This window comes from Syngnathus typhle, linkage group LG18 (genome assembly GCF_033458585.1).
Source record: "Syngnathus typhle isolate RoL2023-S1 ecotype Sweden linkage group LG18, RoL_Styp_1.0, whole genome shotgun sequence".
NCBI classification, from domain to species: Eukaryota; Metazoa; Chordata; class Actinopteri; order Syngnathiformes; family Syngnathidae; genus Syngnathus; species Syngnathus typhle.
This window is the reverse complement of record NC_083755.1, coordinates 3,806,428-3,867,153: the sequence shown is the minus strand read 5'-3', so window position 1 is coordinate 3,867,153 and position 60,726 is coordinate 3,806,428. Positions and strand designations below refer to the sequence as shown.

At 45.2% G+C, this 60,726-nt stretch overlaps 11 protein-coding genes across 15 annotated transcripts; 4 read left to right on the top strand and 7 right to left on the bottom strand.

Moving 5' to 3' along the window:
- Positions 1–352: 352 nt before the first annotated feature.
- On the bottom strand, positions 353–3,651 carry LOC133142832 (ras-related protein Rab-5C-like). 2 transcript variants are annotated; one of them, XM_061264423.1, is made up of 5 exons: positions 3,492–3,651; positions 2,573–2,859; positions 2,272–2,423; positions 1,355–1,571; positions 353–1,048 (listed from the first exon to the last, which is right to left on the bottom strand). In XM_061264423.1, exons 2-5 carry the CDS (start codon positions 2,742–2,744, stop codon positions 906–908), a joined length of 684 nt encoding a protein of 227 aa, XP_061120407.1. In that variant the 5' UTR covers positions 2,745–2,859; positions 3,492–3,651; the 3' UTR covers positions 353–905. The 2 variants fall into 2 exon arrangements, with proteins under 2 accessions (XP_061120407.1, XP_061120408.1); XM_061264424.1 differs by having other exon boundaries at positions 3,353–3,494.
- Positions 3,652–6,496: 2,845 nt separating this feature from the next.
- On the top strand, positions 6,497–14,547 carry cpxm2 (carboxypeptidase X (M14 family), member 2). The gene is made up of 14 exons (XM_061264390.1): positions 6,497–7,241; positions 8,165–8,263; positions 9,119–9,228; positions 9,401–9,540; positions 10,594–10,678; positions 11,078–11,228; positions 11,288–11,376; positions 11,882–12,005; positions 12,073–12,269; positions 12,410–12,589; positions 13,045–13,342; positions 13,460–13,599; positions 13,722–13,821; positions 13,888–14,547. Exons 1-14 carry the CDS (start codon positions 7,004–7,006, stop codon positions 14,145–14,147), a joined length of 2,211 nt encoding a protein of 736 aa, XP_061120374.1. The 5' UTR covers positions 6,497–7,003; the 3' UTR covers positions 14,148–14,547.
- Positions 14,548–16,153: 1,606 nt separating this feature from the next.
- LOC133143107 (G-protein coupled receptor 26-like) lies at positions 16,154–17,868 on the bottom strand. The gene is made up of 3 exons (XM_061264864.1): positions 17,021–17,868; positions 16,594–16,707; positions 16,154–16,526 (listed from the first exon to the last, which is right to left on the bottom strand). Exons 1-3 carry the CDS (start codon positions 17,692–17,694, stop codon positions 16,295–16,297), a joined length of 1,020 nt encoding a protein of 339 aa, XP_061120848.1. The 5' UTR covers positions 17,695–17,868; the 3' UTR covers positions 16,154–16,294.
- A 5,123-nt stretch (positions 17,869–22,991) lies between these two features.
- Positions 22,992–30,433, top strand: si:zfos-911d5.4 (uncharacterized). Of its 2 annotated transcripts, none has more exons than XM_061264559.1 (7): positions 22,992–23,154; positions 23,669–23,801; positions 23,973–24,073; positions 24,153–24,301; positions 24,906–25,134; positions 25,279–25,484; positions 29,711–30,433. In XM_061264559.1, the coding sequence occupies exons 2-7, from the start codon at positions 23,686–23,688 to the stop codon at positions 29,876–29,878; spliced, it is 969 nt and encodes a 322-aa protein (XP_061120543.1). In that variant the 5' UTR covers positions 22,992–23,154; positions 23,669–23,685; the 3' UTR covers positions 29,879–30,433. The 2 variants fall into 2 exon arrangements, with proteins under 2 accessions (XP_061120543.1, XP_061120542.1); XM_061264558.1 differs by having other exon boundaries at positions 23,608–23,801.
- Positions 30,434–30,543: 110 nt separating this feature from the next.
- On the bottom strand, positions 30,544–33,772 carry bub3 (BUB3 mitotic checkpoint protein). The gene is made up of 7 exons (XM_061264560.1): positions 33,581–33,772; positions 32,962–33,156; positions 32,802–32,871; positions 32,497–32,648; positions 32,256–32,414; positions 32,000–32,174; positions 30,544–31,664 (listed from the first exon to the last, which is right to left on the bottom strand). The coding sequence occupies exons 2-7, from the start codon at positions 33,151–33,153 to the stop codon at positions 31,444–31,446; spliced, it is 969 nt and encodes a 322-aa protein (XP_061120544.1). The 5' UTR covers positions 33,154–33,156; positions 33,581–33,772; the 3' UTR covers positions 30,544–31,443.
- A 431-nt stretch (positions 33,773–34,203) lies between these two features.
- Positions 34,204–36,204, bottom strand: hmx3b (H6 family homeobox 3b). Its single transcript, XM_061264019.1, has 2 exons — positions 35,447–36,204; positions 34,204–34,996 (listed from the first exon to the last, which is right to left on the bottom strand). The coding sequence occupies exons 1-2, from the start codon at positions 35,712–35,714 to the stop codon at positions 34,428–34,430; spliced, it is 837 nt and encodes a 278-aa protein (XP_061120003.1). The 5' UTR covers positions 35,715–36,204; the 3' UTR covers positions 34,204–34,427.
- A 135-nt stretch (positions 36,205–36,339) lies between these two features.
- Positions 36,340–39,009, bottom strand: acadsb (acyl-CoA dehydrogenase short/branched chain). Its single transcript, XM_061264015.1, has 11 exons — positions 38,909–39,009; positions 38,524–38,686; positions 38,331–38,431; positions 38,031–38,237; positions 37,787–37,957; positions 37,585–37,710; positions 37,421–37,513; positions 37,264–37,353; positions 37,048–37,185; positions 36,861–36,960; positions 36,340–36,795 (listed from the first exon to the last, which is right to left on the bottom strand). Exons 1-11 carry the CDS (start codon positions 38,939–38,941, stop codon positions 36,719–36,721), a joined length of 1,299 nt encoding a protein of 432 aa, XP_061119999.1. The 5' UTR covers positions 38,942–39,009; the 3' UTR covers positions 36,340–36,718.
- Positions 38,996–41,404, top strand: LOC133142639 (zinc finger protein Pegasus-like). 2 transcript variants are annotated; one of them, XM_061264016.1, is made up of 3 exons: positions 38,996–39,694; positions 39,790–39,978; positions 40,052–41,404. In XM_061264016.1, the coding sequence occupies exons 1-3, from the start codon at positions 39,532–39,534 to the stop codon at positions 40,927–40,929; spliced, it is 1,230 nt and encodes a 409-aa protein (XP_061120000.1). In that variant the 5' UTR covers positions 38,996–39,531; the 3' UTR covers positions 40,930–41,404. The 2 variants fall into 2 exon arrangements, with proteins under 2 accessions (XP_061120000.1, XP_061120001.1); XM_061264017.1 differs by having other exon boundaries at positions 38,998–39,649.
- Positions 41,399–43,188, bottom strand: LOC133142640 (L-seryl-tRNA(Sec) kinase). Its single transcript, XM_061264018.1, has 6 exons — positions 42,872–43,188; positions 42,515–42,767; positions 42,229–42,430; positions 42,086–42,161; positions 41,840–41,933; positions 41,399–41,769 (listed from the first exon to the last, which is right to left on the bottom strand). The coding sequence occupies exons 1-6, from the start codon at positions 43,094–43,096 to the stop codon at positions 41,546–41,548; spliced, it is 1,074 nt and encodes a 357-aa protein (XP_061120002.1). The 5' UTR covers positions 43,097–43,188; the 3' UTR covers positions 41,399–41,545.
- A 224-nt stretch (positions 43,189–43,412) lies between these two features.
- Positions 43,413–48,253, bottom strand: zgc:174164 (uncharacterized protein LOC570656 homolog). 2 transcript variants are annotated; one of them, XM_061264014.1, is made up of 22 exons: positions 48,085–48,253; positions 47,900–47,964; positions 47,740–47,813; positions 47,596–47,668; positions 47,430–47,506; positions 47,168–47,360; positions 47,028–47,090; positions 46,848–46,919; positions 46,611–46,780; positions 46,446–46,536; positions 45,927–46,057; positions 45,677–45,848; positions 45,511–45,600; positions 45,231–45,426; positions 45,053–45,164; positions 44,789–44,969; positions 44,633–44,719; positions 44,459–44,564; positions 44,255–44,390; positions 44,089–44,185; positions 43,902–43,939; positions 43,413–43,817 (listed from the first exon to the last, which is right to left on the bottom strand). In XM_061264014.1, exons 1-22 carry the CDS (start codon positions 48,149–48,151, stop codon positions 43,700–43,702), a joined length of 2,409 nt encoding a protein of 802 aa, XP_061119998.1. In that variant the 5' UTR covers positions 48,152–48,253; the 3' UTR covers positions 43,413–43,699. The 2 variants fall into 2 exon arrangements, 1 of the variants encoding a protein (XP_061119998.1); XR_009710228.1 differs by having other exon boundaries at positions 43,716–43,817; positions 44,046–44,185.
- Positions 48,254–48,580: 327 nt separating this feature from the next.
- Positions 48,581–59,480, top strand: LOC133143010 (poly(ADP-ribose) glycohydrolase). The gene is made up of 17 exons (XM_061264722.1): positions 48,581–48,611; positions 49,105–49,181; positions 49,249–49,901; positions 50,038–50,154; positions 50,224–50,310; positions 50,454–50,528; positions 52,282–52,374; positions 52,899–53,053; positions 53,810–53,889; positions 53,966–54,026; positions 54,114–54,189; positions 54,882–55,029; positions 56,180–56,258; positions 56,373–56,481; positions 57,302–57,407; positions 58,326–58,454; positions 58,862–59,480. Exons 2-17 carry the CDS (start codon positions 49,106–49,108, stop codon positions 58,987–58,989), a joined length of 2,172 nt encoding a protein of 723 aa, XP_061120706.1. The 5' UTR covers positions 48,581–48,611; position 49,105; the 3' UTR covers positions 58,990–59,480.
- Positions 59,481–60,726: the final 1,246 nt, after the last annotated feature.

Sequence of the window (60,726 nt, the reverse complement as noted above, 5' to 3'; positions counted from 1 at the left end):
GTTTCTACTACAGAATTTTCTGACACTGCATATTTTTCAGATCTTTTTGTTTTTGCTTTGAGAAATAAGCCAAGTTGATCATGAGCCTTCATATAAAAGTCTACAAAACCCAAGTTTTAAAGAGAAGTCAAATAAAATAAAAATACACAATACTGTGGTTGCACAAGTGGGCACACGCTTGTAAACTGCGATGTGGCTTTTTTTTGTTTTACCCCAGTTGAGTTGCATAAGTCATGCTATTAATGGAAAAGGTATGAAAATAATTTTTCTTGCTCACAAAACCAGCACATCTGTGTTGACTTTTTATACCCACTGGTGACATAGCAGAAGACAAAGCACAAAGCATAAAATATGATCTTGCATGAGCTTTATTATATTTCATGTGTACACCTTATTTCCACCATTCTCATTTAAATCAATGACGATGACATCAACCTCCATTAAGACGTTCCTGGAAACAAAGTCTATTTTCTGGTGATTGCTGAAAAGGGAAGTCGATGAAAGCTACTACACATGGTATGTAACAGTATATAATATATATAGTATTCATGTGTGTATATAAATATATATACTGTTTTTATATACACATAAACATACAGAATATACACACAATACCCACGCAAAGATGGGAAGAGACAAAAATCATCCACCAAAAAAAAATAATAATCAGAAGACAGTTTTGAAATAGGAAGTGATGAAGATGAGGAGGGAGGTAGATAGATGGAAGGAGACCAGTCAGAAGGGATCATCCCGCTTAGCTTGTGATTCTTGTCGTTTAAAAAAGAGGATCCAGATCATTGCATTTTAAATTTCAGTTTTAGAGCAGATGAAGAGGCGGCAAGGGGGAGGAGAGGGATGCCTGTCCTCCAGTGTTACTTTTCTTAAGTGTTGTCCTGACGAAGGCTCTAGTTGCCGCCGCCGCCCATGGCGCCGCTACAGCAACGGCTGCTGCGGCTCTGAGAGGCGGTGTCGTGCAGATTAACTCCCGCGCCGGTCCGGCCTGCTTGGCCGCCGCCCGTCTGGGGCTCGTTCTTTGGTAGCTTGGTGGCTGAGAATAGACCAGGACACAGGTTATTGAGAAGCAGCAAAAATTGTTTTGGATAACACATAATAGGACTACATTTGTTTGCAGAACTAAAAATATGAATTTAACCAAGCTTAACAGCCAAAAGCAGCGCAAGGCAAAAATAATTCAACACCAATTAGTTGTTTAAGTAACATGATGCTGATTGAAGTGCTTTGACGCCCTCTTGCGGCCTGTAGACATAATCGCAAACTTTTCAGTCTTTATTCCACACTAAGATATAAATTAAAAGGCCTACCCGCCTTTATTACAAAAAGAAAAAACACTTACCAATAGCCATAAAAATATTATTGACATTGAGTGCGGTCTTGGCTGACGTTTCCATGAAGAGGAGCCCGTTTTCTTCAGCGTATTCTTGTGCCTCCTGATGCTCCACCGCTCGCTTGTCTGCGATGTCCGCCTTGTTGCCGGCCAGAGCGATCACGATGTTTGGGTTGGCTTGTCTCTGCAACTCCTTCACCCAGCTTTTGGCGCGCGCAAACGTGTCCTGAGGACCGACAAGCTTTACTTGCCTTGCTGTCGCTCGTAGCGCTAAGTACCGTATGTATACAGTGTGTTCCAAAATTCCTAGTGCCCTCACAAGTTTTTCCTGATTCGAGGCGTCGCTTGGATTTTTTGCCTTCATTTGAGAGCGGATAAAGAGCGGTTTAAAAAAAAAAAAAAAAATGGCGGGGGAAAAAAAAGAGAAAAAGAGTCATACCTTGACTCACAAGTTTGCAAGTTTGTTCCGTGCCCAACGTTATAACTTAATTTACTTGTATAGAATTAACTGATGGGTATTTTTGTGAGGAAGCAAATTTGGCAGTCAAATAAAAAAAAAAAAACTGAATTAGTCGTAACTATTCAATTTTAAAAAAAGATAATAATAATTAACTTCTTTTTTTGGTCCCTTACCTCATGAATTACAAGCAGAATATTTTTTTTCTGATTATCTAGGGATGTTATAATGTCATGATTCATTGTCTTATGTTTAATTGTGTAGGGAAAAAAAATATATATATATATATATATATTTGGCTGTGACTAATTTGGTCAGGCCCTAAAATTAAAATTCCACTTTGAAATTAATTGAAATGGCCTTGATCCATTCCAGCCCCCAAACCACTACCATATTTTACTCATTATGCATGTATTGTTGTTTTATGCAGCGTTGAATTGTGTGTGTAAGGGTCGCAAGTGCGACTCACCGCGTTGGTGATGTCGTAGACCACGATGGCGGCCTGAGCGCCTCGGTAGTACATGGGCGCCAGGCTGTGGTAGCGCTCCTGGCCCGCCGTGTCCCATATCTCAAACTTGACCGTGATGTCGTCCAAGCTGACCGTCTGGGTCAGGAAGGCCGCTAGGTGGACAAAGTACACAAGCTTGTTGGAAAACATTAAAGAGATGAAAATAACAAACCTACTCAAACAAATGAAATTTGAAACACCAGGGTAACACCAGAAATAGCTTACTATCCAAAACTACAAAAATAACCATGTGTGATCTTACCTCCAATGGTGCTCTCTTGGAATTCATGGAACTGGCCTTTGACAAAGCGCAGCACCAGGCTGGACTTGCCCACTGCTGACTCCCCCAGCAGCACAAGCTTGAACTGGAAGCTCTTGTTGGCTGCCGCCGTTGCTCCGTTAGGTCTGCTCGCGCCTCCACCGCGTCCCGCCATTAACAAAGATGGATGAAGCTGTTTACGGATGGGGCGGCCCCGGGCTGGAATGAAACCAGACAGGCGACTCAGGCACTGGCGGTGGGTGAAGTCGGTGATCAGACTCCAGAAGGTGCTGCATGAATGAGAGGGGGGGGGGGGCAACGATGATTTCCTTAGATTTGACAGATTAATGCAGTATTAAAATAATTGTTAGTTGCAGACATACTATTTTTGGATTTGAGGAGAAAACAAAGACAATTAAATACACATGTCACTTAATTGCCTATACATTGATTTCATTAAAGATGTCTAATTGTTTTCAATTTAATTTTACAAGATGTCAAAAAGTTTTGAACAAATTACTTAATGTCGAATTGGTAACGTTGTTTTTTGTGGAGATGCTAAACAGCTTTACACGGAATTTATTTATCGTTCATTTTACATGTTTTCAACATGTCAGAATGGGCCAGGTTGACCGCGGTGTTTTTTAATTCGCCATAATGTACCAAATTATTTTCTCAATCTTTTAGGAAACGACTTTTGCCTTAAGAAGACATTTTAGTCGTAAAGAAATATAAATGTGGCGAAATAAAGTCATTTATATAGTGAACCTGTTCGGTATTTACCTTATGTTCGGTCCAGGGTGTATCTAAACAATACTGTCGAATTAGCCGCGATGCTAAATCCTGTTAGCAGCCTTTTTAGCCGTCGTTTTACACGAACAGTTCGCGCGAAATATTTAAATCACCGCGCCAAAGTTCTTACCAGTAACGAAAGCTTGGTCAAAATTCAGCAACGACCATGCCAGTCCTCCGTAATAACAGTTTTAATGCTTTTCTTGTGGCGGAGTGTTTAATAATGTTTCATTTCCGCCTTTTGGAACTTCTTCTTCTGCGTCGTCTGTCTTTGCCAGTACTGTGCGCGCATTTCACGCTACTGCCGACAAGTGGTGAGGTTGGAATTGCAAATATCCCTTGACCGTATTATTTTAATGTTATCAAATTAAAGAATTTAACAAATTATACTGATAAATTTGAATAGTAGGTAACGTCAAACTACTTGAATTAATTTGAACTCAATTAATATATAAATAATCAGAATTACTTCCATAACTCCTGCCCAACAAACAATTGCATAATAAAGACATTTTATTTGCAACCACTCCAACAGACGACTTGATTGATAAATAAACACCTTTGTATTATGTACTAGCAAAACCGGTTTAACAGCCATAAAAACAAAGACGTGTATCTTAAGCCCCACCCATTTATACTGCTTTTCCCTTGCTGCCAGATAGCGATGAATACATAAAAAATGTAAAGTATTACAATTCAACTGTATAATTTTGCAGAGTCAAGAAAAATATTTATGATCATTTCCATTAATTGGTGCAAAACCTAGCCACTTATCTGTAAACTTCCTATTTTCTCCACTAGATGGTAATACATGGCCGGATATATTCCGATCCAGTTACTTGACCTATGTCTGTCTTCTTTCAAATTTCTGTGTCGGAAGGCCTGGGAAAAGTCCCACATCGTAAATTCAAATCATTATCACATATTTGAACCGCATTTATGCCTTGGACCTCACAATTGTTATTCAAACATCTTTTGTCCTAATGTAATATATTGTGAAAATGACCGAATTAGACGCTGCATGAGCGTCAGGTCACCAGAGATTTTGTATGGGGGGGGGAGCTGGGAATATTAATAAAGTTCACCTCGGGGGAGGGAACTTTGATTCTGGAGCCACCAGGCTGGATGCACGCAGAGGCCGAGCTTCTGAAATGCCACTGGAGCACTGGTGGGAGGGTGACGGAACAACAGAGCAAAGATCACGTTGGACACTGAGGTGAATACCACTCAGCGTGCCTCCGTTTGCATGACAACATCACAGCCATCCGTTTATTCATTGTGGAAAAAAAGGACGTCCTGTTCATTGCAGAATTACACCGAGTGCAAAAGTCTACACACCCCTGTTCAATCTACAGAAAAAAAAAGACAACAGAATGTTCATGAGGCAGCTTTAGCAATGATGAAGCAAGCGAGGAATGCTGGCAGCACATGAAAACTAAATAATTGGCTGAAACTTGCACAAGACTTCCTGCAGTCTTCATTGCTTGTTTTAGTATGAAACAAAATGTACGGAATCAGACTTTAACACTGCATCCATGTGCATGTTTAGAATCTGACATCTGTTTTGTTTTTCCCTCCCACCTTTCTTTTTGAACTGCAGTCCAAGTGCATGGAACACATCGCCAATGTGGACACGGGATTACAAAAGCAGGTGTTGGAGGGGGGGGGGGGGGGGGGGCGTGGGCGGTTGTGTGGCGAGTCAAAGTAACGCTGTTACTGCAGCAACCTGCAACAACAGTGTCTAAAATTATTTCTGGGTGTGTATGTGTCTCTTGTGCAATGAATAAATAAACACATAGTTTTGTCCCTGTAAGTGTGAGCACCCTAAAAATAAAAAAAACGTGAGCGGTACCCGAGATTCTCACGGTTGCCATGGCGACAGGAGAGCAACTGCCCTGATTGAACGCGCCGGCCTCTAACCTCCGCCTCTGATCACCGGCGCCCCACTTTCACTGATTGAGGTCAAACTATGCCGAAGTAGTAGCTTATAAAAAAAAAAAGTTAGTTCCTCTAATTCAGCCATTCGCCATCCATCTTTGATCACATGTGTCAAAGTCGTCGCTTCCAAGGTTGTAACGCGCCTTTCTTCAACAGCCATAAATATGTCAGCATACATTTGGCCCGACAAGACAAAGCATGTCGGTCTTGCTCGAACATCAGAATTCATTAGCGGCGTCGGCAGCCGTCCAATCCGGCACACCCGATCGGCTTTTGATGTATTGTGTATTCTAGCTTATTAAATATGATTAAAACATTCGCTTTGAAGAGCAAAGCTGTCATTATATTCCTCACCGGAAAGAAAAAGGCTGTCTTATCTGCCGACTGCTTTGTCATTAAGCAGCGACGGCGCAGGGGTTATTTTCCTCTAAATTCCATGAAAGTGAATTGAAGCAAGGCCTTATTAAGAGATTATGGCAGGCAAGAAGATGAAGCCATCACTCTTCCACCCTGGTGGTTCTTCTCAGCCTCAAGCTGAGCACAGAGGCGACTCATTTAACATTCCACGCGTGCACGGCAAATAAAACACTCATCGCTCGTGTGGAGTCAGGCCAATTCATTTCTTCATGCGCTCCCTCCACCGTCCATGTCAAAAGAACCTTTTGAGTATGTCAGCGTTCATTATTAGGCTATAATCTCAAGTGTTTTGTTTTTGATTCTCGGCATAGTTTCTATACTCACTTGATATCGCAAAAGAAATTGGAACACGATCGTCCATGCTGAAAGTTACTCCTCGGAATGTTTTGATGGAGGCTCAGATAGTAGTCAGGAAGTGATCACTTGCTGTGTGGGATGTCCTGGCTGCACTTTGATGCATCTTCTGGAAAATGATCCGATCCACTTGATGGCCTTCCCATTTGGAGTGGGCGAAGTGAGACTTTGATAGTGTGCCAGTCCACCCACTTAAGATTCCAGAGTTGGATCAACTTTTCCTTCAAGATTGGTTTATTTTATTTTGTTTGGTTGTTGTTTTACTTTTACAATTAATTCCGCATCAGTAATGTGCAATGAAGCAGCACATTTAATTTCAAGTGAGTTGAACGCTTTTTTTTTTTGACTCGGCCAAGTTTGTCTTGCCTCAGCTTGATGAAACGTCAAAAGCTGTCCCGGTGGGTCTTCTCGCAATCTCCTCAATGCCCGAGGCGGGACATTCTCTGTGTGTCCAGATAAAGTTCCAGAGCAATTTGGAGGGATGCAAAACTCTTTTTTTTGCAGCTTATCAGGTGCTGGACTTCCTAAAAGAAGAGAGAGGCAACTTTCCCAGGCTTCCAGCAGACAGAGTGGGAGGAGGTGGAGAGGAAATGCGGATCTTGAACACTTCTCAGAGACTCCAAGTGTGTGTGCAGCCTGCCTGAGCAGAAACACACACACACACAAAAGATTTTTTTCGAGTCACCTGCCAGCGTCCAAACTCAAGAGCTCTTTCCCTTTTGCGCCTCTCCCTCCCTCTCTGCATTTTTCACAGGCTGAGGCATCCATGGACCCTCTGGCTCCGCTGCTCTCATCAGCGACTTGGAGAACTTTGTGAACTCTGAAAAAGCATTGGATGGGACGCGACGTGGCGGAGCACGGCGGCAGCAGGCTCCTAAGGAGTCACCAGCAGGACCTTTAACTGGAGTTACCCCTCCCCACTTGGGTGGTATCATGACGGGTCAGCACCGCAACCTCTTCTTCCTTCTGGCTTTGCTGGGATTCCTGGCAGGGCTGGCCGACCTCAGCCAGGCTTCAACCAGCGAAGACCAGGACTACTACATGCAGGAGCTGTTAACCAGGGAGCAGTACGCCCGAGTCCAGATGCCCGAGGGGCCCGAAGGACGTGAGCCACCCAAACAATACAGCAAGAAAGCGGCCAAAGGGAAAGGAGACAACGGCAGGCAAGCAGGTAAAAAGCCACACTCAAGATTCGCTTTTGAAGTTCACAAATCGATTGAGTCAAGATTCAGACAACAAAAGCGTTCACTAGCATGTCCTTAACGCCGCTTGATTAAGTCAGACAGGGAGTTCGGGTTTGGCGCTGAGTTTCCTAGCCCTCCGGGAATTCAGCCGACATCTTAAATCAATCGACAACATGATGGATGTGCTGGGAAAACGTTCTCAACAACAACGTCCACCACTGCGTGTACATCCATCAACACTGTGCAATTTCTGCCAAGTCGACTTTTCTCCCCCCAAAACATGCCAACGATAGCAACGTGCTATAACGTATGAATTCAAGCTGTGACAAAAAAAAAAAAAAATTTGAATAAATGAGATCTGGTAGCACACACAGTAGCACACGGCACTTGAAGCGGTTCCGTCGACGGGTAATGAAAAGCAGCTGCACACACAACCTGACCTCACGTGTCACCTGTCTTGTCTGCTTCTTCCATCTAACCTTGTAAAAGTCCATAAAGGAGATCTGAGCTTAAGTTCTGGGAATGCGATGGTGACCTGATGCGTTCCTCCGTGCCTGAATTGGAGGATAAAGACTTTCAGATGTGTGACGGATTGTTGGGTGCACTCTTGACGTTTGGCTGAATAAAGAAAAAAAAGAAAAACGTTCCCCCTCATTCCATCTTCAATGGAATGTGACTCCCAGGCCCAGTCGTGCCTCTCGCGGGGTATTTGATGGATGACGAACCGGAGCGTACCCCAGTTGAGTCAAACGGTATTGTCAAGTCGGTGCCGAAAACAGTCACTAAATCATCGAAAGCATTTTAATTGTCTTCTCTCTCCGCTTGACAGACATCTGCTTTTTAAACACAAATCAAACATGAAAACAGAAGCAAATCTGCTCACTAGCCAATCTGCACATTCTTCCCTTAGACAAATCGGCCAATAAAAAAGCCGAGAACAAGAAGAGCAACCCAAAAAGCCCAAATGGAAGCTTGGAAGGAGACGGACAGCCCACGCGATACAAAGGCGGTAAGGAATCAAGTCCATCGTGTTACTTTTGACCCCCCCCCCTCCAATACACGACATGTGAGGCCTGCAACCTCCAACCAGATGTTTTATTCCCGTGCGGTTCTGTCAAAGAGTTGCACGCAGATGACGTTAATGATTTAAAGCTGGGCCGGCTCGGAGGACTCTTAATATCTTACGGTCCGACAGCCAAGTGGATTTTATATGCAATGTGTGACGTGTTGCTTTTAGTCCTTCAGATATGTTCCGAGATGATTTCCACGAGAAACATTTTGGAGGGAATTTGAAGTCGTTCTGACTTTGGGGTTTTTTAATTTAGTCGATGACGCGAAATATAAATTGTCTCATTGGGTGGTAAAGTAAAAAATGAGGGCGCATGAAACATTCATATCCGCAGTGCTCCTCCAAAAAAAAAAAAAAAAAAAAAGACTGTCTGGCCGCATGTCGATGTTACATCATTCTTGAGCGGGAAAAGCGAGAAAAAAATGTTCGCTTGGCCGCGACTCTCTCGCTCTCTCGTCCATCGACATGATGCCGCCGAAAAGAGCGTCCAATCTTTTACTTCTTTTCACATTTCCCTTCGCCTCTGCAAGCACTTAATGGCCGACGTCCGCTCCAAACTTCACTTCCAGCTGCAAAATGAAAACATTCCTCCATGATGTGCAGCATTTTTTTTCACTCGATTTTTTTATTATTGTGGCTCTAGTTTTCCAAATTAAGTGCATCCAACATACTGCCTCACCCATGCCTGACTATTGATGTAGTCGATTTATTGGGCACAGACAAAAAAAAATAGCTGGGCTGTTTCAGACAATAAAGAACAAAAATAAAATAAAACAAGTTTGTCACATTACCCAGAGTGCCCTCCCATGGGACTGGAGACGCTGAAGATCGACGACTTCCAGCTCCACGCGTCCACCACCAAACGCTACGGCCTGGGAGCGCACAGAGGTCGTCTCAACATTCAGGTGAGGCTAAATTGAATTACGGAGAAATACTTAGCATTTTTCCCCTCCTTTCATAACTTACCAGGCAAATTTGGGCTACAATATGCATTCTAACCACGCCTTTGCTAGCTGAGATATTAGTACTTGGGTGGAATTTGGCGTCCATCTGGACTAAAGCTCCACCCCCTTGCAGGCCGGCCTCTACGAGGACGACCTCTACGACGGGGCTTGGTGCGCCGGCAGGGATGACCCGCTGCAGTGGCTGGAGGTGGATGCCAGGAGGCTGACAAAGTTCACGGGAGTCATCACACAAGGCCGCAGTTCCCTCTGGTCGTGAGTACGCACGCACGCCGAGGCGCAGATGGTCACGCGGCGAGGATGAAAAATGTCCACTAGCGCATGTTTGCTTTGAAGGAGAATCACCACGGGAGGGGTCAAAGATGTCCCATTGTTGCATTTTGAGCCACGGCACATATTTGGTATTTTAACAATCTCCTGGCACGCCGCCAAACAAAAACATCCCGAAACAGAAATGCTGCTGGGGTTCCACAACACAAGTGTACCTAACGGAGCGGCCTGGTGATAGTCCTACATGGCAGCTGCAAAGGCTCTCAGCCACCGGGGCTCTGCGTGCCGTCGCTACCGTGACACAGGCGGCTACAATCTCGCGGGATATTTGTCAGATGAACCGGAACGGTGCCGCCTGCAATATCACAGCAAAGACAAATGTACAGCAGCAACACAACTTTTACCGCCATTGTTTTGACGCCTCATCAACAATTGCATACACCCCCATCCCCTCCTGACGTTTGCTATGTAATTGTATTTGACACGTTCCAATCTTCTTAATTGGAAATACTCTTACTTTTGAAAACAAAACCAAAAAAAAGCGAGGTGCTTTGTGTTCTGCTGTTTGCACCATCCGTGATGCCTGAGACAGAATCTCTCGCAATTAGCTTTGCGGTCCGTGTAGCCGGCCTCGCTCTCGTGTCTTGTCTCCACAACGCCGCCTTAATTAGCCGAGCCGGGAATTCCACCGAGGCGGGACCGGCCGAGCGCTTATGTCTTTATCAAGGAGAGCAGGAATCTCTCTCGACCTACCGCTAGCCGCAGCATACCGAGACATGACGGGACATTTTTGGCCTACTTTACTGTCAGACTCCGAAACGCTGTGCTCTGAATTTGTCAAGGTTTTGGGACTAAACTTTCAAACTACTTTAAAGTATCCCATTCATTTGGTAATTTGTCACTCTACTTAGCAGTCAATGAAAAAAACATTGACCAATGACAGGAAAAGCTAATTTGTTTGCCAGGTTAGCAAACAAAACCATGTCTGTCCAATGAAAAGCAAAATTAGTCTGTAAATGTTTTTGTGTTGTCAAAAAGGAGCGACTGGGTGACCTCCTACAAGGTCATGGTGAGCAACGACAGTCACGCCTGGGTGACGGTGAAGAACGGCTCCGAGGACATGGTGAGGAGCGTGGTTTGTTGATCTGAGCGTTAACGCTAAACACAAACGACCCTCCAAGCTCATCTCAGATCTCGCAACCATCGGTGACTTGAATTATTGATCCTATAAATGTGATTAAGTGGTTATTCTGTGGCCTGATTAAGCTCCCGCCCCCCTTTCCCCTCCCCCGCCACAAGCCACCCACTCGTCTTCTTGTGCCAAATGCCAAACGCCGCCATTTGTCTTCGTAAATACCAAAAGGTGCCGGGGGGGCGGGCGTTCCAAACTTTGGTCCAGTAAACCTCCAAAGGTTTCATGACATTCAACGAGGGCTGTGTGCGAGCGGCCATGTTGACTCCCCACTGCTGATTTCTAACGTGCCCAATGAGTCCTGACTCAGCATCTCGTTTGCCTCAGTAGATCTTCAGAGGAAACAGAGAAAAGGAGATCCCGGTGCGCAACATTTTTCCCACTCCCTTGGTTGCTCGCTATATCCGGGTCAACCCTCAGTCCTGGTTCAACAAAGGCAGCATCTGCATGAGGGCCGAGATCCTCGGATGCCCTTTGCCAGGTGAGCCGAGATCATCATATGTCGCTAGGCAGATTATGTTTTTTTTTTTTACCCCACAGACCCGAATAATTACTACCACCGGCGCAACGAGGTCATAACGACTGACGAGCTGGACTTCATGCTTCACAGTTACAAGGAAATGAGGCAGGTCAGTCGTCTGGTAGTACGCACAGCGCGACTGTTTTTTTTTTTTTATGTGGCTCCTTGAAACGCTCCAGCGTGGCCATCAAAGTCAGCTAAATGGACCACGTCCTTCTTGGCTCTGTGGCTTCAAGGGGAGGCCCTGGCAAAAGAAAGGAGGTGCTATTTTTAAACCCCCAGAGGCTTTTCACCTCCTCCTCCCCGGCCAACCCCTTTGACATTTCTTTTGAGGGCGCAGCTAGCTGATAGCGCGCCTCGCCTTCAACCTTGCCGCTTTTATATAATGCATTGAATATGGCTATTGTTAGTGAACACCCCCACGCCGGAGTTAGGATTAGAGTCAAATGAGGAGAAATTGCTGAAGAGGCAGAATGAGAATATGGATTTAGTGCTTCAAGACGAAGGCGAGAAAATGAAATGGTGGTCGGGGTCAGCAATAATTAGCTTAACATGTTATTGGAAATCACAATATGGTTTTACAGTGACATGACAGCAAGTTTGTTTTTGTCCAGTTGATGAAGGTGGTCAACGAAATGTGCCCCAACATCACTCGCATCTACAACATCGGCAAAAGCCACGGCGGCCTCAAGATGTACGCCATCGAAATTTCCGACAACCCGGGGGAGCACGAAGTGGGTGAGTGTGTTTGTACAAAATGCTTCTTATTCAGCATGAGCTCAGACTTACTTGTTTTGGCGTCCAGGTGAACCCGAGTTCCGCTACACGGCCGGTTCCCACGGCAACGAGGTGCTGGGTCGCGAGCTGCTCCTCTTGCTAATGCAGTTCATGTGCCTGGAGTATCTGGCGGGCAACCAGCGGGTCCGACACCTGGTGGACGAGACCCGCATCCACCTGCTGCCGTCCGTCAACCCCGATGGGTACGAGAAAGCCTTTCAAGTGGTAGGTGGGCTGCGGATGCGGCAGAGGACGCCTGCAACGTTTCACCTTTCATCCAGCAAATAGGATTAAAAGCTGCAACAGAACCAAAATAAGATCATTTGGGGGAATACAATCAAACATGTCTTCCCGGTGCCACGCAGGGATCCGAGCTCAGCGGCTGGTCTCTGGGTCGGTGGAGCAACGACGGCATCGACATCCACCACAATTTCCCGGACCTCAACACCATATTGTGGGAGGCCGAGGCCAAAAAGTGGATCCCACGCCGGATGGCCAACCACTATGTCTCCGTTCCTGACTGGTACCAGTCCAAAAACGCTTCGGTTAGTTCGCCTTTACTTCCGTCTCGTATTATTTATTGTGGTTTAATTTGCTGAAGAGCATTCACACATACTTTATGACTCAAAAATCCCCCCTCCCCTCCACACTACCACCTACGGTCTGGCAAATCCCACAGCAAGGGGCTGCCATGCCTGGAAAGGATTGAGAAGAAAAAGAAAAAAAAAGCTGCACGTGGGCGTAGAAGCGGCGGCTATTTCGGGAGGAGCGGAAGCGCCGCCGTCTGATAGTGACAAGCGGAAATAGAATCCGAGCGTCTATAAAAAGCTCATCGGCGGTGTTGTGACGTGGGCTGGTGTGAGTCACACACTGGGGGGTTCCAAAATAGATGCTGAGGTGCTAGTAGCATCAGGACCGCTGCACCGCTATCAGAAGGCTGCTTAGTAATCAAATTAATAATGTTTGATTTTCAAAAGCCTCCATTTAAATCCTGCTGCAGGTTGCCGTGGAGACCCGCGCTTTAATCACCTGGATGGAGAAGATCCCTTTTGTGCTGGGTGGCAACCTCCAGGGGGGCGAGCTGGTGGTGACCTTCCCATACGACAAGACCCGCTCGCAGGGCGTGACCCGGGAGCCCACGCCCACGCCGGATGACCACGTGTTCCGCTGGCTCTCCTTCGCCTACGCCTCCACCCACCGCCTCATGACAGCCGCCAATCGGAGGGTGTGCCACAGGGAGGACTTCGCCAAAGAAGACGGGACCATCAACGGGGCGTCCTGGCATACGGCGGCAGGCAGTTAGTTGACATAGTCAAAAGTATTGGGACGGATGCTGATGTCACTTATTCTTCACTAAAAGTGTCCCAATATCCATATGGAAACATGACGAATGTGTGTGTGTGGCGTGTTGGCAGGCATGAACGACTTCAGCTACCTCCACACTAACTGTTTTGAGCTGTCGATGTACGTGGGCTGCGACAAATTCCCTCACGAGAGCGAGCTGCCAGAGGAGTGGGAGAACAATCGCGAGTCTCTTCTCGTCTTCATGGAACAGGCAAAACACACGCGCACATAAAAAACCCACGCACAGTGAAAAATAACATATAGACACATCTGAGGTAATTTAAGGATTTGGTTAGCTTGTAAGAACACTGTCGCTTGTTGATGCATCCACAGGTGCATCGTGGGATTAAAGGCATCGTGAGGGACCTGCAAGGCAACGGAATAGCCAACGCTACCATCGCCGTGGAAGGCATCAGCCACGACATTCGCACAGGTACACAATCTGTCATGGGGGAACCACAAATCAGAGTGGCTTTCAATTTGTGCATGTACGTACCAGCTGCCGACGGGGACTACTGGCGCCTGCTGAACCCGGGCGAATACCGAGTGACGGCGAGGGCCGAGGGCTACAGCATGGTGAGCAAGAAATGCGAAGTGGGTTACGAGATGGGGGCCACCCGCTGCGACTTCACGCTGGGCCGCACCAACTTGTCACGCATCCGGGAGATCATGGAACGATTCAACAAGCAAGGCGGCGGTAAAGCGCCTGTTAGGCCGCTACAAGCCCGCCGCTCCGGTGACAGACGTCCGGGAACTTAATGGCGGCGTGAAAGTGGGTTAGAACTCTGAGGATTGAAACCTAATGATGACTGTGGGGATCTCCAAGATGGAAAATGTTGAAAATAAGACTCAAAGTTGGATCCACATATTACAATGAAACAACCATTTGAGTGCATCGACCAAAAGTCCGCTAGCTTATGCTAACTTATTATAGGAAACGCCATAGACAGGCTACTGAAAATTTAACGCAAGATACAAATAATAAACCGGCATCTAGCGAGGCAACAATGCCATCCCAAAAATGATTTTTGTGTAAATAATAAAAGCATCTAATCTCATATATGTACATACAGGACCTGTTAAATTATGTAAACCACCACAGAGGCAATGCAACACATACACGCATTGCCTCCCATGAAATAAAGTTGAATTACTCCAATTGAGATTTTCATTTCCCTCCCCAAATTTCTGACTATTTCTATAAATGTGAAAACGATCAGAGCACAATGACGAACATTTTCCTGCCAAGGTGTCCACTTCACAGGATGTCACTTCGGACCCATCGAGCTGTGTTTATCATCTCGACCCGTTCTCGAGGTGCAAATGCACATACGGCCCAGACATTGACGCCCATACCGAGGGGTGGTCAATTTTTTATTTTTATCTCAAATGTGCGCACATTTTCTTCCATCGAATTAATGACAACAGCATCAGCCGCTATTGTGTTGACACTTTAATCACGGAGGTCACAAAATCTGAACCCGCCATTATGTTCTCCGCTCGCGTTACAATTTCGGTAATTGTCCTCATCAATACCGGATCATTAGCATCTAGCATTTAGCTTGTGATATTTCAAACTGACCACACAAAACAAAAATAAGAGGTCCTACCACCAGAGCTCATTTGCATTTAAATCCCGTCACGACACAATGTACTTTCTATCAAATCAGATCAAAAATTTCAAAACAACCACCAATCATGAGGTTAATAACAACTATTGTTGTCCGTGTAAAGCATCAGCAGCCACACAAAAACACACATCAGACACACACATGTAATAAGGCAACAGTTATTTCTTCCTATAGTTGTGTATTTGTTTGGAAAATAGTCCATGTGACCCAGACTACAGCATTTAAGGCATTATTTGTCTTGGTGTGTCCAACAGTACAGTACGCCACACAAATAGTTGCTAACGCTAAAGGTGTTTAGCTAGCATGCTCTGTGACATCGAATCATACATCCAGACAACAACGAGTCGAGATTCGTCTACTACATAAATACAAGCGTTATGCGCTTGCGTGTGGCTGTAAACATCTAATTGTGGTTGTGCTTTGAAACGCTGCACATTTGTCATCCAATTAGCGGCAGATTGCGCCTGCGTCGCTACGACACAACCCACGACTCGGCGTCTGCACCAATCTGCTTAAGTATTATTGATCGATGATAATGGTGATAAACATTACGTCCGTGCACACCATCACTATCGTATTAAACTGCACAACGTTTTTTTATTCTCCCTCACTATATCGACCAGACTGAGTTGAGGCCTACCAGTTTGATTGACACTTCAGAAATAACACATTTGCTACCTTTGTTATCAACTATGCAAAGATACCAATCATCATTTCTTGATAATTATCAGCAATAATTAGGAACCGGTAAATATCAATATGCAACACTGTATTTCTAGAAGTCTCTCTTTTCAAAGGATCACGTCTACAACATTCCTAGGAAATCACAATATCCCATCACCACTGACTATTTTCAGGCTACTTATGTGACCCTTAGGGACAGGCACGTGCCCCTTTGCTCCGGAAGTGCCGTTTAGTTATTTTAATCGTTTTGTTACTGTGTTGGGTTACATACATCGACGAAAATCGTTCTTGTAGTGGGGGGGGGGGGTAAATGTGGGCCAAAAATGGGTCACAAAGTACAATCAGTGGAACCATAAAATAAACACAATTGGGACTTTCCATCCACTTGTAGAGTAATAAAACTCCTTGTAGCTGAAATCATCCGGATTAAGATGCACTTGAGTACGATCAAATCACTTGATCGGGAACGTTCAGTGCTACGTATCACTCTTCGATAAATAATTCACTCAAGTCACGTGCTGGAAGATCCAGTATAGCTACCCTTGACTCCACCAGGCGCTCGTGCACGTAGTCCACGGCAGTTCCTCGTCGTCACTCCACCCGGGGTAAACTGAGACCTCGACCCTCTGGGCTCGGCCTCGACTCGTTTGAGGAGCGGTGGCGTTTAAGCAGCCGGTCCACGATGTCGCCGCAGGTCTTGCGGTACTGGTAGCGCAGCAGCGAGTAGACAAAGGGGTCGCACGCCGCCTTGCTGTACGCCAAGCACTTGGACACCGCGCCCCAGTGGGGGCTGATGGGCACCGCCGGGAACAACTCCACGATCCTGCAGGCAGGAGGGGCAAGACAATCCTGAGATCCTGGGACTTTCTCCCAGAAGCGTTGTGACTCACCTTGTGATGACGTAAGGAGCGAAGCAGAGCATGAAGGTGCCGATGAAGGTGCTGATCTTCTTGGTGGCTCGCTGCCTCCGCCGCCTCTGCTCTTCCAGGCAACGTTGTCGAACACTAGAAAATAAGAAAAATCCAAAAGACACCATTTCTGTCATTTTTTTAATGTAGGCATTAGTTGCATGAATTAATATTGATCCATCTTAATATTTCTGCAGTAGTGGATAATAATAATAGAGAATAAAATAGAACAATGGTGGCGGTAACAAACGGGACAGTCAGCATTATTTTCATGATGGAACAACACAAAGAGTGGCATAAATGAACTTCCTTGGCGTAGGAAACATAAAAGAGGAATACACGTTATTTCTAAGTTCCTTAGTGGTGGTTAAAAAGTAACTATTTACAAGATGTTTATTTTTACTGTCACCTGGGGTGAATGTCGACGAGTAGCACCAGAGTTTGCATGGTGATGACGTCGATCCTCCTGCAGTGAAAGCGGGCCACTTTGAGCACTTTGAGGTAAGTGACGCACAGCACGATGAAGGACAGCAGGAAGCTGAACGCGTGGAAGAGGACCGTGAAGACGACGAACTGCGTGCGTCCGCTCGCCCGCTCCCTCGGCGCGGCCAGCGTGCAGGCGGCGTAAAGGCGGTGGTAGCCCAGCGCCGAGAGGCAAGTGGCGGCCGTGGAAAAGCTGATGGAGTGCGCCCAAGTGTAGCCCAAAACCAGGGCGGCGTCCCGGTGGCGCATCTTGGAGTGGTAGCGGAGCGGGAAGACCACCGCGACCCAGCGGTCGATGCTGAGCGCCGCCATGCTCAGCATGGAGTTGGTGGACAGAAAGGTCTCCAGGAAGCCGGCCGCCTGGCACAAGGCGTCGCCGCCGGGCTGCGCGCGGCTCGCCAGGGCGGCCAGCGTCAGCGGCATGTTGGCCACGGTGAGCAACAGGTTGCAGAAGGTCAGGTTGAGGTTGAAGAGCCCCGGAGCCTGCTTGCGGATCTCGGGGCTGTACGCGAAGCAGATCAGCACCAGCGCGTTGGACAGCAACGACACCACGATGATGACCAGCACCAAGGAGAACACCAACGCCTCCGCGGGGTCCATCCTCAAATGGCAAAAAAAGACACTTTTTGGGCGCTCATGTCCGTGCGGCGATGCTCCTCGAGCGGCCACCCCCCACCCTTCTCCGGGCGCTCGGAGATCCCCCCGTTCCCCTTTCCACTACATTGCTTCAAAGACGAGCGAGAGAAGGCTTCCCTACTATTTTTTCTTTTCTTCTTTGACGGGTGGGGTGTCAACCAAACGCTGCGTCCAGTGGGGGGCTTTTGTCGTCCTGCATGTGATGCGCTTCTGGAGGTATCACCCCCTCCGCACACGCCGAGCAGTGTGTGGGCTTACTTCAGCCAAGACCCTCAGACACAGATGCGCGCTTAGGAGGGCACATGCAAGAAAGAAACAAAATCAGTTTGCTAAATATATATAATGCAACCAACTTTATGAGTTTGGGTCCTCCATTTACAATTAATTTGTACAATTATTGTTGAATTTCCCCTTCAGTCAAAATCAATTTATATAGCATTATAAATGACAATGGAAGCAAAATGGCATATTGCATAAAATCTATGCAACAGTAAAGTGCAAAAACAAACATTTATAGCATAAATGAAAACCTAAAAAGACAATAATACAGTTTGTGCTTCAATTCAATGGCCATTTTTCTGCTCCTGATATACATGCACGAATTGGCCACTTGGGGCAGTATAACATACACATGGGAGTGGCACAGAAACAGCCCAAAGCCTTTTTCTGCTCTGATTTGTCTGCCACAAGGACTCGCTCTCATCTGCGTGACATTTTGTCACGCTACTGGTGCGTACAGCATCTCTCACTTCATGCATTTCAACGCCTGCATCCCATGTTTGGTCTCTCAGGACTCCCGATATGCTAATCACATCTGCTCCGTTAAGTCGTTAGGACAACTTGCTTTTCCCTCCAAGGATTTCACGGATGACGCCACCACACTTTGCAACAACGCCCACCAATCCCCCCCCCCCCCCATACACACACATCTGTCACCAGTATACGGTGGTCTTTCCTGTTCAAAAGCATGGGCCACTGCACGTGACAGTGAGGATGGAGGGAATCAGGATGGGTGGAGTGAACATGAGTGGGTGGATGGGTGGAGAGTTACTCTTGTACTACTCCACAATTACGTGAGCGTGGATGGGAAGTCATTGTTGCATTTAGTTCATCCTTGATAATAAGCTCCATGCACAAGCATGCTCCTTGTCCTCATTAGTGAGCCGATTCAGCAAACTAGAGAACGACTATTCTTATTCAGACTCAACTTTGGTTGGGGGTCATGGATTACTTAAAAAAAAAAAAAAAGTTCCTGATGCTATTCTCCCTTTATGTGTGTTTTAGTGCTACAGGTCGGCTGTTTGAGTGTGATTCCTCTTGTCAGAAGAGTGAACACGCAAAGGATTTGACAGTGTGCGAGAAGGCCCGCAGCGCTCTTCCTTTTCGCTGCGACAGCGAACGGGCTGCCGCTTCCCATCCCACACTTGATTTGCCACCGACTGACGGGCCTACGCCTACGAGATGAACGTGAGCCGCAGGCTGCGCTCACCTTTTGCACGCAGGTTCCTTTCCAAGAACTCCAACCTAGAAGATGTTTAGGAAAGCTCTATCTGAGAGGTGTGTAAAATGTCTGGCAGTTTTTATGGGGGGGACTAGCAAATAGAGTGAAAACATTGACACTGCCATGAGTCATTTATAATAACTAACAAGCCTGTGGGAGTGTACTGTCTTGACATGGGAATCATTTGCTTTCTAAATGTCACTGAAAAGATGAACGATGAAATAAGCACCCATTCTACAAGACTACACTTTATGAAAACATACATTAGTAAAATAATTGAATGTAAGGGCGCCTTGGCTTCTTGGGTCCTCCTGTATCGTACACAGGGCCGTATTCCGGCCATAATATACATATACATGCTGCGTGGCAAAAGTACACAAACACGTAAGCACTGTAAACATGAAACCTTGTAATTGATGGTTGGTGGACGTTTTGAATTGCTCTGTCGCCCTCCTGCGGTTAAAGACTGAAGCACATGCTTAAACCATTAATATAAATACATAATATATATGTAGATTTGACACGAAATATACAATTAAATATGAAATATATACTACTACTAATAATAAATAAATATAATAATAATTATTATGATTTTACTATTAATATAATATAATATAGTATAACAAAAGCGGTACAGAAAATGGATGGATATATAATACTTATATAATATAATATAATATAATATTATAATATAATATAATATAATATAATATAATATAATATAATATAATATAATATAATATAATATAATATATAATATAATATAGCCATGCTGCGAGGCAAAAATACACATCCACGTAATGTACTGAACCGAAACCCTGGAATTTGAGGGTTGGCGCAGGCTTTGAATTGCTCTGTCGCCCCCTCGTGGTTTAAGTCTGAAGCACATGCTTAAACCAGTAATATTTGTATTTGACATTATAGTTTTTAATTATACTGACAATTAATTGATATTATATTAATATTATACTATTCAATATTATACTTGTATTACAAATATATTTATCGTATAGTATTTTTTAGTATATATTCATTATATATTGATATTTTTGGTTTAAAGTCTGAAGCACATCCTTAAACCAGTAATATTTGTATTTAATATTATACTTTTTGGTTATACTAATAATTAATATTATATTAATGATATACTATTTAATAATATACTTTTATTATATAGTATTCATTAGTATATATTCATTATATATTGCTATTACTGGTTTAAGCATGTGCTTTAGACTTAAACCACGAGGGGGCGGCAGAGCAATTCTAAACCTCCGCCAACCCTCAAATTGCAGGGTTTCGGTTCAGAGCATTACGTGGATGTGTACTTTTGCCCCGCAGCACGGCTAATATTATATTATATTATATTATATTATATATATTTTAATTCCTGCAATAAAAGGCTTGGTGGCAATACAGTATATAATATTTTTACACTACTCTAAAATGAAATGACAGTACAGCTGTGATGTTCCATTTCTATTTTGTTAGCTATTGACACAAAATATAAGGATTAATATTAGATCATCTACTACACTCTTATTTTTTTTATGATTATGTTACATATTAGTGGGTGATTAAACAAAAACATTTTTCAAAATATTAAAAATATAATGGACCTAAGAAAACGTTTTTCTTATTTATAAATGTGTCCCCCCCCCCCCCATTATTCTTTTGAAAAACATTCTATGATACGTTTGACAGGTTTAAACAAACAGACTCTACAATATAGTTCTAAACAAGAAAACAAACAGCACTCACAACTGTGAAGATGTTGTCAGTGTTTCAAATACAAACAAAACAAATACAAAGACAATTGTGTCTCCTTACTTCTTTAAATGTGTAATTGGATCATATCATCCTCTCAGCTACAACAACTTACCGTCTGCGTCTCTGATCAGTTGCATCACTGAATAAGTCGCCCTTCCCCTTATCAACTTTATGCTCCGGTCCATCCATTTGAGCCTGTATGATATTTTGCAAAGCATCAAAGCAACCAAAGCAAAAAAACACTTTGTGATTTCTATGTTTTCTGTAACCACAAAGCAATGTCGTACATGGTACACCATCAAACTCTTGGAAATTTCCCGCCGCCATTTTGGGGGATTTGAATTGACCGGTTCTATACAGAAGAAAGCAAGTCGCCATCAAATTCATTGTCTTGATAGTAGTGTAAATATTTGCGGGAAAGATCTATATGAAGAACTGTCCACTGACACGAGAGACAAATTGACACGTGCTCTATCTACTGTACTCCTATTTTGGACTCGTCCTGCCTGCAGGGGAAGGGTGGGGGAGTTGGGGTCTCAATTTATCCTAAAACTTCAGCTACACCATTGCAATCCATTTAATTAGCACACACAGGAAATTACCCAGTGAATGTGCAGATAAGAGGCCAAAAATCCAAAGCGAGCGCTAGCACATCTGATTGTCGTCCACGTTCATCGTTTATATATTAATCAAATTAATGGGCGAGAGAAAAAAAAAGACAAGACGACCCGAGTCATTTGCCGTTGGCTCATTTTTCTGTTGTCAGGTCCACCATGGTTTTCATGACAGAATTAAAGAGGGCAAATTTCTTGGTTGTTTTTGAGGTGGGCCCAGCTGCTGCCCTCCTATTACACCTCCATGATTAGACAGCAGCCAGTCACTCACATTTGATTGGGCCAGTTAAGTTCTTTATACTTCTCACTGCTCGCTGGTGGTGGCGGTGGGGGGGGGGGGGGGTCACTCGTGTTAATAATTTAAGGAGACGAGTGCAAATGAATAGCGCTATTAGCCCACTTTGCCAAATGAGACACTTGGTTTAAATGGGTGGTGGTTTAAAAATGGAAATGGTGGTTTTTACAAAGAGTGTCAGATTACAGAAATCCTTACCACGATTATTGCCGAAATTGTATTCAGTTCAACAACATACATTGAGGCGACTGCAACTTCCAATTGCAGAATGTCGATTGTGTACACCATGAAAGCATAACATTGCTTTTGTCCTGAACCTCTGCCAGCTATCGCTTTTGCTTTAATTTAATATCTATTTATCTCCCTCCATTGTTTGTCTTTTATTGAGGTTGCGCCTGCATCGACTTATCGTCGCCGATCTCCACGCCAGAAGTGAGGGTCAGGAGGAGCAGAGTGCCCTCTTGTTTATTGACTTCCATTCAGCCTCGTGCACAGCGGCTGATTTGGCTATCTGCTCTCATATTAAGCTCTTTCACGCTTGTATTCGGGACCACGCGGATATTGTTTGTAAGCACATGGAGATATTCTCCAGCACCGGCGAATTAAATATGCTACCGTCGCTTTTGTAATATCCTCTCGGCAGGGCCTCACGCAGGATGTGAGAATGTTCGCTGATCTTTATGGTTCAGGCGGAACGAATTCAATCTTGATCTTCATACTTCTCCCCAAATATATATTACATTTTAAGTGAGCCTATACCTGGAAATTTGTGTTTATATTATTTGACACAAGCTAGGTACAGCTTTAAAAGTTGTATCTGTACTATATTCTATACAAACGTGAGGAATAATATAGCAGAAACGGCTTTTCTTTTATTTTGTTATACAACGATTTACTTTATGACTTTGTAAAATGGACCACATACGTGTTCAAGTGAAAAACTATTGTTTGAAGTACGTCAACGACGTAATGACGTTGCGCTATGACGTCAGGACGCTGGCTCCGAAATATGACGCCGCGTACTGCGCACATGGTCGCTTGTTTACGTCCTAGAAGGAAGGAAAGCCAAGGAAGAAAGGAAGGAGGGAGGGAGGGAGGGGAGGATTGTGAAACAGACTTTTCAGGATAATATACTGCTTTGAGATCGCGACGCGAGGTGTAAACAAACAAAGACTTTGTTTTTTTAGGGGAATGTCAGAAGATTTGCTTTGTTTTTATACGATTGCGCAAGATCATCGACGGTATGTAGTGGCTTTGTTTATCACAGTAATTACGAAACTGTCGTATGACAGAGAGGGGGGGGGGGGGGGGGGGTAACATCAAGCGACTGTTTAATTTTGCTATCTTGCTTGCTCATCTTTTATAACTGTTTTTTATAACTATCTTTTATATTGGCATTTTGTCCAGAATAACAGCATGACGGGCTTTGTGTTTTTACAGCGCAACCAACCACTGACATCATCAATAAATACACCAAAACGTATTAAAACTGACTTTTTAAACACGCTATAAACACGTGGTAATAACAAAACAAATTCCAAGCAAAGTATGTGGGGCTGTGGTAAGAACTGCACACAAGCCTTTAAGAGGCGGGGCTCCTTGGTGTTGTCATCAAGTCTGTGGGGATGTCTGGCTGAGAGCTATGGCTGATAGCAGCTTTTGTGTCAGTGCTCATTGTGTTTTACTATTCTCAGCATTCAACAAAAGGCTGACAATTGAAGATTTTCTTAATGAAAAATATCTGCACCGCCTCAGGGAAACACGGTTGTAAGATGCTTCAGCTTGGCAGCCTGTTGACCCAGTTACACATCAGCGGCTGCAAGACTCCGCAGAGTTCAAGAGGTCACCAAGTGCCGCAAACGCAAACTGACTTCCTTCAACATGTCAGGTAACAAGTTGAAGCACACAAATGTGAGAATTAAACTGGACCCACGTGATATTTTTTGTCAGCCTCCCAACCTGGCTAAAATCTGTAAAAAGACATTAAATGGAGGTCATCGGTGGCTTTATGTATAATGTATGTTTAAAAAGCCAACTGTTGTGTGCATCTATACTGCAGGAAACTCACCGGGCTGAGGAAAGAGAACATCTACTGCAATCTGCGGATCCCCGACAACTTTCAAGTTGTCAAAGATGACATTGACATCGTGATTGTCACAAGTAAGGGAAATGTTATTAAATTTAGAGTTCCACATGACACTACATTCATGTTTTTTTTTCCCAACTCCCAATTTCCAAGGCCAAGGGATCTTCTGCGTCGACGTAAAACCCTGGCGAGGTCTGGTGTCCGCTCACGACCAAAAGTGGCACGTTCAAGTCAAAGAAAAGGATCACGACTTTAGCAACACCTGCATCGAACAGTTCGAGGACCCCCTCAAGGCCATCACGGTAACAAAGGAAAAAAAGGGAGGGGGGGGGGGTGAACTTTTCAAATAGCTCATGTCAAACGTGCACACTTGTGTCCGCGGGTCCAACCAATTGTCCGGCAAATGGTTTTCATCCAGACCGGAGCCGGGGGTCAAGAGCATCACACCGGCAATTTACATGTAAATTTCCAACACTTGTCGGTGGCTTCTGAAACTTGCAGAGTGGCTGCTCTTCAATGGAAAGGCCGCAATTATGTTCATGTATTGTGGGGGGGGGGAGCGGGCAGGTGCCTAAAAACACAGCTGGCTCCTCGTGTGACCCGCTTCATCTCTGGAGAGCTTCGCTTTAGTCACACAGGCGCACGCTCGACATTATCGAAAATGGTTTAAACGAGCCCTTTTAACTTGATTAGTTTACACAAAGTGGCTCTAATCGTAGGTGCCAATTGTGTAAGACACAAAAGGGGAATAGGCATTTCCAAAATCGGATTATTGCACTGTGAATGCAGAAACAGCCTTAGCAAAACGGAATTCCAATGAAGCCACCAAATTGTTCTCTTCCAAAGCAGAATAGTTTGAAAAACTGCCTTGGCGGAGATAATTCTTGTTACTGGTTTTCCCCCCAGGTCAAGACGACTCACTTATATGGCCATTTGAGGCAGAGCAGCGTGCCCGTGCACCAGAGCCTCTTCTTCCCCAGGGTGGTCTTCCCTTCGCTCGAGTGCGAGCTGGCCGAGGGGCTCCGAGAGCGGCGGGAGCTGGTTTCCCACGACCAAGTGGACCGCTTCCTCAGATCCTTCAAGGAGGACTACGTGGCCTGGATGTTGGATGCGCTGACTCCTTCCTGGCTTTCTGGTGAGAGGAGGACATGTTTTGAATCAGGCGTGGCCAAAGTGTGGCTCGGGGGCCACGTGTGGCATACACGTTCCTTTCATTTGGTCCACAGAGCAGTTACAAAAGCAAATTGAAGGTGACGGCGCCCACCTTGTATATTGGCAGGTCATCTGTCGTACGGGCAGATGGCGTTGACGCAGGAGGTCCTGAGGCGCTCGGGGACGTGGGACTTGATGCGGCTTTGCAACGGCGAACAGCTCCGAGGCGACTTCAAGGGGTGTGGCTACATCGCGCTGGACCGCAGCGAGACCGACACGTTGGAGTTCTCCACGCTCAAGACAATGTGGGCTCTGCTGGGACGCACTCCTCAGGTTGGAATTGCTTCTAAAATGTGGAGGAAGAAAAAATTGTCATTGAAAGTCTTTCTTTGGTTTTTGCATTCAACACACAAAACAGGCATAATGCGCCTTAAGACCTGCAGGGGGCAGTAGCACTTTAAACCTGCATTGCTTTGGGAGTTGAGAGTTTTCAACTTTATATATCTGCAGTTTAAATCCAAGCTTGGAGGTTAACTTGTAAAAGGTCAAACAGACAAAGGTCAGTCTTGTTGACACTAAACTCAGGGCTTACTTCGCCCTCTCCTCCCCCTTCAGCTTCTCATGTAGTTGATACCTTTGCTCACTTTGTTGCTCACCCACGGGGCACGCATTGACACTAAAATGTTCGACTCCCGGTCAAGTATGTGGCAATGGAAGCAGGCTTGATCCGCTAGCCTTATACTTAGTGGACAAATTGCGAAGGTCATAGGTCACAAATATAGAACGTAAAATGTCCTTGTACATTCTTAAGTCTTAATATACCGCCTCCTGGTGGCCAAGGCACATAGTACAATGTTCAACTAGTTTTTTTTTTTTCATGGAGCAGTTTAGGAGTCAAAAGAAACCGGATACCTCCCCCAGGCATATTTTAGAGAGCCTAGAAATAATGCCTCCTTTTGATTTGTGACTTGTAAACACGCAGGCCACGAGATGTGCGATACGAGACCCCTCGCCAGCTCACTCAGCCGTCACTGCGCGTGAGCGTCGGCTCGAGGTGTTTTTTTCACGGGGCCCAGTCAATTACTCTGGAGGAGAAAGGGATGTCTGCCACCCCATCTCCAACTCCCCCAAAGTGGAGAATGATTTAGTAGAGAGGCTGTAATTTATTAATTATGGTCTATATTCTTAGACCACGACTCTGGCTTCATTCAATTTGTATGGATTGAGCGGTAATTACTGTCCGTGTGTGTGAGTGTGTGCGTGTGTTTGGAATGAGTCAATTGCAGGTTACTTACAGTATGTTGTTTGTCCTCTGTCAGATCGTTTGCTTTTTTTTCCAAATCCTCCCATTTTACAGACGTTTAATTGCTGTTTAGCTGTGGTTTTCATGAAGAACAAAGTCAGGGTTACAAAATTAGAATTGGTGCTAATATTGTCACCGTTTGAGCAATTTTTTTTTTTATCTAAAAAACGTATTTCATTTCTTAACAATTGTCAGTGGGCTACAAAATAGATGGAAGGGCTGCAACGATAATTCGAATGACTAAAATAATTAGATTTAAAAAAATATATATATATATACAAGCACAATCTCTGCCTTGCTAAAATTTGTACCGATAAACTAGAAGCAATGCAACTCTTTAATTTGCTGCAACTGAAGGGTTGGATCTCTGCGCCCAGAAATTAGCCTCTATTAGCTTAACAAAAGTAAATAAATGGAAATTGTAGCCAAAAGTGAGCCAGATGCTCAGCTTTGTGTAATTGCAGCCTCGCTCTCAACAGGGAATTGGAAATAATAATTGGAAATAATTTGCCAGCGCGTGTAGGAAGCCACGGAAGGACGACGAGTTGCGCAATTACACGCCGCAAAGACGCGGGATGAAGCCGCTCGAGTGTCCCGCCGAGAGACGGCGTCGGTGCGAGCGGCGATGACTCAACGCCGCTCCCGTCCCGATCCGCGCTTTGCTCGCCGATGCCAGAGGGCCCTTGTGGCTCACTTTTGTTAATTTATGTACAAGCGAGGCGGCGAGAGTTCATGTTTGACACATTACGGCTTCACTCGGGTTAAAAAATAACATTAATATTCATTGGGAAATAATTTATTTGACTATGGAGCGAAGTGAGTTATGTCAAGACTCCCAGTTTGAAATCATTGAGGGAATCAAAACATTTGCTAAATGACAATTATTGGCGTAAAAGAACCAATTCATTTTTTTGCCTCAGCCAGCCGCTAGATACGATCAAAAGGCGGACACTTAATTACGCTTTGCAGAAGCCGTTGTGGCTAATTGAAGAGAATCAAGATGGCTCGAGTGGATGACTGCTGAATGCAAACTGAATTTTGTCTGTTCTCAACGAGACGCCTCCAGCTTTGTTACAGCAAACGATCATCTGTCATTTGGACGTTTTGAAATTGGAGTTAGTTTTATATGCCTCAAGTCGTTTCCTTTGACCCGAGTATTGTTCTTTTTATGTAAAGGATAATTGCCGCGGGTCCAGACAGCGCCGTGTGCCCGCCATCTGTTACAGTTAGCTGAAACTAGCGCTAAACGACTTAACGGACACTTTGGCCCATTGTCTGCCGTTGTCATAATCACCCCAAATAACGAGCGGCATCAATACAGTCCCCAAACCCGATTTGGGAGTTAATGGAGTCAGATTGGGGGGTTGTTCTGCGGGTTAATGCTGTTAGAGATGTTGGCAGAGAGCAAATTAAATCAGTCATAGATTGAGGCCTCCACACGCAGCCAGACAACCAGAGCCATTGAGGAGAAAAAAAGAAATTTGGAACCCCCACCCAGCCCCACCCCTCCTCTCCCTCCTTTACAGACGTATAGAAATAAAATTCTGGATGTCAGCGGTCATCGCAGTCATTGAGTCTAATGCGCTTCCTGTCATCCGGGAAGCAGACGCTATGACACCATTCCGAACTTGGCCGGCCCTCAAGTTGCGGTCATGGCTCGGGGCGAGCGCACCCGCTGACAGCTGACGCCCGTGTCACCAAGTAAAAGTTGATTTATGTCTTTAACGGGCCAGGTGATTAATAATCGGAGGCTTTACACCTCGAGCTAATTTTTCCTTTCAGTGGCTGCCACTTCAAACGGAGGTCATGCAAGTTTGACTCCTGGGGTCAGTAAATTTCAGTCGCCCCTAATGTTGCCTGCCCCGAAGCACGCTAAACAGTCCCTCGTTCTCCTCGGAGCACAATTGGAGTTCATGACTAATGCCAAAGCCATCGGGACTTTTCAATCCGTGAATCAATTAAGTCCGATTAATCGGACTAGTTCCAAGTAGTGGAATAAGAATGTTTGAATGGACTCGGCAAAAAAATGTCAACTTTGGTATTTAAGTTGACAAAAGCAGATGCGAGGGCAAAGTTGACAGTTACCCGGGCAAGATTTATGTGCAGTAGCAGACGATAAACAAGAAGATGTCTCCTGGCAAGGCCAAGATAGATGACGGTGCCAGTCCGGCCCAGAGTGAGAGGTGGACTTGGGCCAGACAGGGGTCACGCCGTCACCTTTTGGAAGAGGACTCGACTTTGCTGCCACTAATTGCTATTTTTTTTTTTTTTTTGCACATGGCAACAATCCGCCACAAAGTCTTTGTACGACTGAGCGTTCCTGTCTGCCACCAGCTGTCGTTAATAATACATTTCTTTTCTTTCCCGGCCTAGCAAATTAACACACACTGGCCGACCTCTTGGTGCGCGCGACGCCGCTAATGCGACGCGATGCACGACACGATTGTCTCCGTCACTCGAGTCTTATTATTGAATGCTCGCTAATGAGTAAGTAAATGGTGGGAAAAGGTGCACATGTGAAATGGTGGCGGCCTTTGTGGCGAGTAATTAGCAGCGACGAGAGGCGTGCAGGTGCAGACCATGGGGGGGGGGGGGGGGGGGTTTCTCCGAGCTTTCCCGACTATTAAAATGATCACTTTCAATAGCGGACAAAGGGAAGAGGGAGCATATCTAGCGGCGGGTATTTTTCTCACCTCTAATGCTTTATCTGCCTTTTGATGTGGCGCTCATAAAAGGCCTATTGGGCTCCCACAATGACCGGCCAAATGGACAAGGGCCGGCGTGGCGGGCTCCGACTCTCGCCGCCATTAACTAAAAGGCCTGGACATTATGAGAGACACCGGTGGATGAAAGAACAGAGGCGGAGAAATAGAAGGAAAAAAAGTAATAATAATAATTGAAAAATTGCCTAATGCTTAAGTGAAAGAAAATGGAGCTGCGGAAAGGCACTGTGATATTCCGTTATCTCCGGTAAATGCGGCCAAACAAGACGATGCGGGCGGGCATTTTGTTTGAAATGGATATATTTCAATTACCCACACGTCCAAATCTAGTTAGGCCAGCCAACGTCCGAAGCTCAGATGGCATCGAAGCGAATTACACCCTACAAAAAAAGCAGTACGAATGAGATTACCTCAAATTTAGAATCACTTTGGAGCTTTAAAGAAAAAAAAAATCTGACTTCCAAGTATATCCAGGACCATTAAAAAGTCAACAAAAATGGTGTCGATTGTTCATTAACCGCCTCTTCCTGCAGGTGGCTGTCAAAATGTACAAGCGCGGCTCCAACGGATGGTTGGGGAAGACGCTGTGCGCCACCGCCAACGTACCCTGCGATACCTTGGTGGTCTTCCAGGTCAGCGGCGACAAGGTCGACACCAAGTTCCCAGCCAGCGCCATCCACAGCATCACGCTCAGCATTTGAGTCAGAATGCGAATTTTTATAGTCCTTGAGTGTCTTTTAATTAGTCCGATTTATTTACTACAAATAAGCTATTTTTGTTCCATCCTTGAAAAATGCTATACAAATCTAAGTGATGATTATTCACTACCGCTGCATAAGATACTGTATGCATACATATGCTAACCCATTTAGCAATACGTGAAATTTATAAAAAATTTAAACCACAACACGTGTGTCACGAACCATCTTTCCACTAATTTAAAAAAAAAAAAAAAATCATGAGCTGTCACCACTCACGATATTGTACTCGTGCCGTTCCTCAGGGATACGACGACGCTGATTGTTAGTATCTGTGAAAATAACAGGAATTAGTCTTTTGTACACTCTTTGCCTTAAGATGATTATACAACATCTTAAAAGTAGCATTAAATTATTTTGTTGACTTACCTCAGAGCGAGCATTTTCTATACCCCAAACAGCACTTGCTTTCTTTTCATAGTTTTCCATGTGGTGGGTGCATGCAAGTGTTTATATTTGTACATTTGTAGAGTCTGAATAAATGCATTTTAATCACCATGCCTTTCATTTTAATGAACTCAACCGGCAAAAGCAAGAGAGCCAATAAAAGTTGTATTAAATAAGCTTTTACAGGGATACAAATTCTAAATTAACTAATAAATCATATCTTAGTTTTATAGTCAAGAACTTTTATTAATAGAACAGCAATTGGTCAACAGGCGTATGGTAAATAAGATAGCGAGGCGCATTCATTTTGCCTTATTGAAAAGGAACAGTTCCTCCTAGGGTAACAAGACAAACAATTTTGTCTGTCGAACAAAGGGCAGTGGCGTAAATGCCGTTTCATATTAGGCTCTGATCCAATCAGACATCCAGCATCATGGAAATGACAAGCGAAAAGCCAGCTAGCTAATCATTTCCAGGATGCAGCGGAGGTCCATTGAGCCATTAGCACTTAAATAGAATCATTGACTGTATATCTCCATCGTCTTTGGCTGAAGGGGCCTGACAAATTCTATTATGTGAATTTCAAAATCCAAACTGAAGGAGGAAGAAAATGGTCACCCTTGCCCGTTTTGTTCTGTATCTCAAATGATCTAGAATGGAACATCATCATGGTTATTATTTTTTTTTTTTGGGCCAAGTTGCACCCAGCCTACCGGACACAGACTGTCGCGATGACTTCCTTGCCAATAAAAGGAGATCTGCTGATGTCTTATCAGTGTCAGGCCACAGTCTGGGTGAAACGCTACACATACCACAAACTTCAAAATGCGCCACGGAAAATGTATTCAAAATGTTTTACTACAGAAGTGAAATTACTTGAGCAAGATATAACATGACCACAGTAGAAGAAAGCCAAACAATTGCGCAAAAGAAAGAAGAAACGGGGGGTGGGGGGGGGGGTGGGGGGGCGCGTCTTAGACTGGATGCCAGTAGGTAAAATCTTTAAACGCTGAGGCCACTGAACAAAGTTCAACTTGGGCGTTTGTGTGTTTTGGCTGAAAAAGTAGAGCAATTTGCGACAGTCTGTCGTGGACATAGAACAAGGGAGTGGCCCTCCGGACTCACTTGGGCTTGGTCTCGGCATCTGTGACCTGGCGGATGTAGACGGCGTCTTCCGGGTGGCTGACGTCGCCCATCTCGTACATGTAAGAAGAGGCGATGGCGATCAGGCTGCCGTCGCTGTTGAAGGACAGCGACGCGATGCTCGTCGGGTAGCGGTGGAACTGGCACAAGCGCTTCTTGTTGAACGGATCCCAGATGTTGACAAAGCCATCAGAGCCACCTGGAAGGAAGGAAGGAAGGAAGGAAGGAAGGAAGGAAGGAAGGAAGGAAGGAAGGAAGGAAGGAAGGAAGGAAGGAAGGAAGGAAGGAAGGAAGGAAGGAAGGAAGGAAGGAAGGAAGGAAGGAAGGAAGGAAGGAAGGAAGGAAGGAAGGAAGGAAGGAAGGAAGGAAGGAAGGAAGGAAGGAAGGAAGGAAGGAAGGAAGGAAGGAAGGAAGGAAGGAAGGAAGGAAGGAAGGAAGGAAATTTATAGATTAGGGTTAGTCGAAAGACAAGTGTCTCCCTTATTAAAGAGGACTGTCAACTTTTAAAATAAGCAACAAGTCCTGATGCCATACCAGTTGCAAATGTGTTGTGCACGCTGTGAAAGGAGATGGCGTTGACGGGGTAGACTTGCTCAACTTGCTCCTTCAGCCGGTGACACTTGAAGGCGTACTTCTTCTTCTGGACCTCCACGCTCGGGTCCAGGTACTCTACAGCCACGCGGCCCTCGATGGAGCTCAACACGTAACCCTGCGGCAGAGAAGAAAAGTTAGCCACCAGACAAACTGAGATGTTCTTGAATAAAAGTTTTCTTTTTTTTCCGGGCTCCACCTGCTTGTTGGGGAAGGCTCGGATGCAGCGGGTCTGAAACTTGAGACTGGACTCTCGCCTCTGCTGCACGTAGCCCATGTTTCTCAAGTCCCACACCAGCACGCGTCTGCCCGCGGTGCCGACGATCAGTCGGTCGCCCGCCACAGACATGGTGTACACCTTTAGATGAAAAGAGAGTCGATACTCAGACACAGTCAGGCACTTCATTAGGTACACTTGAACAATCCAATCATGTCGTTACCCTCTCCGGTTGCGTGAAGGTGCCGGCGTTGCAGGGCGCCCTCGGATCCCAGAGTCGGACTGACCTGTCCCAGCTTCCCGTCACCATGACATTCACCTCCGGGCAGTGTTCCACACAACGGATAGCGGCGTCGTGCTTTCCCACTACGGTGTCTGTAACCAAATTAGTAAACCACAACATGTGTAATCTGCAGAGTAAATAAAAAGTTTACACACACCTATTTCAATTTTCATTCGGGGACATAAAAAGTATGGTTCAACTGATGAAATGCAGCTTAAACTTTTCAGAATCTGCCCAGCACATACCCTGGTCTGTATTCAAGTCATGCATTTTCAAATTTGCATCTAGATCTCCACTCCAAGCATGTGTCGGGTCCTGAGAGAGAAAAGTGACAATGTGTTCTTATCACAACAAATGAGAACAAATATAAGCAAATATCTAGGTGGCATTAAAACTGCTACATACATAAAAAGCACAATCCAGGACCGGAACTGTGTGTTGATACTTCATACGCATAGTGTTGGCTACCACGTCGTAGAGGCGCACTGTGGAGTCCCAGGAGGACACCAGCAGCAAGTGTGCGGTGCTGGTGCTGAACTTGACGGCGGTGATGCCATCTTCTGGCCCCTGGTTCAATTTGTACTCACTTGCGACCATGCTCTGCAGAAAAGAAATTTAGGTAACACTCTTCAACATGTGATTGATTTTAGATCTGAATGTGAAATGTATTATTTAAGGAAGCGGATTAGGGCCAGTGAAGAAAAAATAAAAGGGGGGGATGGCAGGATTCAGACTTTTTTTTCAGTCAGAAGGAGCAGTACTTTTTTTTTTTTTTAATTTGTGTGCTCGTGATGAGCATAAATAACTGTTTTCGCGGCATAATGCAGAAACGACTTGCTTATTTTGTTAGGTAATCCTGATTATTTCATTCATCTGACAGAATCACAAGAACGTGTTTGTATGTGGAACAGAACGATATTTATCTTTAAAATGGAGAACATTCAGGAGTTAGCCTTAGCCCCGGGCAAACCGATCGCTCTAATGCTAATGCTAGCAACAGTGATGGCAAATACTTTGCACTTACCTTTGGTAGTGGCGGGCGGGTGTCAGGTAATAAAATATTTTATTCTCGACTTGAGTACGTTTTCCTAAAATATTGAGCTAACAAACACATAAATGTGCGTCGAATTAAAAGAGGATAGCTAAGCGCTTCAGTGCATAAGCGGTCCGACAGCAGTTGCTAGTACGTTGATGTTGATTGGCTAGAACAAAATTTTTGCGTCGCCCGCCTGCGTCGTGATTGGTTTGTTTGATTCTTAGGAGTTCTTCCGGGGTCTCGGCGCAGGTCATGTGATACAGACGGCAGCATGGTGTATGCGCATGCGTGATAAGGTCAAACGTATCCAAGAATAAATAAACCGTCACGTATTTAAATGAGTAAATCCAGTTGTGCAGAGATTTGTGAAAAAAAAGAACAAAAGTGAAAAACATTTGTGAATGGTTATATAAGCGTTACATTTGGAAAAATGTGATTGAATGTATATTAACCTTACAATAAAACCGCATTCTTTTAAATTCTAACAAATATATCTAAATCTGTTTTTTTGCATCAATATATTTATCATGAGCCTTGTTGCAACCATATATTGAACACGTAAGGTAATATCAAAATATTTAATCCCACAATTTGACATAGTCACGAGCACAATAAAGAGTCTTAAAATACATTATGTACAATCTTGCACATTTAAAATACTGTAAAGTAAACCCAAACATTTTGGAATGATCAAGGACACTTATGGAGATTGTCTCTAAAAAAAAAAAAGAAGTGTAAATGCATGGGAAGTAATAGAAGATCAGACGTCCAATTTACAATACGTATATAGAAACTTAATTTCCCAGTTACAGCAGATTCGAGGTGGGCTCAGGTATTAAACAGGTCTCAATAGAGGAACCGGGTTGGGGTAGTACATGTGATGAGAAAAGGCCAGGATTGACGCGTGGCCCCCGGTGGAGCTGCCGGCCGCACTCCCGCCGCTCTCCGGAGCTCCGTTCTCATGGTACAAGATGGGCACCCGCACGATCCTCTGCGCCGCAGCGTGGTTCAGATTGGCCGCCTCCAATTCGGCGGCCAGCTGCCTTTTCCACTTGTTCCTGCGGTTCTGGAACCAAATTTTCACCTGGGTCTCGGTCAGGCGCAGCGAGGCGGCCAAGCCGGCGCGCTCCGAGCTGCTGAGGTAGCGCTTGATGTCGAAGGTGGACTCCAGCTGGAACACCTGGCTCCTGGAGAACACTGTGCGGGTCTTCTTCTTCCTGCAGGGCTTCCCGTCAGAGTCGTCGTGTTTCTTTCTCCAGTCGTCCTCTGCACGCTCGCATTCCTTCTTTGGCTCCTCTGGGTCACTTTCGTCCTCTTCTGCGCTTTCTTCTTTGGTGTCCGACTCGCTTTTGGGGGGGTCAGGTGAGGGTCTGTCGGGTGCCAACCGTTGGTTCTTCTCTGGAGCTGCATAGTAACAAAATAATGTTACTGCAAAGTCATAAAATTATTACATCACCACATAATGAGTTATTATTATATGAAAGGCAAAGAATTTAATTTTCATTTAATTTGTAGCTGCTCGAATCGAGTTTTCTGTACATGTTGATGGAATGCAGTCACATTATATTCGCATCTTTATATTCAATTTTTGCCTCCAGTAACTATTCTCATTCATGAACTTTGTTTTCAGCACCAGTGAATCGATCAAATTTATTACAAAAAAATATTCAAAATAAATGGTATTATGTTTAAAATATTTTTGCTTTCAAATATTGAGTTTTTCCCGTAACCATTGTTTGACCGAAGATCAATGCACTTGTGACCATATATTTTAAGATATTTAGAAAATAAAGATTAAAGATTCTTTTTGAGGGGGGGAAACACCCAACAAACATTAAATGAAATGTGACGTACCTCCAGTTTTGGGGTGCGCACCGAGCGTGTAAGGATACCACCATGGGGACGCTGAGGAGAGACCGAGACGCTGTGAGGGCAACTCCAGCCGGGGTAGAGACAAATCGGCAAGCCGGGAAAAGAAGCTGCCCTCCAGGAAGCTTCTGGGCCTGGTGAACTTTCTGTGGTTCTGCTGGTCATCGATGCTGAGCAGGTTCTTGATGGAGAACTTGATGGAGTCTTTGGCTGACTGGCGCGTCTCTTGTTGCGCGTCAGGGTCTGCCATCATTCTTTAGTTCCACACCATCAAAATGTTACAAGTGAAAGTTGAAGAAGACAGCAACGGCCTTGCAGAAAAATAATGGCGTTCCAAAAAGTATCCAAAAGATGCGCTTTCGGGAGTGCCGGAGAAGAGCAACAGGGTTGGGCTGGTGTCTTGGGTCTTTATGGAGATGTAATGATGACAGCCGAGTTAAAACACACTGGGGTCGTTGTGATTGGCCAAAGCCGTGAGCAAATGGGCTTTGAGTCTGCAATAGGACAATCATAGACTCTAAAAGGAATAAAAAAGCTTTTTTTGGGGGGGGGGGGCAGTAGCCACTTATCCAATAAGAGCAGAGGTGGGCAAACCAAGGCCTGTGGGTCACATCACAATGTTCAACATTGACTTGAGAGCCGTTAACATTTTTTTAGGATACTTTTTGCTTTCCTTTTTCTTGAATATTCTGCCGTTTTAATAATAACAATAATAAATAATTTTAAGTCACCATTACTTCTTTTTGTGTATAACTGTGTATGTGCGCAGCCATAATGTAAACAGCTCATCAGGTGTACCTAATGAAATGGCTGTCATTGTAACATGTTTCACACGGAAATGTAATCATTCCCACCTGAAAATAAAACACATCAGTAAATTAATTATTCATAATAGTCTCCCTTTAATGTGGAGCAGCAGAAATGATTAATATGGCAGGCAGCTCATTAAAGGTACGCTCAGTAACTGTAATTGACTGCTGCGAGTTTGTGCGAGGATGCCGCCACCTAGTGGCAGTAACCGGCAAAGGCACTAAAGCAGGCAAATAAAAAGAATGAACCACTACGGAGATATTGTACATTTCTGCATGATCCTAATTGGAAAATCCTTACAAAGTGACGAAATCGCAATGCAAAAACAGTAAATCGATGTCTTGTAGAGAGGCGACTGCATCGTCCTTTCTAGCAATCTCACACAAGAACGGGTGGAGGGAGTGTAACGCGGCAGTGCAATCCGTCAGGCTCCAATTCAGAATTATGTTAAACGTCGTACTCCTTATCGATGAATTTTGCCATGGTGGACAGCTGGATGTTTGTCGTGCCCTCGTAGATGGTACCTGCAGAAGAACAGCATTGAAGTCTTTAATATTGCTACATTTGAGTCCAATTTAGTTGTACGTACCAATTTTACAATCCCTGTAATATTTCTCAATGGGGTAGTCTTTGGTGAAGCCCACCCCTCCCATCCATTCGATGCATTTGGACGTGGTCAAGGTTGCCACCTGGAGGAGACAAAACCAACATCAACCATTTTGGTTCCACTGTAGGAGTTCATGATATCATAATAGATGGAGAGTGTGTGACGTCACCTCGGCAGTGAAATATTTGGCCATGCAGGCCTCCTTGATGAAGGGTCTACCGGCTTCCTTCAGACGAGCGGCGTTGTACGTCAGCAAGCGCGCGGCTTCGATCTGCGTCGCCACGTGGGCTATTTGGTGCTGCATGCCCTGGAGACAAAAATGTGTCTTCTGTAATATTTAGATGAGGGGGGGGGGGGGGAAATATATGTGAGGTGTTTCATTTACCTGGAAGTCAAAGATCCGTTTTCCAAACTGCATTCTCTGTCTTGTGTAAGGAACTGTATGGTCGAAGCAGCCTTGCGCAAGCCCCAACATCTATAACACAATGCGCATTAAATGCATTTTTTTTTCCAATTAAATTTTTATTTTTATTTTTTTTTACCTGTGCTGCAATTCCAATCCTGCCTTCATTGAGCATTCCAATCGCATACTTGTATCCATGACCAACTTGGCCCAAGATGTTCTTCTCGGGCACCTGTACAAACGCACAACACAATTTAGGAGCAGTCACCGCATCCATTTGCGACCGCCGGGCTGAGTTTGGACCTTGACGTTGTCAAAGTTGAGCGGGCAGGTAGAGGAGGCGCGCAATCCCAGCTTGTTTTCCTTCTTGCCGATCTCCAGGCCTTCTGTTTCCCGCTCGACGATGAAGCAGGTGATGCCTTTATAACCCTGTCATTCAAAAACCATCAAGGCCAGAAAGCCCTCCATTGATCAGAACTGTGGTGTGATGCCAGAAGCTACTCACGACTGAGGGGTCCACATTGGCCATCACCAGGAAGACGCCAGCATGCTCCGCATTGCTGATCCACATCTTCGACCCGTTGATGACGTAATAGTCCTTATGTTTTTCCGCACGTGTCTTCAGAGCAAAGGCGTCACTGCCTGACTCGGCCTCTGACAGGCAAAAGCTGCCGACCTGCATGGGAGACTTCTCCTTGTAAACGCACTTCGGAATGTGCTTCAAACAAGGAAGTGGGAAAATGTCCCACCGTGTCAGTGGACAGTCTGCTGAGATACTTCTCCTTCTGAGCAGCCGTTCCCAGTTGCATAAAGAGCGTGTTGATCAGCGTGTTCTGGATGTCGCACAGCACTGACACGGAGGCGTCCACCTTCGCCAGCTCCTCAATGACCAGGATGGAGGAGAAAAACGTGGAACCAGTGCCACCGTATTCTGCGTCAATCTCAATGCCCATGAGCTGACAGGGGATCAGATGATTACTACGTGACATTAGCCAAACGCATAATTCCTCATTTTACAACAAAAAATAGAGAGAGAAAAAGGTTCTTACACCCTGTTCAAAGAGAGACTTGATCACTGCTTCGTCCATACATGACTGCTCATCCATCTTTGCCACAAAAGGCGCAATACGCTCTTGTGCATACTTTTTCACTATAGAAAACAAAAAAAAATACCTTTCAACATTTCAATAGATGCAAATTGATTTAATCTGTTCTGGCTGTCTCTAATAAACACCCACTCACCTGCTTCCCTCATCATGCTCTCCTCCTCTGAATATGACTGCAAGGGAGGAAAGTTTGCAACAGAAGACGCCTGGACAGAGCCCACATCTAGGGCAGACTTGGTGGACCTGCTCCTCCATCCTGGTTGGCATCCAACACACGCCCGAGTGAGCTGTCTGCAAGACTGATAAAAAAAAGACACAGATAGGAATGCAATGATTTGCTTATCTTGTAATAACTCACACAGCCTGTGAATGTCAATGCTAGCTGTTAGCAGATGCCGTGCCAACAACGGTAGCGACGTAGCTGCCGTGCGGGCGTGCAGTGCACCGGAAAACATAATAAAAAGTACTAATTCAAACCAATTTAAAGTCCGATGACGTGATATCCCCGTTTGCTGGTTTACCTTAGACAAGGTCCTCACCAACGCAGCAGCCATATTTTGTTACGCAATGTTTACATGCTCACTCATGTTGCATTTAGAAACCTAGGGCATTCTGCTATCATACCCACTTCATGACATGACAAGACAACGACTTTTAATCACGATAAGGATGTGATAGTATTTTATTTTCGACAAGATATACATGTACACGTAGTGTTTATATTACATTGGAGATATAATCGGAGATTTGGGTGAACATTCTGTGCGAATGAAAAGGTAATTACCTAACTTTATTGAATGCAACATTTCCCAGACTGACAACAATGGCGTGATGGAAAGCGACCGACAGCTGCTTAGCGATCACCTACCAACGTTATTATAATCGTGTCCATTCAAAAGAATTCCAAGTAAATGTTACATTTTGATAGACGCCAGAAAGAGTTTTCACGGACGACACAGTCCTGCTAAGTCCGCTGCGGGGTCTCGAAATGGCGTGCTAACGTTAGCTGAGTTGCTATCATCCGCACAGGTTGAAAGTGCTTCTTTAGCCACATACTGGATCTGGCCCACAAAGTGTGTGTCCTTTTAGGGACGTTATTTAGCATTATATAGTTATTTAGTTATCGCGCAGCTAAATAAGCACCATGGAAGAAATCAAGACTGAACCTGTGGATTTTGTGAGGGAATTCCAGGAGTACCTAACTCAGCAAACGCAGCACGTCAACATGATCTCGGGTTCCATTTGTGAAGAAAAGGACCCAGGTATGAAAAGCAGTCAGAACATTTCTTCTCCGTCCTTGATATCCAGTAAGCTTCATGTGCACTCCTTTTGTAGGACAACTTTATACTTATAGGATAAGTACTAGAATGAGTTACTGTATTGTTTGTGCTTTCGTCACCAGTGGCTCCAAGGAGTGAGCACAATGGTGTGGACGCCCCATCCGTGGAGGTAAGCCTACCCGTGGAGGAAGGGTCGGACGTGCAAATGGACGGCCTGGAAAGGACATGTGACGGCAAATACAAGTGCAGCTTCTGCAGCTACGCCAACAAGGGAATGGCTCGCTTGATAGAACACATCCGCATCCATACGGGTTAGTTAAACTATTCAAGTCTAGTCCTCTCTCTGATACGGAATACAAATGTGCCCTCCCATGTGTCCTACAGGGGAAAAGCCTCACCGTTGCCAGCTGTGCCCCTTTGCCTCGGCGTACGAACGTCACCTGGAGGCCCACATGCGTTCTCACACAGGGGAGAAGCCGTACAAGTGCGACCTGTGCGCCTTCCGCTGTAGCGACCGCAGCAACCTGTCGCACCACCGTCGCCGGCGCCACAAGCAACTCCCCGCCCGGGTGGCGCGCCCACCCTTCGCTGGCAAGCGTGGCCTGGCCACCCTGCAGAAGCGCAGCAGCTCGCTGGGTTTCGGCAGGCGCCTTCTCCTCAATTACACACCGCCGCCGCCACCGCCCAAGTCGGACTACGCCGACGACGTGCCTCACAAGAATCACCACCATCTGAACATGAACGACCAAAGGAATTCTCCCAGGCTGTTGCAGAGTGACTTCAACAGAGGAGCTTTCAACAGCCCGCTGGAGCAGCTGGCTTCATTGCAGCCGGCCGACCTCCACTCCGGGCCCCCTCGCGTGCCCCCAAACGTTGACGAGAAGCCAATCGTGATCCAGGAAGTCACGGGCGCACGCCCCACCTTGTGTTCCAACGGTGTGCAGACCTTAACACCTAAAACCGAAGACCCCGCCTCAGAATACCAGAGTTCTGCGTCCGGTCTGGATTTAGACACCCACGATGAGGCTTTGTGTGCGGGCAGCAGCCGGGCCGGCACGCCCATCGCCGCCGACGCGGCGGAATGCGACAAGCCGCAGCGATGCCCGCATTGCGACATCCATTTCCCCGACAACGTCCTGTACACCATCCACATGGGATGCCACGTCTACGAGCACCCCTTCCGCTGCAACGTCTGCGGCCACACGTGCACCGACAAGTACGACTTTGCGTGCCATTTCGCGCAAGGACAGCACAGAAAGTAACTCTGACTGAGTTCGGAATCACTCACAAGCCAACATACACTACTCCTGAAAAGTTTGGCCTTTCACCCCTGCCTCAAGAATTTTGCCGTACCGACGTCATTATGATTTTGTTGCCGTTATTATGGTTAACTTTGATGACATGTTTTGAGCTAATTTAGCTGACGTAGTTTCTCAAATCGTGCTTATGCTCCAATAGATCCCAATCACATAGCGTGTTTTGAAGGATTTTGTATTTCTTTGCAGGAATGTTGTTTTACATAGGCAACCACACATGAAGCTAAATGAAAGTTGACAGTATTTTACATTGGGTTTTTTTATAGCTTGGGTGAATTAGCATGACACACCTTTCATAGTGCCTGTAAATTTTGTTTTTATGTGTATATACTGTACTGAGTTTTAATTTGTTTGTACTTAATTTTTAATGTCTACTTGTTTTGTACTTGAAGAAGTATAAAGGTGAAAATCTTAATTTAAATCACTGGTTTGAGTCATTTGTTGTGGAAAAATATCCAAACCTTACCTGATGACTATTTTATTCCCAACATATACAATTCAGATCACGTACAAATAAATAATCTGTAGTACAATATAAATATATTTTTAAACAATTTACTGGCTAAATTTTGGAATGGTTGTGGATTATTTTTAACAGGATTTCTTGCTTTTGATCATCAAAACGTGCTACTGCTGTCTTCACCACATGATCCACAGCTACATCATCTCCTTGACTATAATTCATGTTTTGAAGAAAGTGTTTGCGCAAATCTTGGAGGAATTGAGCTTTGGATTCAGTCAGATGGGTGGCCAAGGACTTCATGTGTTGAGAAGATGTGCCAGTATCTGAAAACAAACAAAAAAATGTTGAAACAATTTTTATTTTTTTAAATCTGTAAATTGTTAGACAGCTTACCTCTGGCTTCCTTCATGGCGTCGGAGATGAGACGACGACAGGCCTGGTCAGCTTGGTGAACCACGCTTGCAGCACATTTTTGGCGATCGGTCTCCTGCAGGGTTAAAGTTTTTTTTTTTTTATTGTATTTTTTAAAGTTTAAAATGAGACTTTTATGGAGGAATGGAGAGAAATGGCAACAAGCAAGAAACTGCTTCGGTGCTGCTGTTTTGGTTAGCAACAGAGTTCAATATGTTTTCCACAAACCTTTTGTTCGTCGTCATCTTCAACTGGACTCAGAGGGTCGTAGAGTGCGGAGGAGATCAACTCCATCACTCCCTGACTGGGGAAAAAAAACCTCGTGAATATCAAAACAAAGGGTAAAAAAACAGTTCATCTGCCCATCTTACATGTCACGTTCTGACAAATCCTTTGCTGTGTCCACCATGATGCTCTTTGCCTCCCATGTGTTTTTCCTAGGATTAGGAGACTCCAGACGCTTCGCCATCTCCGCAATTACCTCAGCAGCCACGGGTTGAGGTCGGGTCTCGTTGCGGCTGAGGCAGAGGTCCAAGCGGCACTGCACGTACACCTGACAAAAGCCCAGTGAATCTGCAAACATGCCATGTATAAGTGGATAAATTAATACCAGTGACATTCATTTCAAGTGGGGGTATCCAAGAAACATAAGCCTACACTTTTTAGCCAACTGGAAGACCTCATATCTCATGCTTGGGTAATAGAAGTTGTCATCCAACAGAAACAAAAGCGGCACTGAGTCAGCCAGGCCAAGGTCTAGAGACGGCATCAGCAGAGCACGGGCGCAGCGATCCCACGCGGGCCCATCGATGCCACTTTTGTCTGGAAGCTCGAGGAGCTTTTCCTGTTTCTGCAGGATCTGCTCAATGCACCACAGAACGGCATTTCGGTGGGACTTCCACTGTGTGCGCTGGAAAAGGTAAACAAAATGAAAATAAAGGCCCAATACGATCAATAGACATTTGCGGCTACGCTATAAAGTTTTTGTTCAATTTACAGATCGTAAAAACCTACAGTAGCCTCTTGCGATGTGGTGTCTTCAGGTGCCTCTTGGGGATGAAAAGCCTGATCTGGGATTAGCTCGTCGTACTGTACTACTGCGGCTCCCCAGCCACGCCGTCTAGCTGCGAGACAGACGCTGCGGGACAGCGAGGACTTCCCCGCAGCAGGAAGACCGCAGAGGACGCACAGACAAGCCCGAGCACAATTGACGTGCTCGGGATCGGCCACTGTTGCCATACGACCCCCGTGAAAGCGTGTTTACGATGACAACACGGCCATGTTTGTTTACTTTCGGGTTCGTCAGAGAACCGCCCACATCCGGTTATGACGTTTGATTGTTTACCTATTTCGTCAGAGAACCGCCCACTTCCGGTTATGACGTCTGATTGTTTACATATTCTGAGCGGCTCATAATAGACATACGAATAACACTTACACTTTGGTCATAGTGAAAGTAAAATGTTGCGTTCTATTATAAATTGATGTACATCGGATATATTGCTTTCAAGTCATATCCCAGCCACATTTTCCCCATATTCCATAATACTCAGCATTCGAGCATTAGACAAATGTTTTTATTATGATTGACATTTCCTTTAATTCACAACAGCATTAAAATTACCTGGAAAATATACAAATATACAGTATATCTGATTTACTTAATTCCATTTCATACATTCCAATAAATATTAAGCATCAATACAAATGACAGCATAAGCTACGTTAGAAAAATCAACTTCAAAGATTTTTAGTGTATTTTTGACAGTTTCTCCTCAGATGTAAAAACAAAACAAAAAACTTTTCACATTAAACATACAAAAAAGAAAAAGAAAGATCAACTTAGTTCAGTGGTTGAGGGGAGGGAATGGGTTTGGGGACCCCAGGTCCCTGCCTGGGAGCTTGTGCAGCGGTAGTATTAGAATCTGTGTTCCAATAATCCAGTTCTCCATTTCTGAAACTTGAATAATATGCACAAATAAATGAATAAATAAAGTTTGAGAATCACTAATGTGAATGAGGAATACAAATATTGAGTTCTTACCCAGAAATTGGAGCTGAGGTAGCTGGTGGATATGGAGGCTAAAATGAAAAAAAGCAAACAAAATTCATGGACCTTTCATTACATTAAAAAACGCATTTAACACGTCAGACCACATCCTGAGTCCTATTTACTAACTGCTTTTACCTGCTGCTGAATAGAGATCGGATCAATTGAGGAAAATATTTACTCTTGGAGGAACTTCTGTTGGAATACGAGTATTGGCATGTGCCTCAGTATTTCGGTTTGAAGATCCATTGGCACTGCCCTGTTCAGCACGTTGTGGCCTGGGAAGATTTATACAAGCAAACTTTTATACAGTAATTTTTTTAATCATATTGTAAGATTGTGTGTACCTGGAACGGCGTACTGGTTTGAGGCATGAGTTGAGTGTATCTCTCCGAAAGACAAACAGAAGCACCAGGATGAGAAGAACCAGTAGAGGAACAACCAGCAGAAAGAAGATCAGAAGGCCGTCCCTGAGCGAGTGGTCTTGAGGCACACAATGTACATTTGATGAGGTTCCACAATTAAAAGTCAAATTAAAGTCTTGACTGCACCTATTTTAGGAGGACCGCTGTCAATGCTCCCGCCGATCCCTGCTCGCTCACAGTTTGGTGGGTTCCAGCCGTCGTCGCAGTGGCAGTTCCCTTGGTCGTTGCATACCTAGACAAAGTCAACAGCGCAAAGTTTGGACATGGGCGCAAGAGGCGGGCGGCAAGGGTCATCCTAACCCCGTGGCTGTTGCACGTTCTCTCAGCGTCGCAGTCCAAGTTGGGCAGCAGAGCCGAGGCGTTGACGCATTTAAAATCCAAACAGGACTTCAAAAGAAGAGAACACATGAGGAAAAAGCTAGAATACAGCAAGCTAGCTCAGGTTACAGTTCTTACTTTTCCTTCAGCGCAAGGACTCCCAGAGTTGACATAGGCGGGATCCAGCACATCCGTACCCAAGTTGAAATCGGCGTTGACGCAACTGAACCCGTTTATGATCTGGATACTGACGTGAGCGCCTGGAGGTGGCTGGTTGACGTTCACGTTAGTGCACTGCACCTTCCCGCACATGGCGTCCCTGGAATATAAACACTCATTTGAGTTTTTGCTACACACAGATTCATTATCAAATTTAGATCAACAAATAAAATTCACACTCACGCCACAGCACACTTGATATAATCTCCGCTTCTGGTGATCCCGCAGTTCCCGAATAGGTTTCCCTCCATGTTTGCATGCAGGAAGCAATCATCTGCTGCCTTTGTTGCCGAATCTGACAAAATCAGGGGAACACATTCTCTGAAAGCTGATTGGCCACTGCTGTCGTTGAAACACGTACCTGGCGCAAAGAGACTTTTACACTGGGAGTCGTAAGTCTGACACCAGCCCTCGTAGCAGTACGCCGTTTTGTCCTGACAGGAAAGCCCGTCCATGAGGTAGAAGTCGTCGGGGCAGAAGGCGCTGGTGCCGTTACAGAATTCGGGAAGATCACACGCGTTGGTAGACCTCCTGCACGGTGTCCCGGATACTTCGATCTAGAAGGATGAAAAAGGTGGCCAAATCTCAAAACGGATGAGACAACCTTTCCCAAGAACATACATCTTTAGAATTGATCCCACCTGACAGTCGCTGCAGCAGCTCCCTTGAGCGCAAGCCGACCCGGAGGTGAGTTTGCAAGTCGCGGCGTTGCAGCATTTATTATTGCATTCCTATAGAAAATATGTTGGAATTTGGAGTGGGTGTGGCTTGGTGAAGTACTGCCACGCATCAATAAAGACGTGCTACCTCTGGTTCGCCGCAGTCACAGTCCTCGCCTTCTTCCAACAAGCCGTTGCCGCACTTGGCCGCGCCGACCACGTCCGAAAGGGAGGGCTGGTTCATCAGACACACTCCTTTCCCGCTAATGATGAGCGTCTCGAAATCTTCGGCGCTACAGCGGCTGAAAGTTGTGGCGCCGCTAAAACAGTACACAAAAACAACAGACGGATAAATAACAAAATGACGTGGTGACGCGCACCAAGTCAGATTTGTGTACCTGGCGGTCGCTGCCATGACGCAGCCTTTTCCGTCACAGGTGCAGCGGTTGTCGTCATGACTCATGCCCAGGTTGTGACCGATTTCGTGGGCCACAACACTGGAGGCGTAAACCAGATCGTCGTCACCAAACTGCCAAATCACATTTAACTTTGTCAGAGACGCTCAGAAAATGGAGGAAATACCATAAAAGTATGTGAAACTGCGCTCATTCCTTTAACTAGACACCCCATTACAGTCAAATGGAAGGAATTTCATAATTCTGCCTCGTCATGATGTCTCTGTCAAACTGGTTGGACTCCACCTTCCACCTGTTCGACATTTCAATGTGAGGCCTCCCCTTTGAATAATAGAAGCAGTATCATTTTCCACACAAGCTATTCCGCACGTGCGACGCTAGCTGACGTTTGGAGTTGAAAAAATAGATAATGTGGTGTCGTACTAGTTGAAGGAAAATGGAGTTAAGCTAACCATTGTTCTGTTCTGATGTATTAGGTGTTAAAAGACTTTACAAACTAACCACGGTGATTCCTCCAGAGCTGGTGGGCGAGCACACAGTGCCAACAAAAGCCATCCCCAACACACCCCCCGGGTACGAATTGGGCCGACCGCTAAATAAAAAAATGACAAACATTCAAAAGTGCAGATTGCGCATCTTCCAATCATCTGACGGATTGGAACTCACACCACGAGCTGACCGATGTCGTGCCGTTTCCTTGGCAACAAGTCCGACTTCCTCCACTTGACGAAGCTCCGCAGTACGGTGCCCGCGGTATCTAGCACTTGGAATGGGTTGGGCTCGCTAAAAATCTCCAGGCCCACAAGGACCATGCGGATGTTGAGCGGCTTGTAAAACTGCAATACACCAGACAGCATCATTCAAAACTGGGGGGGAAAAAAAGCAGGCAATTGGATGTCTTACCCCATCAAGCAGGTTGGCCATTTCCACCATCTCCTCGAATATCGCTGACTCATTTCCTTGTTTGAACTGATACTACCAATTAAAATGAATACAGTGAACGCTTTGCTATTCATGAAATCACCCACTGGCATTTTGTATTGAGAAAACCACTGTGAAGAGGCCCCGTTAATTGAAACTCACCCTGAGATGATCCACAACCAAAACCAGCTCCACATATCTGGTCTGAGGTAAGTTACGTTTCTTCTACAAAAACAACAAGAAGAACACTTAGAATCTGATTAAGGGGCAAATCGGGTTGTAGTAACAATGAGCGTTCGGACCCGCAGCAAAGCCGAGATGGTGCGTGTGGGCTGAAAAGGTTCATGGCTCGGGGTGGCGTCCGCCTCGTGGACCACCCCGCAGTTGACGGGTTCGGTCTGAATATCGGCCAGTCGGTACAGGAAGTGATCGTCGGTGTGGGACAGCGGCACGGGCTCGATTCCATAGCTGTCGTTTGCGAAAATGAGCACACCCCTGGAGAGGAACGATGAGTACATGAGCTGATTGTCACCCATCAATCAAGGTCCTTCAACACATCCAAACCTCAATCCGTAGCATGTGCTGAGTGCCACCACTGAATTGTCGTCGCCTTCCACCACTCCATGATAATAACAATGCACCTGGAGAAAATGAAAGCAACCATTTGAATTTGAATTTCTATCAAATCATTATTTTCTATTTATTTAATTCAGGCCAGCCATTAACTTACATGTTTTGGACGAGTTGTGTGATTAGAAGCACTGTTTAAAGTATCCCGAAGAAAGTCCGGATGTAAGAAGTCTCTGAGAAGCAGGAAAGATCATTATGAGTCATAACATTATGACAGTAAAACAATTGCAAAGTGGTGAAAAACCTGTTCCTCTTTAACTGAAGGATGCGAGATCTGTTGCCTATTTCTAGCACGTATGATTTATTCTCCTCAGAGTTCTGAAATTGTTAGAAAAAAAAACTTTTACGATGGGAAAAAACCACCTGATACTTAGTACCTCTGATTACAAATGACCATCATTTACCTGCGTAGGAAGCAGCCGAGGTTGCACGATGGAATACTTTGTAACTTTTAGCCCTTTAGTAATGTCTAGAAGAAAAACGTAGAGGCAAGAAAAAGTTATTACCTTTAGGTTTGCACATTGCTGGTCCGTGTTTTCTTTACCACGGAAGAAGTACGGCTCAGCAACCTTAAACACGTACGACTCACCTGTGCTGTCTACTCCAGAAATGCAAAATAGCAATAAAGCAGGGATGATGAGGTAATTTTCGCCCATGTTCTCACAACAACCTGTGCCACCTACGCCAAGTCGCCAATGAAAGCAGTTTGATTTCAGTCTTACTTTAATTGACCTCAGCTTCCTTCTGGAGAACCGGTGCGTCACAGTAGGTGTGGCTTCTACACCTTTCACGTCTTCTTTTAATCTTTCACGTTTATTGTATTTAGCAAATTACAGATTCTTCAACCTACCCATGTTATTATATTCTCACTCTCTTATTTTGAGTTGCAGAAATTTTGGAGAACAATGGTTTATTAATTAGCACGAAATAACATGTTTCTACTTTATAAAGTATTGTCAAAAATCCTTTTTCTTATAATCAAAATAGAAATATAGAAAAGTCCGTTTTTATTTAACTTATTTTATATTTTATTGCGCTGAAAAACAGTAGGAGCGCATTCTTGAATTATCGCGAGACCATGCGAGATCTGACGTCACGCAACACGGAAGTCTTACGGTTGGAACAACAAATCAATAATGTTGAAAAGAGTCGTGGTCATTCCGCTTCAGCTTAACGTTGCTCGTTTTAGCAAAAAGCGTTGTCTTTCATAAGGTTTCTAGTTCATGTGTTTCCACCCTAAAATGCAGGTTCACTGTGTGACTTACGGCGAATTATAATAGCATGCAAGCTAGGTTCGCTGAACTGACGTCACTGTCTCTGGCTGTTTATTCACCTCAATCACAAGCTAAATAAACCAACTAAACTTCACAGGCCGAACTGTTTGATCATTCCGTCAAATAAGATTCGGAAAAATGTCCGAGTAGGCTACCAATGCGGCTAATAGTTTGCAAGGCGCGTTCAGGTCATATAAACGTTTTAAAAACTGTTCATATTACTGGAAACAAAGCAACTGGTCACCGTGAGTAATACTTGAATAATACTTGAGTCAGACCTTGGAAAATGTGTCTTTACTGTTCTCATGTTTGGTCATTTCTTCCTCATTTTACAGAATGACAGACTTTGAACCTTCAGTAAAGAGAGCCCGAATTAAAACCTCAACGTCTCCATCAAAAACACTTCTCCAAGGTAATTTGATCATTTTCAAGGAATTCACTCGTTGACGTTTGAACCAAAGTGTTTTTTTGTGCCACAGACTTAACGTTATGCAATCCCAACGACACTAATGGGACATTAGATCAAGAAAAGGACAGCAAAAAGATGAATTCGAAGACAAAGGCTGGCGTGGATGGTTTGCGAGGTGTCAAGACCAAAAGTTCTCATCGCAGGATCGGCGCCAGACAGCAACTGTCCAGAAACACTCTAGAAAGATGGTTATTGCACCCCACTCAGAATCCAAGCACTGCTGAAGCGATGGTTGAAGAAGGCTGCCAAGGTTGCTCTCAAGATAGCCCGGACGCTGTCTCGGACTCTGATGAAGACACGCAACCTCTATCGCCTCAAGATCTCGATTTTGGCGGCCGTGTCTCTTCCCTGTCGACGGATTCAGAAAGTCAACACACGCTTCATACTAGCAGTTCCGAGGAACAGGAAGTAGCGTCAGGCTCCACAAGCTCATTATGCTTTCTCAAAGCCAAAATAACAGACTTCTTTTCAGGGGCTTCGTCCGCAGCCCCGAGAGAAGAAAAGCATGATAAACGCTGTGCGAATCAAGACGCAGATGAGGAAGATGAACCTGACGTTACCTGGCTCGGAACGCCAATTTGCGAGCTACGGCGGATGCCCCAATGCGGCCGACCTTTTGCGCCGCTGAAGAACATTCCTGACGTCCACACTGTGATGATAAGGGTTCGAGTTACTACCTCATCACATCATTAAAACATCCAAATCGTTTGGGACATTCATCTTTTCCGTACGAATTCTGTAGAAAATAATTTTAATGACATTTTAATTAATTCAATTATATTTTCCCTGTTGTTGACAGACAGACCTTGTTCGTCACGCAATTGTTCCATATCCTGCCACGTTTGCCGATACCTGGGATGATGTCCATGTCAAAATGCCCTGTTCGAGCAGGAATCTCTTTCCTGTGCCAGATGAGGTAACACTGATCAATCTATTCTCACTCGTCAATCCATCTATACATCTGACGTGGCTTCTCCTCCCGCAGGAAACACAACAACTTCAGAACAAGAGTCGGTGGGAGCTGATTAAGCAGACTTTGACGAGAAGAATAAGCAGTACTCAAGAATTGCAGGCAAAGTGCTTTCCTAATTTGGTGTTGTCTGTCAGTACCAGAGTACGCCTTTAGATGGCGTCCTTATTCTACACGAGACCTACTGACATGGTATTGGTTTTGCAGCTAATAGGTTTTTTGATTCTTTTTTTTATGTATTACAGAATGCAATATTGAAATACTGTGCTTCTACTGCCAAGAAGTGGGACTTCACCGCATTACATTTGTACTGCACAAAGGTAAACTATATTGATTGTATTCATAATATACTTCACGCACAACATATTTGTCTGTAAAATGTAGACAAAATATATTTAGGGCCATTTCCGTACAAATTACTCCAGGTCAATTGAACCTTATTAAATAACATAAATAAATAAACATCAAATAAATAACACAAATTTGTACAACAACACAGGACATGCACAGTGGGAATATTCCATTTGTTCAGCCAGACAGGCTGCATTGACACTTGGTGATAGGAGAAATCTCTCCTGAGCTTGTAAACATGAAAAATCTTCAAAAGTGTTATTATCCCAAAGGGCTACTTGCTGCAATATCAAGAATACATCAAATTTGGATGCTAAAAAAAATAAAAAAATACCCTGAATTTCTTTTCCCCTCCCCATGCATGCGGTGATGAAAAATGTGTTGCTGTCAATCTGGAGGGGGGAAAAAAATGGAATGGATTTTGCATGAGAAGAATGCCACCCTTCACCAGCAAAGTGGGCGTGTGGAGCGATAATTTAATCTCGGGCCCAAAAGGTCACGTTTGGTAACTTGTCAGGAAGGAAAATGGCTGACATTAGGAAACGCTTTACCCCACCCACTTTTCAGTGTCGAATCTTTCGGGCGTCGCATGCGTGTCATAAATCATGTAAGTATGGGGGGGTCAAATTCAAATGCGTTGACAGCTATTAAGTTAAGCAAAATTTGGAAATGTTCATTGATTTTTCATGATATATATATATATATATACACACATACACACACGTGTGTGTGTGTGTGTGTATGTATTGTGGCATTTTCCATCAATATTGATTCCTCAGGCTGCAGGAGACAGTGAAGCGGAATGCATTTGAGTGTCAGAGGGAAGTAGACATGAGTGGCAAAGAGTGACGGGCCCGGCGCCTCCCTTGAATATTCATCTCGGCGCGCGCACTCCTGGCGCATAACAAAAGCTGTTGACGGACAGTTTTTCTCGGCCGTATTTACGAGCTTGCGTGCGTGTGTGTTATTTGCGCGGGCAGCCAAGCAGATTGTTTTACGGCTCCGACCTGTGGGGAATAGAAAGAGAAGGCACACACACACACACACACGCTCTGTCGCTCTCGTGCATGCAACCCTCTTGACTATGTTGTCAGTTTAGCGTGATGTACAGGTCTGCACAGTTAGTTCACATTTGACGGCGTTGATTTAAAAGGGCCGAAGTCGTGCCGCCTCGGCACCGTCCGCCGCCTTTCCCTCACTAAGCGCCTTCCTTCATCACACCAAGGACGATGGCTTCTTTTGCCATCGTACAAATGTCCCGGGCTTCTCGGCATGGCGAGTCTTCCTCTGGCCTCGCCTGTTTGCATTTACACGCCACTCCAAAGAGTATTTAACGACTTGGCTCGGCACAGCGCTACTGATGAGATCGCTCGGTGATTGATCTTAATGACATTTGTGCGAATGTAAATATGTCGTTTGTTACATTGGACCCGTCCTCTTATTTGGCTGTCAGTTTGGGTTTTGATATGATCTCAACATTCTGAAAGTGGTCCCTGTGTTTTTGGTCCTTTTAGTGAGTTTAAATGAATTGTTGCCTGGTTCGATGAGATCTGGAGTTGAAACAAATATGATAATCTTGAAATGATCTTAAATGCTTTGGTTAGACTTTTTAAAGAAGATGCACAAAAGCAGCTGTATCATTTGCAAAATTCCACATTTCTTCCCAGTCTCGCGAGTAACCACAAACACAAACAGATATTCTCCCTTTTTGCGCTCTCCAAGGTCCTGGAACCTGCCGCCGCTGAACATCTGTTTGGTTCCCTGCTGCCAAAGCTGGTGCAATTAGCGCTGAAGGCGTCGGAGCTGTGCACCAAGGTAACGCTCGTCGCTAACTGGCAAATGGACTCCGCAATGGCCACGAGTTGATCCCGAGACTCACAAACAGCATGACAGAAAATCCCAAACAGCAATCAAAGCGTGAGGTCCTGGAGCCCACAGCGCTTGTCAATGCTCTTTATAACCATCCTGCTCCAGATCTGAGAAACTGATAATTCCTTAATTACATTTACATAAATGTGACTCTGCCTGGGTTGATTAAATAGTAAATTTGCCAGTAAAAGTCTGCTGAATTTCAGCAGGATTGATTTATTTTTGGCTGTATTTTATTTATGTAATATTGTGTTGGGATAAGCTTAACCTGATGCGGCATTTTTGCATCATCCCTTACCCGTTTGTATATTTGAGGCCCTTGATTGTGAACATGATTCAAGAGGCGGGCAAAAGTGGCGCCAAATTAGCACTCGTGCGCGACGTCCTTCAACATCTCATTTGGTTAATGGACTAAACAAATGCTTTTGACCTTGCGCTGCAGTCGTGCCGCTCTTCTCCTTCCTTTCCAGCCCATACCTCTCCTCAAGAGGGGCAGCAGCCACTCCATCAGCATGTCGCAGGAGCAGGTGGCCTGCTTGCTCGCCAATGCCTTCTTCTGCACCTTCCCGCGGCGCAGCTCTCGACGCAGCGAGTACCGCAACTACCCGGACATCAACTTCTTCCGGTAACGTTCAAGCCGTGAAAAACTTTAGTGGTGCCATTTGCTATTACATAATTCACCTATGGCCTTCTGTCAAGACTTAAAAGCTTGCTCTCGCCAGCAAGTCAAGTCAAACTTTACCCTCAGGACTCCACGGCGCAGGATTGGAAACACAAAATGAGACTCTGATGAATGAAATTCTCGGTTCCCCCAAAGGGGCTTTCAGAGCATCAAGCTTTTGTTATTTCACTTCCCCCCCCCCCCCCCCCCTGCTCAGAACACACTCAGGAGTGAGATGGCGTCTTTAATGTGCATTGAAAACTTTTGCCACGAGCAGCGTGTCAGGGAAGCGGGGTTGACCTCACGCTTCCTTGCTTTAAAAGCAACGCAGTACGGCGTCTTAATGTCTCCTCGAGGACGAGGGCCAAGCTCCAGCTATCGCTTTTTTTATGTGTCGTGTGTGTGAGAGTGCTACAAAGTGGCACAAGTGATGGAGAGCCCGAGGCGACTCCATTGTGGCCACAGCGGAGGAGATCCTACATAATCGGCGGGTGACTGAAAGGCAGGCTGAGAACTGAAGCATGACTGAACTCACGTGGACACAGTGGACGGCTCTCATCCCTGGGACACTTTAATTGCCACTTGCTATGCGGAGATGTGATGTCACAAATATTCCCCTCGCTTCGAAAATGCTTTCTAATATTTGAACACACGTATAAATAAGAATAATAAAGAAACAAATGAGTCATTCAATCGGACATGTCATGTTTTTGCCTGCAGGCTGTTTGAAGGGTCTTCATCCAGGAAGATTGAGAAGTTAAAAACTCTAATGTGCTACTTCAAAAGTGTCACTGAGCAAAGTAAGTTTTCCTTTTATTTCCACAACAAATATGGTACACAAAGGCAAACGTGTTCCCTCCATTTTGTGCGTTTCAGAGCCTACCGGTTTGGTCACCTTTACACGGAAAAGCCTGGATAATCTTCCAGATTGGGAATGGTAGAGTTCATTGATTTTGATCATATATCATGTTTTTTTTTTTTTTTTTTTGGGGGAGTACAATAACCTTTTTATTTTTCATTTTAGCTGCGAGACTCGGCTCACAAAACTCTACATTGCATCTAAAGGGACCATTGAGGATGATGGTTACGGAATGCTTCAGGCAAGTGATTCTCAAAATATGCCCCTGGTTTTGCTTTCTCAAAGGAATCCCAAAATTTGATTTCGAAGCAAATCTATCACAGTGCGCATTTGCTAAAAAGTAGATTGCCATTGCATTTCAGTTGCTGCGTTGTGTAGCTCTTCACCCAAAATGCTTACGGCTGGCAAAAAGGCCTCGGGGATCGGCCGCACTTGCCGCTCTCTTGTCAGGACTGGCCGCTCTGCCTTTTCACCTTTTGTTCGCCTTCAGTCGCCGGCGGCTGACAGCTGACGAGCGCTCGCAACCAACCCCCGGGAACGCCGCGGCCCAGATTGATGTCCGCTCCGCCGGGGTGGGGGGAGGCCGCTGTGGTGGCTTGGTGTGCTGACAGCCTGTCAAAGTAGGCTTTAGCGCTCTGGCTGACTTTCCTCGGAGTTGAGTGACCAGTTTGGGGACATCCGCCCCGAAAGGGGTTGCGACGGCAGGGGGTTGCTCTGCGGGCCGATGAGCAACAACTGACAGTCTTCAAATTGAGAATCATATCTTCCACATGGCCGCTTTCGGACTTGTCAACGTCCGAGCGGAAACAACGGAGCTGGTTCCAGTTAATGAAGTCAAATGCTCGATGAGAGCTGTGTCGCAAAAGGCTCAATGTGACGCACAAAAAAAAAAAAAAGCAAATGGGGCTTGATTTGTTGCTTTTTGGGTTTCAGGTGGATTTTGCCAATCAATTCGTGGGAGGAGGAGTCACCAGTTCGGGTCTCGTTCAAGAGGAGATCCGTTTCCTTATTAACCCCGAGCTCATCGTGTCTCGCCTCTTCACCGAAGCTCTGGATCATGACGAGTGTCTGATTATCACAGGTGATTATTCCAGTAGAACAATGTCATGTCAGAATGTCGTTCTTCTCGTGACCTCCGTTGACCCCATCTCTATCCGGTTTTGTCTTGATTGTCTTGGCGGGGCGGGGATCGAGCTTGCCTGATTGTGATGCTGAGTAATTCCCACCGACTGTCCTTCAGCATTGAGTGGCGGCAACATGGCGAGAGAGGGTCGGCGCAAATAGACAAGGCGCGACTCAGGGGAGGCCCAGCACGAGATCATCAGCCTCCTGCTGAGACTCCAATCTTTGTTTACTCAGTTTTTAGTAGTGACGCATTCAGACTCCTGTGGCTGCTTGATTGCAAGCATGAAAGATGGACGCAATCAATATATTTTCAATCGCAGAGAAAACCGTGCAAAAAAATTGGTCTTTGTTCCCAGGAACTAAAAGCGGAAGTAGAGAGATGCTGACCGAGGGAACGGATTCATTATTCGAAGATCCCGACAGTGAGGCGTCAGCATCACGGAAACCATTTAAGTCACGACTTTTCCCTCAGGGAGAGTCACCTTCTCGTTTCTCCCGCTCGTGCTCGTGCTTGGTCTTCTGCCTCCACTTAACTTGATTACAGGAGCCTGAAATTAAATATATCTGGAAGACCTGCCCAAGACCCGCTCCACTAATGGACTCTCCCATTCCATCATTTTTATTAAAGCTCGCCTCGTATCTGTCTTGTCCCTGTTACGGCATGCGAGCCCGAGCAACATTGTGGCCGCGCGGTAAATCGTATTACCCTGCGATGGCAACGGAATGGATCTCTGCAAAAGTGCTCGGGGCTAATTGAATTGATTGTTGAGATTACCGGTGGACATCGGTGCGGTCAAACCTTTAAGGAGACTTTTTGCTGATTCTGTCCATTGCAGAAAACAACGTCGCATTCATACATGGCTGACCGAATCGGTCCCACCGGTCTTGCGCTCGAGAGATTCGCCCCCCCCCTCCTCCCTCCCCATCCCCGCCACTGCTAATCACTCACTTCATTCGCTGCAGTGTGTGCAGCGTCTCAGCGAGCGCTCTCAACGGTCGGGGTCCTAATGAGCACTAATGAGAACTCCGCCCTTATGATTTAACCATGACCACTTCACCTAAAGTTCTCTTTGTCCAGCTGAATGTGGATTTGTTTTACTTTGCAGGAACACAGCAGTACAGCAAATACACGGGCTACGCACAGACGTACAAATTTGGCGGCAGCCATCAAGACACCACCCCGAGGTATTTCACTTACATGTAAAAAACCCGATGCACTGTTTTTAGCCAGCAAGGTGGCGACATCTCTATTTTGCTACCATTTTGTTATTATGATGTAAGGAAACTTATTCGTTTCAGAGACGACTGGCAAAGAAGATGCACAGAGATCGTAGCGATCGACGCCATGCCGTTCAAGAACTACCTGGAACAATTTCATCCAGAGAGATTAGAACGGGAGCTCAATAAGGTTCTTTTGGCTTTGGCTTTTTTTTCTTATCGTACTTTTTGTGCCATAGTATCAAAGTACAGTAAAAATGAAAAAAAAATCCCCTAAAGTGGTCCATAGCTTCGCTGTGATCATTAGCAGCACCGCAAGTGCTCATGTTGACGGTTCTCGGTGTAAATATTTGAGAAGCCCATGTGTTCCAAACAGATGGGACAGTAACACATGTACAGAATATCACTGAGCATTAATACACCTAAAACGATCAATCCAAAGGTATGCCTTTTGAATAAAAAATAAAACTAAGCATGGCGGTAGAGATATCCATTCGTAACGAAAAATGAAGACATAGGCAATGTCATGTCTGCCGTCAAACGGGTCGCGATGTGTTTGACAGCTTTGACACGGGTGTGAGCGATGCACCGGCGTAAAGATCAATCCCTTTTGGAATACTCTACTTCCCGGGATAGAAGCCTGTCGGATTTCTGATCGCTCCAAAGGACGGGGGGGGGGGGGGGGGGGGGCGTCCGTGTTTGTCTATTTGCTTGAAAGTCCGCCGAGGGAACAAATGAGCCGAGGTCAGCCCGATATTAGTAACGGGCCGTGCAAGCGAAATGACACACGCTTGATATATGATACAAATGTGCGTTAAGCCAGCCTCACTAACCTGGATGCGCTCATGCGTTGAATGACTTGTCAAGCGCGAGCCTGCAGGCAAATAGAATTGCTTTTTGGAATCGCCGCCTTCCATAGTCCATTTACATTGCGCAGCGTGGAAGTGATTTTGATTTTATTCAGGATATTAAAATATGTCATGTTGATTTGAACTGTTCCTCTATTGCAGGCCTACTGTGGCTTTGACCGCTCCGGCGAACACCGCGACAACCTTTCGGCGGTGGCCACGGGAAACTGGGGCTGCGGGGTTTTTGGAGGCGACACGCGTCTGAAAGGCAAGTCGTGACGCAACGCGACTCAAATTCTACCCTCGCCGATCATCTTCCTGCATTAGAAGGCAATAAATGTCAGGGTGAGCGGCTCCAACGCAGGAGTGCCGTCATTTGTCTTGCGTCAGTTTACTTATGGTCTATTCGTCGCCTTCCTCCTATTGATCAAGTGACAGAGCTAATACGGTTCATTAATAGTGAAATTGATCGCCAGCCCTAGTCCATCAATCTGCTCCTTGTGCTTTCCGCCATGAGGAGAGGGCATGCTAGAAGCTGCAGTCTTGTTGTGTAGCGCGTGCACACCTTTGTGCATATTTGTTAATTATGTGGTGTGACGTGCGGGCGGGCCTCCGTAGGCCCAATCATCTACTGTCCGCTTAACGCGATGCCTCCCGGAGAAATCTTTGTAATTGTGATTCAGCTCTTCCTTGCTTTCCTGTAGGATAATCTAATTGGGTGATATTTGAAGAAAAAGAGTTTAGTGGGGAGATTTGTATATATTTTTTTTAGATCCACACAAGCACCCACTTGACTATAAATTGGCTACCTCTTGTCAGAGAGTGGCAGTATTAATTTAACGATTTAATATTGTGGGTGCAAACTCTAGCGCATCAACTTGTGAGCTAATATAATAAATAATACGGTAACGTCGCTAATGACTTGGCTGCTGAGTGTATTTTCAGTCTCTTTAAATATTCACACCTCAGTGGGGGCTGAAAGCATTTCCCAGTTTACCCCCCTCCCCTTCCTCCTTGCCAAACAGACTGTTGCTGTTTAATTTAGCTGTAACTTCATTACCAATTTGATAAGTAAGACTTGTCAATAGACTTTGCAAGTGGTTTCAAACTTTGGTGACATGTGGCGAAACATTTTGCGGCACTCCTAGCCGAGCCGTAACGCCGACCTCCTTTCTTCCCGACCCAGCGCTGCTCCAGATGCTGGCAGCTGCCGAGGCGGGACGCGACGTGGCTTATTTCACCTTCGGAGACAGCCAGCTCATGACAGATGTCCACGCCATGCACTCGTTCCTCACGCGGAGGCGCGTCACTGTCGGTGAGAGGCTCGCAGGTGTCCCACCTGCATCTTGTTTATACGCGACTTTGCTTTTTATTCACCTGGAGGATTACACTCTTAAAGAAAAAAAAAAAAATTAACATGCCGCCCTCCACCAAGGCTGAGCACTTTTAAACGTGCGCCCGATTCACTTGATTGAAATGATGATGACCTTCTGGGCAATGCTGTTCCATCTTGACCTTGGGGTGTGAGTATCTTAGCGTGAGCTGTGGCCCGCAGCAGCCGTTTAATAAGTAGCTGCAGATCTTATGAGGACATGGCAGTAATTATGAACAAATCAGCCAACAGGCAGTGGTAACAACAAACTCACCAAAACACACTCTTTTTCACAATTCATGCTTGTTGGAGATAACCACATTTTGTTTGCTTTTGTGTTTCCATGGCAGGGGAGCTCTACGATCTGTTGGTCCAGTACCACGGCGACGTGTGCGAGGGCTGCAGCGGTCGGCGCCCTGACGTCAGCCTCTACTCTTTCATCTACAGACAGCTCGGCTCCTCCCCGCCTACGCAGTGACTCCCGCCAGACGCTACGTCCCTGCGGATGACGCTTGCTGTCAGGTGACCTGTGAGTCACTGTCCCTTTGGAATTAGAAAATACAGTCGGAAGCCTTCTCGCTTGGCCTTAAGGACACGTTCGGTTCGTACTGGTAGTTCACACCAGTCCAAAACTAAACCGCAGGAGGTGGTTAGTGTGAAGGAAGTGGACAGTGTTTATTTTGCTGCTAATGTGCAAGGACAACAAGTATGAGTTTGGAAGCAGAGGTTGCCCTCCCTCATTTAGCCTATTTCTTTTTTTTTTTTAACACCCACACATTTCCAGTCTAATTGAATTGGCTGTCAGAAATCGGGTTAGACACTAACTAGATTGGACATTGTGAAGCTTGGGAGTCATGAACTTGGAAAGCAAGCAAAATGTTCACGTATTTACAAATACAAAGTGAGGAACAACAGTATATCCATATTTCTTCCAATTGATGAATAAATGACAGCTCGTCCTCTACTGTTGCTGTGAGCGGGCAAGTGTGCTTCCTCGCCATTTATCCTTTAATAAGGTCATTCACCCCCTTATATAAAACTGTACATGACACCTCGTTAAGGGACGAAGATGGGAGAGCCAGTCAAAGGTAAGCGCAGTGGGCAGTGAGAGTAACACGGCTTCATTGAGATATGCAGACTTGACCCTTTAGATATTCTTCCCAATTTTTGAAAGGTTGAAAGACATGGAGACAGGTACCAGATGCTTTGCGAAGAAACCGCCCACTGAGGTCAGGTCAGTGTCGATTTAAAAGTGTTACAAGTTGCGGTGACTCGGCCGAAGAGCAGAAGAGGCCACGCGGAGCCTGTCATCACGTTCAGATGAATCAGACGTGACAATCGTGGATCCACCTTGCAACATTCAGGTTAGTTTTGGTGAACTGTAAAAGTAATGTAAATTCCATTTATCAGTTCTAAACTTCCCAATGTAAAAAAAATAATAGTAATGTAACAACACATCTTGTTAAATGAACATTAGTTGAATAATATTTGCCAACGGTTGATCAACAATGTCGGCAGTGTGCGCCGCGTGAGGTAGGGGGGTGGGCGCAGTTGTCTCTGTAGCCTGCCGAGTTCAAAACTAGCCGCCGGTGGTATTCCTGCACATTGATGTGCCGATCTCAAGTCTCCTGTGTTTTTGACCTTTGATTGCCACCTACAGTCTTTTAATCCTGTTTTGACCAAATCCCAACCGATCAAGTTTTACGGTTGTAGTACGACTTTCAATCTTGATTCAGTTAAGTGTACAGTAGTACGTTTTATGCTTTATTAATGAATCCCAGATGAGAATAACACGCATTAAGGATTCATTGATACATTCCTTTTGAAGCTTTTTGCTTCAGCATCCAAGAGGGTCACCTCTGATAATACAGCTTTATGAATATGAAGGCCTACTTTGAATGAATTACACTTATTTACACCCCCATTAAAAAAAAAGAAAATGGTGAGCGTAAACTCCCCCCTGGAGCCAAGAAGCTTCTGGCTGCAGATTAAAGGCATTATCAGATGAATATTGATATGTTTGGCGAACCCCTGCTTGCGAGCTGCGCTTTACACGTGTCTTAAAGATGAAAATACGATTTGCAGTCACGAGCTCACTGAATTAACAAATTATTCAGGCGGGTTCCTCGACAGCATTATTGTTTCGGGGAAAGAAAAATCTACTGTAAAAATCTGCAGAATCTCTTTGCCTTACTTGAGTTACAGCCCAATGACA

What these genes read in the sequence shown, in the direction of transcription:
- LOC133142832 (XM_061264423.1), bottom strand. Translation starts at nt 2,744, where the DNA reads ATGGCGGGACGCGGTGGAGGCGCGAGCAGACCTAACGGAGCAACGGCG. An exon ending in TCTACGACATCACCAACGCG is followed by an intron (nt 1,572 to 2,271) that starts GTGAGTCGCACT and finishes GTCGGTCCTCAG; the next exon opens with GACACGTTTGCGCGCGCCAA. An exon ending in TAATATTTTTATGGCTATTG is followed by an intron (nt 1,049 to 1,354) that starts GTAAGTGTTTTT and finishes GTCTATTCTCAG; the next exon opens with CCACCAAGCTACCAAAGAAC.
- cpxm2 (XM_061264390.1), top strand. Translation starts at nt 7,004, where the DNA reads ATGACGGGTCAGCACCGCAACCTCTTCTTCCTTCTGGCTTTGCTGGGA. An exon ending in AGAACGGCTCCGAGGACATG is followed by an intron (nt 10,679 to 11,077) that starts GTGAGGAGCGTG and finishes TTGCCTCAGTAG; the next exon opens with ATCTTCAGAGGAAACAGAGA. An exon ending in CAGCCACGACATTCGCACAG is followed by an intron (nt 13,822 to 13,887) that starts GTACACAATCTG and finishes TGTACGTACCAG; the next exon opens with CTGCCGACGGGGACTACTGG.
- LOC133143107 (XM_061264864.1), bottom strand. Translation starts at nt 17,694, where the DNA reads ATGGACCCCGCGGAGGCGTTGGTGTTCTCCTTGGTGCTGGTCATCATC. An exon ending in CTCGTCGACATTCACCCCAG is followed by an intron (nt 16,708 to 17,020) that starts GTGACAGTAAAA and finishes CTTATTTTCTAG; the next exon opens with TGTTCGACAACGTTGCCTGG. An exon ending in GCTCCTTACGTCATCACAAG is followed by an intron (nt 16,527 to 16,593) that starts GTGAGTCACAAC and finishes TCCTGCCTGCAG; the next exon opens with GATCGTGGAGTTGTTCCCGG.
- si:zfos-911d5.4 (XM_061264558.1), top strand. Translation starts at nt 23,644, where the DNA reads ATGAAAAATATCTGCACCGCCTCAGGGAAACACGGTTGTAAGATGCTT. An exon ending in GACTTCCTTCAACATGTCAG is followed by an intron (nt 23,802 to 23,972) that starts GTAACAAGTTGA and finishes TCTATACTGCAG; the next exon opens with GAAACTCACCGGGCTGAGGA. An exon ending in GACTCCTTCCTGGCTTTCTG is followed by an intron (nt 25,135 to 25,278) that starts GTGAGAGGAGGA and finishes GTATATTGGCAG; the next exon opens with GTCATCTGTCGTACGGGCAG.
- bub3 (XM_061264560.1), bottom strand. Translation starts at nt 33,153, where the DNA reads ATGGTCGCAAGTGAGTACAAATTGAACCAGGGGCCAGAAGATGGCATC. An exon ending in TCCTGGATTGTGCTTTTTAT is followed by an intron (nt 32,872 to 32,961) that starts GTATGTAGCAGT and finishes TTTCTCTCTCAG; the next exon opens with GACCCGACACATGCTTGGAG. An exon ending in CCTTCACGCAACCGGAGAGG is followed by an intron (nt 32,415 to 32,496) that starts GTAACGACATGA and finishes TTTCATCTAAAG; the next exon opens with GTGTACACCATGTCTGTGGC.
- hmx3b (XM_061264019.1), bottom strand. Translation starts at nt 35,714, where the DNA reads ATGATGGCAGACCCTGACGCGCAACAAGAGACGCGCCAGTCAGCCAAA. An exon ending in TGCGCACCCCAAAACTGGAG is followed by an intron (nt 34,997 to 35,446) that starts GTACGTCACATT and finishes GTTACTATGCAG; the next exon opens with CTCCAGAGAAGAACCAACGG.
- acadsb (XM_061264015.1), bottom strand. Translation starts at nt 38,941, where the DNA reads ATGGCTGCTGCGTTGGTGAGGACCTTGTCTAAG. An exon ending in CCAATGTGGACCCCTCAGTC is followed by an intron (nt 37,711 to 37,786) that starts GTGAGTAGCTTC and finishes TTTGAATGACAG; the next exon opens with GGTTATAAAGGCATCACCTG. An exon ending in TCAACTTTGACAACGTCAAG is followed by an intron (nt 37,514 to 37,584) that starts GTCCAAACTCAG and finishes GCGTTTGTACAG; the next exon opens with GTGCCCGAGAAGAACATCTT.
- LOC133142639 (XM_061264016.1), top strand. Translation starts at nt 39,532, where the DNA reads ATGGAAGAAATCAAGACTGAACCTGTGGATTTTGTGAGGGAATTCCAG. An exon ending in TTCTCCGTCCTTGATATCCA is followed by an intron (nt 39,695 to 39,789) that starts GTAAGCTTCATG and finishes TTTCGTCACCAG; the next exon opens with TGGCTCCAAGGAGTGAGCAC. An exon ending in ACACATCCGCATCCATACGG is followed by an intron (nt 39,979 to 40,051) that starts GTTAGTTAAACT and finishes TGTGTCCTACAG; the next exon opens with GGGAAAAGCCTCACCGTTGC.
- LOC133142640 (XM_061264018.1), bottom strand. Translation starts at nt 43,096, where the DNA reads ATGGCAACAGTGGCCGATCCCGAGCACGTCAATTGTGCTCGGGCTTGT. An exon ending in CCACATCGCAAGAGGCTACT is followed by an intron (nt 42,768 to 42,871) that starts GTAGGTTTTTAC and finishes TACCTTTTCCAG; the next exon opens with CGCACACAGTGGAAGTCCCA. An exon ending in GATTTGTCAGAACGTGACAT is followed by an intron (nt 42,162 to 42,228) that starts GTAAGATGGGCA and finishes TTTTTTCCCCAG; the next exon opens with TCAGGGAGTGATGGAGTTGA.
- zgc:174164 (XM_061264014.1), bottom strand. Translation starts at nt 48,151, where the DNA reads ATGGGCGAAAATTACCTCATCATCCCTGCTTTATTGCTATTTTGCATT. An exon ending in CTCGGCTGCTTCCTACGCAG is followed by an intron (nt 47,814 to 47,899) that starts GTAAATGATGGT and finishes TAACAATTTCAG; the next exon opens with AACTCTGAGGAGAATAAATC. An exon ending in GTGACTGCGGCGAACCAGAG is followed by an intron (nt 45,601 to 45,676) that starts GTAGCACGTCTT and finishes TATTTTCTATAG; the next exon opens with GAATGCAATAATAAATGCTG.
- LOC133143010 (XM_061264722.1), top strand. Translation starts at nt 49,106, where the DNA reads ATGACAGACTTTGAACCTTCAGTAAAGAGAGCCCGAATTAAAACCTCA. An exon ending in CCGGACATCAACTTCTTCCG is followed by an intron (nt 53,054 to 53,809) that starts GTAACGTTCAAG and finishes TTTTGCCTGCAG; the next exon opens with GCTGTTTGAAGGGTCTTCAT. An exon ending in GCGGAGGCGCGTCACTGTCG is followed by an intron (nt 58,455 to 58,861) that starts GTGAGAGGCTCG and finishes TTTCCATGGCAG; the next exon opens with GGGAGCTCTACGATCTGTTG.